Source organism: Telmatherina bonti, assembly GCF_933228915.1.
Source record: "Telmatherina bonti genome assembly, chromosome: 20".
NCBI classification, from domain to species: Eukaryota; Metazoa; Chordata; class Actinopteri; order Atheriniformes; family Telmatherinidae; genus Telmatherina; species Telmatherina bonti.
Genome location: NC_136618.1, coordinates 12,546,724 through 12,608,539, shown reverse-complemented (window position 1 = coordinate 12,608,539; position 61,816 = coordinate 12,546,724). Strand labels below are relative to the sequence as shown.

General features: G+C 39.0%; 4 protein-coding genes across 6 annotated transcripts; 2 read left to right on the top strand and 2 right to left on the bottom strand.

Moving 5' to 3' along the window:
- Positions 1–2,948: 2,948 nt before the first annotated feature.
- On the bottom strand, positions 2,949–9,766 carry plcxd2 (phosphatidylinositol-specific phospholipase C, X domain containing 2; the record flags this gene model as incomplete). Its single annotated transcript, XM_079259468.1, has 8 exons — positions 2,949–3,108; positions 4,224–4,354; positions 5,005–5,115; positions 7,677–7,832; positions 7,915–7,968; positions 9,060–9,179; positions 9,272–9,408; positions 9,664–9,766. 8 exons carry the CDS (start codon positions 9,764–9,766, stop codon positions 2,949–2,951), a joined length of 972 nt encoding a protein of 323 aa, XP_079115594.1.
- Positions 9,767–14,871: 5,105 nt separating this feature from the next.
- mak (male germ cell-associated kinase) lies at positions 14,872–24,756 on the top strand (the record flags this gene model as incomplete). The annotated part of the gene is made up of 15 exons (XM_079259713.1): positions 14,872–14,975; positions 16,118–16,172; positions 16,608–16,729; positions 17,780–17,862; positions 18,874–19,006; positions 19,097–19,268; positions 19,402–19,569; positions 20,574–20,822; positions 21,019–21,227; positions 21,413–21,552; positions 21,769–21,912; positions 22,968–23,030; positions 23,245–23,364; positions 23,695–23,790; positions 24,437–24,756. 15 exons carry the CDS (start codon positions 14,872–14,874, stop codon positions 24,595–24,597), a joined length of 2,019 nt encoding a protein of 672 aa, XP_079115839.1. The 3' UTR covers positions 24,598–24,756.
- A 343-nt stretch (positions 24,757–25,099) lies between these two features.
- tmem14ca (transmembrane protein 14Ca) lies at positions 25,100–29,003 on the bottom strand. Its single transcript, XM_079259714.1, has 5 exons — positions 28,928–29,003; positions 28,328–28,412; positions 27,732–27,833; positions 25,539–25,626; positions 25,100–25,297 (listed from the first exon to the last, which is right to left on the bottom strand). Exons 2-5 carry the CDS (start codon positions 28,401–28,403, stop codon positions 25,237–25,239), a joined length of 327 nt encoding a protein of 108 aa, XP_079115840.1. The 5' UTR covers positions 28,404–28,412; positions 28,928–29,003; the 3' UTR covers positions 25,100–25,236.
- Positions 29,004–32,025: 3,022 nt separating this feature from the next.
- tfap2a (transcription factor AP-2 alpha) lies at positions 32,026–44,755 on the top strand (the record flags this gene model as incomplete). Of its 3 annotated transcripts, XM_079259708.1 has the most annotated exons (8): positions 33,866–33,916; positions 35,995–36,021; positions 36,509–36,928; positions 38,104–38,155; positions 39,928–40,153; positions 41,014–41,132; positions 42,966–43,107; positions 44,467–44,755. In XM_079259708.1, the coding sequence occupies 8 exons, from the start codon at positions 33,866–33,868 to the stop codon at positions 44,753–44,755; spliced, it is 1,326 nt and encodes a 441-aa protein (XP_079115834.1). The 3 variants fall into 3 exon arrangements, with proteins under 3 accessions (XP_079115836.1, XP_079115834.1, XP_079115835.1); XM_079259710.1 differs by lacking the exons at positions 33,866–33,916; positions 35,995–36,021 and adding an exon at positions 32,026–32,058; XM_079259709.1 differs by lacking the exon at positions 35,995–36,021.
- Between the last annotated feature and the right edge of the window lie 17,061 nt (positions 44,756–61,816).

Sequence of the window (61,816 nt, the reverse complement as noted above, 5' to 3'; positions counted from 1 at the left end):
ACACACACATATGCAGACATGCATTTCCACTGGAGCTGGACTATCTAATCTCTCAGGCACTGAACGGATCCCTTTATGGGTAAACAGGAAGAGTGTGTGCACCAAGCCTTGCTCCACTTTCTCTACTGCTCCTCAGCTCTATATTATACCTCTAATGCGTGTAATAAAGCCTCTATACTGGTGTGAATCTTCAAAAACTGCATACTGTTCATTAACCAAACAACCAAACAGAATTTACAACTTTCACAGAGGCGTCATACTCATTTAGAGTCTTATTGTCTTGTTTACTTAAATACAGTTGGTTAGTCTTGAAAAGGGAAAGATACAAAGCTAAATGTTGCGAGGATAATACTGCTGGAAAATTTGTCCAGCAGTTCCTTTTAACTTTCTTTCTTGTCAAGTGTTTCCAGAGGTTATTATTCCATTATGTCTCCACGGATGCTTGCAAGCAGGACTGCTAAGCTTTCCCCATGATGTAATTTTTGCAGCCCTGTGAGCATGAGAGGGCTGCAGAATTTCTGATGGCATTCCCCCCCTCCCAAAAAATTCCACAATTCCCATGTGACCCCTGAGGGCTGAGCAGAAACTCTGGAGGATTTTTTTTGGAAAGGTGTTCCTCCTTGTGTCAGTTTAGCTACAATGTAAAAAAAAAAAAATCCTTAATTTTAAATGAATATTTGTATTTTTTGCCTGCTAATATTTTGTTAGTAGTTTAGATTTATTTGATCTCAGTGTATTCCCCCATTGTCATTGCTGATGTGAGACTTTATGGATGGATATGGTCTAAGTGCTTTTAATAACACCACAAATTAAACAGAACAGACTGATTATTATTGCTTATTGGTAAGCGAGGGGACTTTTCATCGGTTTGCTACGACCTGCTGAAGCCCTTCTTTGCATGTTTTTCTGATCACTTGAAGGAGGGACATCCCCTTGTTTTAATAGCTGTGTAAATATCATCATCACAGTCTGAAAGGGAACACCAACAAATCTGTTCATCATAGATGTTAGCTATCCTGTGTAGTGGACACCACGATGGAAACAGTAGAGATTAAATGAATTGAAACCCAGTTTACTTTTTTATTTACCTCAGGTTGAGATGAAATAGTTGCATGTAACAAGCCATGAAGCCAAAGTTTCCATGTGACAACATTCCTGCCACTAAAATGCCAACAAATGGCACCATGTTTGTCCATGACGAAACACATTGAAGCCTCCAAATAATTTATTTGACAAGTGGAACTGTTTGTCTCTTGTGGTGCAGAGGGGGCGGACACCCAAGTGTTGAATTTGTTAAGACAGAAATGACATGTGGTCGGGAATAAATGACAAACAAACCATCGCCCAGTGGAGGATTGCTGAAAATCCACTGTGTTGAACAAATGAATTAAATAAAACAAAAAGTTAAAAATCATCTTGTGTTTCAACACTTTGGATAAAGACTTTTGACTTGTAAACACACGCACATCCAGACAAAAAGCAACCCCTCTTTCCTTTGGGGGCTTTATTGAAAAATTTGAAACATCTTGCTTGAGATGTCGACTTCTCCTCTTAAACCCGGGAAGCCAGCTGGGATACAGTGGAGAGAGACGCAGGGACAGAAAGCAAGAGAAGGAGAGGACCACTGCAAACAACAAAGGAATGCTCTCAGTCCAATCTGCTGCTTTCTTCTCTCCCACTTGCCTGCCTTGGTATGTGTAATTACTCCTCAATTAAAGTGCCTTAGCTTGTGTTTGTGTGGACCACATAGTGCTTGGTGACCACGCTCAACCGTGTCAACAATGTGGCCTGGACAGAACAGACAACTTCACACAAGTAATATGAAAAGAAAACATTTTATTTCCCTTTAATATATTGCTGCCTGAGGAAAAATGTGTCATCCAGTTGATTTTAAGCTTTACTCACAGTCCTTCCTAACCAGTGGGACAACATGAGACTGTTATTTTCCTCTAGTTTCTGTCTTTCCTTGCTCCCCCCCCCCCCCCCCCCAACCCCTTCTCTGCTCTGTAAATCACTTTTGCTCTGCTTTCTTATTCTCCTCTCTTTCTCTACTCTGACCGCAGGAATGCAGTGCGACTGTCACGGCACTACTGTCTATGTCACTGAGCCTGCAAGGCACAAACACTTACACTCACATGCAAAACGCAACATCTACACTTAATATACATGATTTACCTTATGGAGACTGATATAGTATTGAAATACTCATGTGCACAATCACATATTCTGGCACTTCTATGCATTTTCCCAGCATTCCTCTGAATAGAGACTGTTTCTATTTCTGTATCCAAGTGAAAATTCATAACAGTAAAATTTTACAACTGAGCTATTTGTATATGTTTTATGGGAAATGTGGTGCAAGATTCGCATATATTTGGGTTTCCCTTGGAAACAGGCTTCCCCAACCCCTCTTCATAAAGGTGCCTCCGTCTTAAATGCCACAAGTGTTGAGACATTGCTGGCACACAGGGATCCTTTCTCCCAGCACATGACTTGGTTTAGCGTACTGTTGAAACAAAAATAACCCCAGAGATTGCAGCATGCACTTTTCCTCCCCAATTTCATTTTATTACCGGGAAAAAAGTGCAGTTAAAAAGCCAACTTCAGCTCACCAGCCAAGTGTTGTTAGGTTTTCATGTGCACCTCAGGTTTCTGTCACAAACTTCCTGATTTTCTTTTATTTGTCTATACTTTGTTCCTCATCATGCCGGATACTAAAATGGGCTGCAACGAAAACAAATGAGTTCCTGGAAGATATAAAGGCGTTGGCATATCAGAGAGAAGAGGATGCTAATTTTGTGTGTCCGTGGGTGAGATGATAAAGCTCTATCAGCATTAGAAGAGCTGCTTGTGAACAATATAAAAAATCCTAAATAAAGTCATTTTTGTAGCAGGATGAGAATCAGATTTCCTTCCACCATCACTGCAACGTCGGATAAAAGCATGTGTCATCTGGATTTAAGGTTCTGCTCTGAAAGCAGCAGGTTATTGAGCTTGATGACAATGTTGGCAAAGTCAGTGAGGTCCACAAAGTCAGAGGTGATGATGTTGACTCCGTCCACACCTGGCCTCTGAGTCTCAACCCAAGACATGATGGTTGGCAGATTTCTAGGGCCAAATAAGAAGGAGGTTTGTGTCACAAGGCGAAATGTTGCAGCAGTTTCCATTATAACAAACATGCTTCCGTTCAAATTCCAAGTACACAAGCTGTCATGTCAGGCATCCATCTCTGCAGGTTTTATAGCAACAAATCTGCTAAAATCCACCTAGGCTGAATGTTATTGCAGTTTTATGTTATAGTTTTATTTAAAAATGCTGTAATAGAAAAATATTACCTAAGGGGAGGAACAGAAGAGTGAAAGAAAGATTCAGTTTGTCAGTATGAGATGATTTTGTCACTCTTGTCTTGAAATCCCACTTTTTCATACACACCATTTCTATTTGGGCCCTTAGTATGCACATAGTCGCAAACAGGGACTCTGAGGCTGCAATACTCCTAACACTCCTCCAGTATGTGTCAGTCACCAGCAGAACAAAACCAGGAAGCTATAATGTTTATTCAGCACTGGTAAACAATCCTATTTCCTCAGAAGTGCACAAATTGGGCCACCTCCTGTCTCGCCACGGTGTCCGTTTTGGGATTTTGCCTGAGGACTGGCGGCTGGTCATCTCAAATCTGATATATTATCTGGATCATAACTTCAAGGTTAGATTTTAGCTAAATTTGGTTCAAGTCATACATTATTTGCTTAAGCAAAATAATATATCTATCAAAGCATTAAGCATGTGCTTATGCCTAATTGTTTATAGTTTGAATTGAAATTATAGTTCATGTATAATCAAATAAATTGATGATGTTTAACGAGATCAAGATATAAGATAGAAGATCTCAGCTGGAAAGACATCCCTTTTACACAAATATTGTTTAACAATGTGGTTTAGGCTACACAATAATTACAAATGGTGCTAAAATTAAAGCACTTTTTATGCTGTGGACTTCAACATTGCCATGATTTAATCATCATTCAGTTTTTTCAGGTCAAGTCATGTTTAAATCCTCGTTAATCAATGACTGACATGTAGCATCGTTCATTACATCGCCCTCTAGTGGACATAAAGTAAAACACATGTTTCGTTCTTTCCAAAGCAGATTACATTTTTACTTTACAAACACAACTACTCCACTAACACACTCCTGCACTCATACAATGCTAATTACCGACCTCTCTACCAGGTAGTTGCGCAGCCCCCAGACCAGGCCCTTAGCCACAGTGTTGACAGTGGGTGTGAGGATGGCCTGGGTAACATGGAAGGTTCCACGTTTTGCTCTTTCCTTCCGTGTAGTTTCAAGGAACTAGAGGAGATAAAGTCCAAAACAAATAAATCTTAATGAAAGAGGACTTAAATTTTAAAAAAAAAAATGTCCGGGACAAACATCAGAAAAGAGCTAGTAGAGTAAGAAGAAAAGAGGTCAGGAGGTGTGTGACAGTCATCAGTCTGTGTGTCCCCTGAAGCATCAGAATAAAATAATTATACTAATGCCAACAGTAGGTTAAAAGTCCAATAGGAAAAAGGACAAAATATACTACTTACTTATTTATCTGAAATCTAATGTAAAAGAAATCTTCTAGAAACTGTGGCTTAGTCCTGAATATAATTTATAATCTTTGAAGAGTTTGAGCTGTACTGAATAAAACTCCAACTCCTGGATGGTGCTAAGTTTCCTCATGTATACTGTTCAGTTTAGGTCCTTCCATAACCTTTTTACTGTGTCAATGTCAACATTGAGACTACTTTCTTCTTCTTTAAACACTTTTAATGAAGGGATTGTTGATGGTTTGGGTATGGTCCTTTTCTTCCTTCATAATCTAATTTCTCTTAAAATGACTGACTGATGTCCGGACAATTTCTTTTACAATAAGATTTCTCCAGGGACTGTATGCATACGGTATCCATTCTAGAAAATGTTGAAGCTCAGAAAGGGAGAAAGTCTTGTCCTCTTACCTGTATAAGCTTGTTGGGCTCAGTGGTGTTTGCCCAGGGAGCTGGGATCTTATAGCCCGGCCACATGACAGGAATACCCTGAGCTGAAGGATGATGGTAGAACACAATAACCTGGCAGCAGAAGAAAATGAAAGATGGTGCTGAAACCAGGTGTTTTGAAGGCTACAGAAAAAAATTGAGTTGGAGCTCAACATACAATGAAAACATAAAATACCCACAAATCTGGAACACAAACAGGAAGCAAAACACCATGTAACACCTGGGAGGTGTTTTATAAAGCATAAAAAAGCTTACGTTCATAGGTTGGTCTTGCGTTCAGTTGATTTTACTCCTCAAATTCATCATAAGTTAACATCAGCAACTTATGCTTTGAAAATGGATCTTATCCAGCAGTAAAACAAACAACAGGAAGAATAAACTGAGAAAGGTTGCCCTCTGCAGATACTTTATGTGCACATCTTCTTCTGCTTGCTTCCTTCCCCGTCTGCTACACTCTATGCATCATTTGCCAAGTAAACCAGTAACAGATTAAGGTCATGGGAACAGGAATGATAGTCGGGCTATTTGAATAGACGCTTATGCACATGTTGTACAGTAGTAATCTATCCAAGACATGCATGCACACCTCAACAGGAATCCCAATCATGTAGGCTTTTTAAACTGGTCACAACCCAAATGGGTATTCATTGGCTCCAACTCCAATTAGCAATGATAGGAATACATTGCAAAAATCCCATCGTAAAGATTCAAATAGAGGGAATAAAAACAAACAAGATGCAGTCTACTGGCTGTAAGACAACTGGCAACTCATTATCAGCCATATTGCAATGGGCTACTGTCAAGTAAAATAGACTTATCTGGGAATGTTGTGCTTATCTGACCTTATGAAAGACTGATGACACATCTGGTGTACTCTTCCTCCTACCCAGTGGCAGCTGGGATAAGCCACAGCCTATCAGCTAATTTGAACTGGATGAAATAGTTGAAAATTGGATGGATGGAACAAAGCCTGTAAAGTGAAGTGTAAACAAGCCCTTCACACTGTTTCTGGATCAATTCTGAATACACTACAGAGCCTAGAGAACTAATGATACACATGCTGCTACAGTGGATAGACAAGGTTTAAAGGGATACCATGTAACTTCTGACCCAAACATCAGCCTAATGTGAGTAATAATGGGGTAATAATTTCTGGGGTCACTAGAGCATGACGTGTGGTGGCCCTCTGAGGAGTCTGCCCTCTCCAGAAACCAGACATTGTAATGATGCAGGAGCGGATCCGTCTCTCATAAAATCATGTGACCAGGAGTGATTTGCTTCTCCATAAACTCAGAGGCTCAGCTTTGTGCTACCTTTTCCTGCTGTTTCAACATAAAGTTTGTCATGGATAAATGAAGCAAGAAGGTGAAAACAGTGTCTGACGAAGACAGAAAGAGAAAGGGGGAAAGGGATGGGTCCAGAGGAAAGACACAAGTCGACCTTGATAAAGCATTTACTCATTGGAGTCTGATGAAAGAACAGTGAAGGTATAAAACTCTCTCTCTGTTTGCCTCTGTATTATTAGACTGCTTAGTTAGCTCTTTGCCTGTTGTGCACGCATACCAAAGCGTGATGAACTTTTTCACATCTTTCAGCCAGCATTTATTCAAAACAATGGCAGTGAGTGCCAGATGAGCTGCTGAACGTCGCAGTATACGTTTGTGTCCTTATTATGATGTTTAGTACAAGCTAAATGCGGCTAGTTAAAGCTAATTGCTGCAGACCAAGGTTAACGTGAGTCCCTAAACATTTAGCGAAAAACAGAGAAGGAGACAGTTCAATTTATTTTTTCCTTTTTTCTTTCTTTTCTTTTAAATTTGCAACAGTGTTGCATGGCTTCTGGGAAGTTACAGGTTTAGTGCCCCAAGTGGCTAAAGTTACACAGTATCCCTTTAACTAGCTTATTTCAATATCCCCCGGCTGCAGACTGGAGAATGGGGTGGGGGGGGGGGGGGGGGGGGGGATATTGGGCGGAGTTAGATGTCAAATGGGCGTGATTAGGGTCAGGGTTAGGGTTAGCATTTAGAGGGGAGGAGAAACATGATCCAATCAAAATGTTGGACATCCAGCCCCGCCTCATTTTCCTGTCTGCAGCCAAGACCCTTTCGCTTATTTTAGCTGCAATACTTGCACTTCAAACCCTGTTTAAACATGCTGCTTTTGGAGTAAAACTGGCTGGCATATCCACAGTCCCAGAGCTCTCACTTCCATCTAGTTAGTTCAGAAAATAAACCAGCAAATAATAAGGTAGCGTAGAATGACACAGAGTTAGCAGTGTGTCTAAGGGACAAGGAAGAATTATGAGGCGATAAAAAAAAATGACAAAGAGAGATCGACTAAAAGCTGAAGTGCAGGAAAGAGAAAGTTGAGTAGGATTGTAGGAGACGTGTTAATGGGATGATGCTCACCACTAATTCCAGCCCAGTAGAGTCACAGGTGGCAGGAATTACCTGACCTTCATTGAATCATCCACCACACGCACACCTACATACCTATTTCACGTGTCCATGTCCTGTATATACATTTAGGCCACATTTATTTTCAAGCACAAAGAAGTTCATACTTTTAAGATTTTGATTTGTGAGAATTGATAAAATCCACTGAAAAATTTCACTTCCACATCCTGATGTCACCTGGTATTTCTTCTCCCAGAGGTAGTCCAGAGTGATGCTCTCCACGGTGCTGTGGCCGCACAGCTTACTGCCAAACACTTCCTGCAGCATGTTGATGAGGTACACATGGTGCTCCGTATCCATTGCATAGTAATGATTGAAGTCCAAAAACACCACCTACGTCCAAATATATCGAACCAGTAAGCTATCTGTTTGTGTTGTAAACCTTAAAAAAAGTACTATTAGATGTAATTCTCACCTCCTTTTTGTGTCTGCTCAAGAAAGAATTGATTTCTAATAAGCCGTCCCTCACCTTAAGCAAGAGAAGAGTTCGTTTTCAGTTAATTCACAAAATCATCAGTTTCAATGACTCACCTGTACAAAAAAAAAAAAAAAAGCCACATCTTGTTTAGTCAGCAACAAAAACCTGCCTTTAAAGTCATGGATGAGAGTTGGAATGTAAAATATCACCACTTTACCCCATGAAATAAATGTTAATAGAGTCAAACTTCAACACAAAGATGTGTAATGTTACAGCCTGGCTTGTAAAATGTTTTTTTTTATCTTCGAGTTTACAACTACAAGTGTGTTTCATGTCACACTCTTTATGACAGACTTCAGTAGAGAGCAGACACAGTAGAATGACCCATTTCAGAGTAGAGGTGTTTACAACCAGGCACGTATCCTGTGATCCCTGCTCTCTGGGTCATCGTTGCTGCTCTACTTAAAAGAAAGTGAAGACAATCAACCACGATAGCTGAGTGTCAAAGAGCCAAATCAAAAAGTTAATTGCACCAAACTTGAATTGGTAGACAGATATGAAAGTAAAGATATTAAAGTAGTTTTTTTTTTTTTTTTAATTAATCTGCTTTTATAATCTTAATTGTATTGTTTTTCATTGAAATATTTTTTTTTGTTTTTAACATTACTACCATTTTCTTTTATTTTCTTTTTCTTTTAATGTATTTTATCAATTTTAGGATATTTTCCGGTGTTTCCCCAGAGGGAGCCCTCTGCACCGGGTTGTTATAATGGCCATGGCTGCAGGGGCGCCTTTCATGGCTTTGGTCTGTAATGGTGCCCCTGATACTGTGGTCTGATCGACTCCTGGTGCAGATGGCTCCTGTGATGGTGTTCCTTACCAGGCTCATCTGTGTTCAGCAATAAATAACTAGGTAGGTGCATGCGTAATGTTTAAGAGTACTGTTGAAATTGATGTTTGGGTGTGTGTATGAGTGTGTATGCGTCTGAATGTGAGAAGGGAGTTGTGTTTACTTTTTATATCATGTAAAGCACTTTGTGTTGCATTTTATTGTAGAAAAAGTGCTTTATAAATAAAGTTTGATTTGATTTGATTAAAGTAGAAATAGCATCCTGTTGGATGCTGCAAGGAACTGCACTTACTTTGTGTCCAAAGAGACCATGGATGAAGTAAATCTCATTTCCTGGTTCCCCTGGTTTAGAGGATACCCTGAGATCAAAGTAACGGATCCCTGCATCTAGTTGCTCCCTAAATGTCAGGTTCTATAGGAATACAAAACAAATTTCACAATGATGCACAAGATAATGCAACAATATGTATGCTTGAGTGGTTGTTTTCATCATATCAGAAGTACCTGTGTCATGGACCACTTCACCATCACCTTCTTGGCCAAGACACTGAACATGGTAGCCAGGTACTTCACATAAGCTTTCTGATCAGGACCCACAGGAGCATGCACATCCACCCAGAAGGTGAAAGAGTCATGGGAGCCTGGAAGAAAGAGATAGAGCTGCTTGTGCTGATGGAAAAACCCTAATTTAACACACACAAAAAAGGGGGAGAACTAGAGAAGAAAGTGAGACAAAAGAAAATAACTTGCAGTTTAACTTTTAAATGTATGCAAAATACACATATAACCTCTGATTCGTGCCTGCATCTTAAAACCTTTCTTTCAAACATGACAGTTTTAAAATCCCACCCCTCCAAAGTTCACTGGAGCAACCAAACATTGTCCAAGGCACATACCTGGCACTGCGAGGTGTTTGAGGGGCATGCCGCTGAGCTTGGAGGGGAGTGAACCCATCCAGTCTGCATTGACGTTACCAATCCCTGCGGGTCTCGTCTTCATGCCGAAAGCTGCCTAACAACAACCCCCTGTCAGGAAACCGCTTTCTGGTTCAGATGCGCGCCCCGCAACAATTTCCAGTGCGCTCCCAACAGGTAATACCCCCCACCGGTCATCCTGGAAGGTCACTGTTAATTTAACGCGTTTTCTGCATCTTGAAAACCTCATAAAGACCGGCGGTGACAGTTCAGGTGTGGCCTGTTCCCTCACCCAGGTTCCGGTAGGCTATCCTTCTTAAGACCGTCGGGGAGCTAACGATTGCACTAATCCTCTTAGACTGAATTCCCACTTATTACACCCTGTTCCTCCTCCTCCCCCGTCCATTCTCATGCTTCTTGGCTTGACCTACCTCTTGTGTTTTCCTACAATCACGTCATGGGCACACATACACACTCAGGTACATAAAAAAGTGAGAAATGAGGAAATCCTCTTGGACTGGTTTTCCAGAGTCAGCAGATCTTAGATGGGTGGGATGACTGCGCACTGAGCTCTAAGCAGCTCTATGGATCATCTCATGTATGGGCACAAGATGATGTAGGATGACATAGCCTGACTATTTATTTTCTACACTGAGGACTGTAAATGCTATGCTAAATTGTTTAATATAAGTCTAATTTGATACTTTTGGACTGTCCTATAATGTTTAATTTGCATCTAATAGGGGTTAATGATCTAGTTCTTCCAGTGTTTGTGTCAGACATAAACCGTAGACATAGATATTAGACTGGTAACAGGACTTTGGGAGTGACGCCTGTAATAACAAAAGCAATCATGCAGCGCCATCTGCTGGTACGGGGGGTTAAGCACTACTGGGTCCACATGGTGGTTTGAAGAAGTCTCCTGTAGTTTTCCTTTTGTCCAAAACATTTGTGTTATGAATACATCTGTGAAGATCGTGTCAAATATACTGGTTAAATAAATACCCATCTCAGTTCAGGCTCATAATGTGCAGCTAACCCTTTTCTTTTACAAAGATCCATGGAACACAATCATATTGTTGTAAAATTAAAAAAAAAAAAAAAAAAAAAAAAAAAAAAAAAAATTACCTTTGAATTCCATTTAATGCTACATAATAAAATTTTCGAATTTTGGAAACACAATTTTGTGTGGAAACACAAGCGTGTGTATTTGCAATATGTGTCTTTGTTATTATTGTCATTATCAATATTATTATTATTATTTTATTTATTATTATTATTATTATTATTATTATTATTATTATTATTATTATTATTATTATTAATAATACATTTGTTGTTGCTTTTTTGGAGTCAATTTCAAGCTGACTCGAAAGAATATGTTGAAAGTCAAGTTTTGCTCAACTTAATATTGATATTCAAACTAAACTTAGTACAAAAAGCAAGGAAATTTGTCTTTTGTTGATTATATTCCCGAGAATGACTTCTGAGTTTGCAGTCTGTGCAAAAAGTTTTTTAGACATGGTAACGACATTCAGCTCCTCTGTTTTCTACAAGTTACAAGCTATTATTTTTTATTTATTTATTTATTTATTTATTTATTTATTTATATGAAAATCCCACTTTTAGTTGCTCCAGTGAAACGCTCTCTCCAAGGACAGCAATTCCCACAAAGCTTTGCGGCTGCTTGCGCCGCTTGTGTCTCCTGGCATCTGAACAAACGTTGCGTTTGTGTGCACGTTTCCATGGGAAATGGTCACGCACACACGCGCGCACTCATCTTATCATCAGAGCTGGGTTTAGACACCACGCAAAATTTATCTGGAGCTATCAGACGAGCCAGACAACGATCGAGGGCAGAAACTACGCTACACACCCCAAACTGGTGAGTTTTAAACGGAGCGAGAAGCAGATAGCACGAGCCTCATGGATAACACGTTAAAAGAAGTGTCAAAGCTGATAGCCAATGTCCAAAAACTCATCCAAACTCCGTTTTTTTTCTCCTCCTTAACAAAGTATAGACAAAAACTTCAACAAAAACATACAAATAAACAAAAAAAACTGTTGTAAATGTAAAAAGACGAAGATTATTTTATTTATTGCTCTCAGCTTCCTGTGGATGGTCAAGCAAAACTGCAAACAAAACCGAATAAGCTTTGCAAACAAAAAAGATATTTCAATGGATGCATTAAGAAGACTTATTTAGTATTTATTCTTCTCTGTTGCTAATGTGTCTACAGTATGTGTCTGCAGTGAAACTGACCTTGATTAGCCTCCTCATGTCATGTGGCCTTGCTACATCTTAATTCCTTTTAAATCCCTCCTCAACAGATTGCAGGTTCTTCTCTTCTTGTTAGTCTCAGTGAGACTTGCTTGTCATAATGACATTTCCTTTTAGACAAGACATTTCCAATTTGTAGTGAAATTTTCTTTAGGTCCTAATAAGACTATTCTTCAAATTCCTAAAAATAACTTGCATACAGAATTCAATCCTTACAAATGAAGGTTTAGACTTAATCGGGTTAAGTTGCCAAAACATCTGTGTGCATTTAATGGTTATTTGCTAGCTATATATTCATTAAGATCTGTTAATAAAAAATAAATTTCATCATATATTTGACATTCCATTATGAATATTTATATGTGTAGCTATGCTGTTGATTATTAATAAAATCCAGATTATGCTTGGAGGATACTTTATATGACCACTATAATTATCCTCACATAAATTAACTTGGTTTATTTGAGGCTCTTTGATATCTCGTCACTTTGCTACGTTCACACTGCACATGTACATTGCTTATTTTATCTCACCAACACCTACAACACACTGAAAATCAGTTGAGGGATTGTTGTTGTGAGGTTGGGAGGGGATTCTGTGGTGTCATGCTTGCAGTGGATGCACCATGTGTTATTTTACAGACTACAAAACAAGAATTCATCAGTCAAATGATCAAACCATGATGACATGTCCCTGTTTTCTGCACAGAAATTTGACTAATTCTAAATACAGCTGGCATTGTGTAAAACTTTGAAGAATAAGATCTTGTAAGTGCATTATGGTGTGTATTCGTATCACCTGCAACTGGAATTGTCATTAAAGGAAACACCAATAAAAGTTAATATAAATAAGACAGTTTTTGTAACAACTGCTCTGTCTTTTATATCTATTTAGTTTTTAGAGTTATGTTAAAATAACAAAAGAAAGAAAGAGATCATTAAATAAAATAAAAAATGGATCCAGGTCTTTCTGTATGATAAAATATACAGCATGCAAACATATTTTTAAACTTCCAGAACTTTCTATCAGAAATCCAAATAACTTTATTTATTTATTTGATCACTTTCTCTCAGTGTCTTTCAGCTTCTTCAAAAGTGATCAGATAATAAAAGACTCTTGTGAGTGAACTCAGCACATGTCAACCATACACTTTGATTACACTCAATCTTCCCATTCACTCTTCATTCTTTTCTATGTGTTGTTCTAAATGTAAAAGTAATATACTAAGCATACATTTACATATAAGAGGATTTAATTAATTAAAAAAATCGAATTAAGTTTTGTTTCTTTGAGAGACCAAAACTCAAAACAAACAAACAGAAATAAACAGTATGATAATTTTTTATTGATTAATGTTATAGCTTATCTGTACCGTAGAGTTTGTTTTGTACCTGTGGTCACCACCTCACTCTAACAATTAATGTAGGAAAGCTACCTAAACTATGCCTTCAAGTTACAGGATCATTTTATGAAGCCCAAACATGGTTTCAGGCAGATATAACCTTTCTAGTCATAGTTTTAAGACCTTAATTTGATTGAATGACAGCTGACTTTGGTTGTTGGGAAAAACAGGAAGGAGCGCAGACCAGTGTGAATAATATTTTCTTTCGTGCTTTACAAAAGTATTGTGTGAATTCACAGATTTTAACTCTTTGTCGTGCAACTTGCAACATTAGCCATGTATAATAAACAGTGCTTAAACTTAAAAAATATACATTAAATTAGCCTTCTTTCTTTTAGATTTCAATATAGTTTAAGATATGCAAATATAAGCACATGCATAGTCATGGTCTGTCACTATGATGACAAAGCACATGTGCACATGTATCTTGCCCAAGAACATCCAGCTTACCTTACATGGCCTGCCTCACAGCTATAGCTGTTGTAGCTGCGATGCCAATGAAGGTATTTACTCACTTACACTGCAGCATGTCTGACTGTTCAAGCCTATTATTTATGTTCAGTCTCTTACTAAATGTTATCATCCCAGTTTATATTTATACTTATTGCAGGCTTACTGTTTGAGTCAGCCCAGTTTGAAATTATTTAGCTGAAAATGCTTTAAGAAAGCGACACAGTATTCATTTAGCAATTTTTTCCAGATTATTTATAATAGTAACGTGCCAGTTTGCATGTATAGATAATATCAAATGAAGGAATACAGATATAACATTGATTGCAGAGTAAAACAGATCAGCAGTAGGAACATGGGGGGTAATTTAATATAAATACAAGTTGTTTACCCCACCGTTCTGAAGAAGCATCTCGGGAGATTTATTCATCTGAACATTCAGTTTGATCACTGTGGCGTCAATCAAATCCTCTTGCCAGGCAGGGCGCTCGGAGAAGGTTGTGAATGCCGGTAAGCATACTGGTGATGTAACATCCTATTTACATCTCTGTTTGCCTAATCTGCCTTAGGCTGGCTATGTCATCTCCCTCGGGTGTTCATATTGGAACCTCCTACAGCAGTCATGCGGCACGTACCTAATTGTCTTCGTTAAAGGAAAAACAGGAAGTTATCCTGCTGTAGCATCACCATCTGCCCAGGTCTGCCTCTGTTGTGCAGATTTGTGAGTGCAAGTAAGAGGAGTTAGATCGTTTTGATAATCTTTTGTAACTTTAATTCATGTGTCTGTTGATTTCTATTCTTTTTTAGCTGTCTCGTGACTTCTGGCTGAACTCCTTCCTTTTCTGACAGTGGATCAGTGAGCGGAACATGAGGTTTGAGCTCCACACTCTGGATTTGCTACATAGTAGACCAACTGAAAGTCGTTCATCCTGAGAAGAAAACTTAAAACCTTTGTGAAGATCAGGCTGGAGAAACAAGACTGAACAGGAAAGACGTTTGATTGATCATCGCCTCACACATAAAGAAGGTTAACAAGCTGATGAAATCATTTTGAGGCATGATGAATCGCTATACCACCCTGAAGCAGCTGGGTGATGGCACCTATGGAAGTGTGCTGATGGGGAGAAGCAATGAGTCTGGGGAACTTGTAGCCATCAAGAGGTGAGCGTGTTGATTTATTTCTTAATATATTTGAGACATTTTGCACATTTTTAGATTTGCACATATGATCAAAATGTCATTTGCTATGAATGAAATGAAATGAAAAAATACATTATTAATCCCCAAAAGGGATATTCGATATTGTAGTATATAAATGAATTGATGAATAGAGGTAAATTTATATTTCTGTTTTGATTCTACCCTTTTTTTACATTGAAGAGGATTTTATTTTCTTCTGGAGGACTAAGCAGTAATAATCTACAAAACAGTGTCACAAGTTTTCTGTAACATTTGTGTATTTAGAAACATCTCAACTTTATTTAGTTAAAAGTAAATCAAATGGAAAAGGCTTTTCTCACTTCGCCTTCTATATTTGCATTACTTTCTATGGTTAGCAATGAGGGGCTGCCATTTTCTTTAATGCCTCTCTGATGCTTTCTACCAGCTTTAACAGCGGTCCTGGCAGATGTTACTATAAGACGAGAGGCTGGTGGCCAGGATGAGGTGCCTGCCATCAGTGGGGCAAACAAACCAGCTTGCTTTGCTTTGTTTCTGCAACGCGGTCATGGTGCTCAATAATAGAGGAGAAACCAATGAGATGCGTTCACTTGTTGATCATTTGGTTACCATGCAAGATAATACAGGTGGTGACGGTGAAAGGGAGTGAAAGTAGAAGGGGTGTGTCAGGTTGCTGACATTGTGGAGGAGATGAGGAGAAAAGGATATCTGTTCGTTCTCTAACTCTTATGTAATCCCAGAGGGAGGGAGAGGTTAATAAACGGCAGCTGCTATGCTGTGTTCGTGCACATGGCAACACATATTATTTATTACTAACGCATTACGAACAAATAAACAGTTAAACAACATATAATTTAAGACAAGAACCTGAATTAGTTTGGAGTAACGGTTTCTATGACTGCAGTCTGTAGACTTTGCAGCGTTTCTTCCCGTATTAATATACGTTGAAATTGGAGATGCCTGAAAAGAACTGAATTATTGATAGAGTTGCACAAAACAATTTTGCAGATGCATTTGTAGTACGATATTATGTATTGTATGTAATTTACTTGACCCTTTATTCCCGTGCATGTATGCATACCTCATGAATATTTTGCCATAAAGTCTTTTCAATTCCTTCCCAGGATGAAGAGGAAGTTCTATTCATGGGATGAATGTATGAACCTAAGAGAAGTGAAGGTAGGGATGGTCGTTGAAGCATTACAGGCATCAGTGATATATATATATATATATATATATATATATATATATGTATGTATATATATATATATATATATATATATATATATATATATATATATATATATATGTATATATATATATATATATATATATATATATATATATATATATATATATATATGTATATATATATATGTATGTATTACCTTATGAAATGGGTATTTTCTGGTTGACACTATTGTCCATAAAGCAACTTCAGTGAGCTTGCCGGCTTTCAAATGTAACATTGTGAAATAAGAACCAACCAACTTATGCTATCAGTTCATACACTAACTCTTATGACATATCCCTTCATAAACCTGGTATTAAATAAGCATGTGATTATGCACAAGCTAACATTTTTCTCGGCTTTCACATCGTCTTTCTTTCCAGTCACTGAAGAAGCTGAACCACGCCAATGTGGTGAAACTAAAAGAGGTTATCAGAGAGAACGATCACCTCTATTTTGTCTTTGAGTACATGAAGGAGAACCTTTACCAGCTTATGAAGGATAGGTAAGGAGAACGACACATTCACAATACAAATGTTTGACGAATGCTTTAAATGATCTAGTTTGGTCTTGTCAGTTGGATCAGAAATGTGCCGTTACAAGGTTTAGATGTTTGTTAGGGTTAGTGATGTGTTTTCAAAGATCTGATAGGATCCCATTATTTCCAGTGGAAAATTCCATATTTCTGTCACCACATCATGCAGTAAACAGCTTCCTCCTCCCAATGAATTTTGCAAACAGCTGCCACAACACGTAACACCATCTCTGGAGGAAGCCTTGATGTTTTTGTTAGCTTGGAAAACACCAGTTGTTTATACAGTGTGTGCAAAACACACCTGGGGCTTATTGTCAAAGGCAAAGGCAGACATGAAGGAAGCAGTCAGATTAGCGGTTTAGCGTTGTTTTATAAGAATACTTTCTATGCTGTGATGCTTTCCTTAAACTTCTTCATGAGACTTGTATTATTGATTTTATGTTTACAGAAAAAAATTGTTTCCAGAATCAGTGATAAGAAACATAAGCTTTCAGATTTTGCAAGGTCTCTCATTTATTCACAAACATGGTAGGTGCACGGGTTTCATTCATGCTTGCAAGCCTATGAGAGTGGTTTCATTCTGCAAGATTTGCTCACACTTCTCTAAAAAAAAAAACAGGAAAATAATTCAATTAATGATCAGAATGGTTAGAATAATTTAACATTTCTTAAATTCTTGTAGTATGGGAACCCTCGCTTGTTCTAAACGCTGTCCAACTCTCTGGTCTGCATGATTTCTGTGTAATGAATGGATATGTGGATGCCTCATATCTCCATATTTAAGCCTTTCTAAATTACAACATCTGACTGGAGTTGCTTCAGTATGCCATTCAGTTGCCTCATATGCCATCTCATTTGATCAGAAGGATAATAAAAAATTAGCAAAGTTGATCTATAATCAGAAAAAAAGTCCACGCTTCCACACATCCAAAATGCAGATACTTTTCCGGGCTTCTGCTTTTCTTAACACTTTTTCTTCATTTCCTTCCTTCCTTCTTTGTCTCTTTGCTGTGCTGATAGAGAGAATAAGATGTTCTCAGAGAATGAAATTAGAAACATCATGTTTCAAGTGCTGTCTGGTTTGGCTTTTGTACACAAGCATGGTAAGAGGATTTGCTCTGTTATCTCCCTGCCCCCTCCCAAAAACAGTATAACCTTTTCTAGTTAGAATTGATCTCATATAGCAATACAATGTTATATAAATGCATTTGGAATTTTTGGACAGGAAAAAAAATTGCACCTAATTCAATGTTTTTTTCAGTGATTTGAATTTTTTATATGACAATGTTGAAGCTGCATTTGAAATTTTAGACTTTATTTAATCTCAAAGTGGAGAAATTCACTTGTTACAGCAGCTCTTAATAAGGAATTAAGAAATGAAAAAATGTACATGCATCACAACTTATATATATATATATATATATATATATATATAGATATATATATATATATATATATATAGATATATATATAGATATTACAAATATATACACACACATATAAATAAAGTGTAAATACAACAACCATGCAAGCAATATGTACAGCTTGTTGCATATTTTACGATTTTACACAACTTCTGTACACTTTATTTAACATATTACAAATAATTGTAATAATCATTATAACCCGCAATTAAAAAGTGTACATTGGCCTTGGCCCTAGTTAATGTCAATAATGAAAATGTTTACATGAAATGACAAAGGCAAGATTATTGTAATTTCCGGGCAGTAAGTTGCTACTCTTCTTCATGGTTTTAATCCTGCAGCTTAAACAATGATGCGGCTAATGTATGGATTTTTACGGGCTAACGAGTCATTTTGCTATCTATACACACACCATCATTATGGAAAATACACAAAGAAATGCATATGATTCAGCCTTCAAGATAAAGGTGATCAATGTAGCATTAGAAGAAGGAAATAGAGCTGCTGCACGCTCAATAAAGGTGCAGCTTATATTTAGATGCGGGTTATATTCAGGTGCGCTCAGTAATGGTAATTTAAATCTATTTGTTTGTAATTATTTCTGAATTATACACATTTGTAGCACTTGTAAAATATGCGTTGCTGTAATTTGATTCAATAGGTTTAACACTTGATTTATAAATTATGCAGGTTTCTTCCATCGAGACATGAAGCCAGAGAATCTGTTGTGCATGGGTCCAGAACTGGTCAAAATAGCAGATTTTGGACTGGCCAGAGAGATCCGCTCCAAACCTCCATACACGGACTATGTATCAACTAGATGGTATGAGCACCTCTCTTAAATGTGCATTTGTTTACTCACCCATACTTGTTTAAATGAGCTGGCTTAAAAGCTACATTTTTCTGTATGAAGGTACCGAGCTCCAGAGGTTCTGCTAAGGTCATCTACCTACAGTTCTCCCATCGACCTGTGGGCGGTGGGTTGCATCATGGCTGAACTCTACACACTTAGACCCCTTTTCCCTGGAAACAGCGAAGTGGATGAAATTTTTAAGATCTGCCAAGTCTTGGGAACTGTTAAAAAGGTGAGCAGAGGGATGTGGAAGAGCCTGAACTTATCAGAGCTGTAAGAATGAATTTATGAACTAATGTAAACATATTTAAATAAGTGAGTGATTATATGAATAAATGCAATCCTTTAAATGTCTTCATCATTAGACGGACTGGCCAGAGGGCTACCAGCTGGCAACTGCTATGAACTTCCGCTTCCCCCAATGTGTGCCGACACAACTGAAGACCCTCATCCCAAATGCAAGCAATGAAGCTATTTTACTGATGAAAGACCTGCTACAATGGGATCCTAAAAAAAGACCTACTGCTGTACAGGTAAGCAAGACCAACATCGCAGAATAAAGCCTCATATTAACTATTTTTTCTACAATTTTTAGTGATATCCTTTGTGTTTAGCATGGCTGGTTGATTAACTACAGTAAATTGTATTTATGGTTGCTGGGAATTAAAACTGAACACGCTCCAGGTTTTTGTAACTTAAGCATCACAACACAACCTTTGGCTTTATTTTGTATATGTATGTATGTATATATATATATATATATATATATATATATATATATATATTCCAGTGAGATGGCGGAAGTACTCTGTGGACGTTGAGGAGGAAACACCTTTCCAGAGGGAATGACAGTGCTTGTACATGTTCGGCTCACACAGCTCCCAGCTGCTCCGGGTCACTGTGATGCATTTCTGCATTATTTTAGCTCTTTAATGTTTGCACACAAAAAAAAAGAAAAAAAAACTAAAAATCTTTCTTCATTTATTTTTATCCTTCTCCATTAGACGATGATAACAATCCATTTTTTAACAAATGGTTGCAATAACATTTAGTAATATAGTAACAACAGTGTATTAGTCAAAACATGAAACTCTAGTCAGATAACATATATTAACTTTTGGCATTACATGCCCAAACTTAGTGGAATAGCGATGAATTTGGCAAGTATACTTCCACCATTTATTCATTAGATAAATTGTTGTCACTGAAAAAGTTGCTCTACCAAATGGTGGAGGGAGATATTAAAGGGTGAAGCGTGTAATTTTGATTCCTTTATTAAACACTCAGCACTGCCATCTGATCATGTTCTGGGTTCCCTTTCAGAGTTCAATGATAAACCTCAGATATTTTGTGTTTAATTTGTACCAATGTTTAAACAAGTCAGTTTATTAAAATGTTTTTTAATGTACATTATCTTGTTTTAATGTACACATTTTACATTTAGGCATAATTTACAAAATGATAAAGAACTTACACAGCTAAAACAATACTAAAAAAGAAAACACAGTCATTTGTATTTATCCCTTTCTGTGGCTAGGCCCTGCGTTATCCTTATTTCCAAGTGGGCCAAGTCCTGGGGCCTCGTCCTCAGAGCCAGGAGGTCAAAAAGGTCCAGACTAGGCCGCTTGTTCAGAAACAGGTCTCCGAGTCGAAGGCAGATGGCCTGCAGTCTTCCTCTGAGTCCAAAAGTTCCTCAACTTCCTCCAGAAACCATCAGCACCACCAGCCTCTTCAGCAGATCCCCTTGCCTCAGGTTGACAGTAAACCGGGGGGCCTCAGCCAAGCAGTAAGTGGTCTCATAAAATCTGATTATTTTTATTTTCTAATAAGCTACATTTACTGAAATTAGCAAATATTCAGACTTTGAAGGTAACTTGGCAGAATAAAGCTAGATTATGTGCAGTTAAAAGCAGCTGGACAGTGACTCTAGCAGAAAGTAAAAGTGAAATTCAGATAAGTTATGATATTGTTTTCTCCTGCAGAAGGCATCACCGCTGGGCAGTGAAAACACAGTTGGCAGTGGGGTGATGGGCATATTGAAAAGTGGGCGTCGTCGTTGGGGGCAGACTGTGGCCAAGACCTCAGACAGCTGGGAGGAATCTGACCAATCAGAAACTGCTGCTTCCAACTCCAAGAAACCCAGTCTAGGGACTGCAGAGGAAGAGAGGAGCTCTAAGGAGCGCTGCCCTCAGTAAGTACTCTTATCCTTTACAGGAGTGGAAAATATAAACTGTGAGGCAATACATCAATTTCCTATCATGGAGCTGTTTTAGTCATGTGGATACTTGCCATATTTTTTTGCAAAAACACTTGTTGAAATACATTACATCATTATCATCATCAAGACTCTCAAAGTCTTTTTTATTTTGTTGTTAGAGCCAAGGATCAGAAACCTCTATATTCCTTCAGCACTGTTACCAAATTGCCGAGCAACGTTAAGGTGGGCCAAATGGATTCCAGTCTTCCTGGATCTGCAGCACGGCAGCACTATCTCAGTCAGTCACGTTACCTGCCAGGTGAGACGAGCAGTAGGCCTCATTCCCAATGCTACAAATTTGATTAACCAAGGTAGAGTGTGCAACGTGTTGCTTTTGTTCATAAAGAGATTATTGGCCTTTATTGTCTGCTGAAATTTTAGTTTCATAAACAGCAACAACAACAAAACCAAAACTGTGATTTTAAGAGGTTTTTTTTCCTACTTTTATTTACATTTATTCATATGTTGCTTCAAGGCCTGATTGGAAAGACTCAGACTCCATCTGGAGATAAAGAGCTGGGTGGTATGACGCTGCGGGATCTGTGGGAAAACACTTCAAACACTGTAAATAAGCCGCTAGGTTCAATTGGAGGAGGTCTGTCTGTCAGAGCCAACGCAGGTAAGGACCGCTAATGTCTAATGCAGAAGTGTTAAGAGGTGTTTTGTTGTAGTGTACAGCAGAGGGAACTCAGGTTTCCAAATTTGACACTTAATACTTAACATATTACCCAACATCTTGTATATCTTATAATGAAGTCTCAGATAGATGCAGGATCTTTTGAACTCTAACATATTCATTCTGCTGCTCTGGGCTTGTGCCAACATTTCTTGCAATGCCGCACCAAAGCACCATGCATGCATTTCAGTGTTTTCATTTTCTTAAATCAACGTTTTTTGTGCTGTGGTTGTGAATGCTTTTTTTTTTTTTTCCCCCCCATTTTATTTATAACCTGAACATTTTCTTCAGAAATAAAAATACTTTGAGCTTAAACCATATGCACAAGCAAAGCATTATCTGTAACAGATTAGCACTGTAAACCTGCTCACTCCACTACCTGTTATAATAACTCCACCATCTTGTCCAGTATAGTAAACCTGTGGACTGGCAGTGTTGCCTGGTGTTGGGCGATACTGTCGTCTTTGCGCCGCAAAACCACTAAAAGCTAAGAATGCAGTCAATTTCTCCAAGCTCTGTAGTTATGATTCAGTGGGCACATAAATGTTGGGAGTGAGCCCAGATATCTGCAGCTTTAGAGATATGACACATCTATAAATCATTGCTTGTGCAGACAGACACACAATATGTGTCCACTCCTTCGGCCGTCGCTTTCTGTCACCTTGTCTCTCCCTTTCATGATCTATTCATGAGATTAAGACTGTCTGTTGAAGATCAAATGTGCCCTAAATGGCCTTCAGTTGCACCTCCTCACCCTTCATCTGCTCCACCTTCCAGCACTTCTTTACAATGGAACCATTAGCCTATTAGTCATTACTGTACTGTTTCACAAGGTCATGAAAAACACTTTTGCTTTCAGGTCTTCTTTAGTTTTGTTTTGCTGTGTTCTTTTCAATCCTGTCGTCTTTTTTTCTTTTCTCCTTTCTCACTTGACTGTGTCCACATCTCCTCCAACGTTTTGCCTACGAAATTAGAAGACAATGCGTCTAAATCTGCAGATAGCACACCAGAGAAAACTGTTGTCAAAGAAAGAATACTGGAGAAAATTGATCTGTCTAAAGGTATTGAAACAAGATAACTTTTTAAATTCTGAAGTTAGAGGCAATGATGCAAATATGTGGCTTCCTCATTAATTATTTGGTGTAATAAGGCTGCATTGAGTGCAAACATTGTATTAACTGTAGTTAATACAGTTATGCGTTGCATTTCAGTCAGTATTGTTTTGTTTGATGTAAACTGTTAATAAAGCAAACATATCTGTGTCTTTTCTCAAAGGGAACTTTATAAGCACCAAATACAACCTCTCCGGTGGTTACATCCCTTCTTTCCAAAAGAAAGAGGTCGGCTCAGTGGGACAGAGAATCCAGCTTGCCCCTTTGGCTGGTCAGCACACAAGTAAGGACTTCTTACAACCTTATATATGTTTATTTATTTCACAGTCAAACATGTAACCCAAAAGGTTTGGGTTACTCTAAGAGCTTGATTCTGAAGAATGAGTAAACACTGAGCACCCCTTGTCCACAAAATAAAAAAAACAAAACAAAATAAAAGAGGAAACCAGAACTAAGGACACGGGGAAACATAACCTCATAACCTAAAGCTTAACTGTTCTCATATTCAGTCACGCTGTACTATTTTCTCTCTTTTGTTGCTGTTGTTTCACTTACATTTCTCTCAAAATCTAATTATTCCAACTATATTTGTCCTTTTTCTTCACTCTTTCAGTCAATCTTTCTTCTTCTCCTGATAATAAAAAAGACAAGACAAAATCTGCAAAACTCAAGCCCATATCCAACTCATCATTGAGTGAAACTAGTGAAGGTATTGCCATTTTTTTATATAAAGAAAAGATGATTCAGTAGCCTGTTTTGTTTTCAGCTATTTATGCACAGGTCTCTCTAGACTGTCTGAACTTTGACCGAATCAGTGCAGGTCTTGATTAATTTCTTTTTTAATTTGAGGCTCTGTTTGGAATCCTTCTCTGTTGCATGAGTCAAATTTAGCAAAACTAGCTGTTAGATGACCTGACATTTGACTCTGAAATACACTGATATACAGAAGAGTTCATGAGCAAGTCAATAACTGCAAGGTGAGCAGGTTTGTGGCTGAAAAGGAGGCCAAATCATTAAACCTCCACCACCATGTCTGGCAATTGGTATAGAACATTTTTACTAAAATCTCTGCTTTAATCTCATCAGCCCAAAACACGTTGTTTCAGAAACCTTGTGGCTTTTCAGCCTAAACTGTGTTGCCTTCTTATTTTAGAGGCAGCAAGTTTTCTCCTGCAGCCCTTTAAGCCAAGGCGCACTTGTCATTCACACAAGATGCTAACAGAAACATGTATTTTTTCCCCAATATCTGTTGTAAAAAAGACTGAGCATTACACTGTCTGGCCTTGGGGTGGACTTGGACAATTTTCTCCCAATACAAAATCCAAACTGCGATGTGTTTTGGCATTTTCCTCTAGATTACGAGGGCTGGAAGAGGAGGACGGACAGGACTCAGGTGAAGGGGAGCAGCTATTCTGCATTGGGGAAATCATCTGGAAATCTCCTGAGCAGAGCTCCGGCTGTGCAGCCCGTCCACGGCAGGGTGGACTGGACTTCCAAGTACGGTGGAAACCGGTAGTCTTTGGCAAACAGACGGATAAGTGGGCGTTCTGTCCACATCTTCCACATTGTGTGATCCCACTCACATTTTCAGTTATAATTTCCGTGTTTGCATAACGTGTGCATTGGAGGTGATGGTTGCCAAGACCGGTCCGGTCTGCGAGACAATCCCACTGCTTTCCTGAGGGATCCAGTGCGAGCCAATTCTACTGTTAGCGCTGCTTGGACATTCTGAGGAAGACTTAAACGTAGTCAAGTATTTGTTTTTTAAAACTTTTTTAAAGTGTTTCGCCTACACTGACAGTGACTTTGTTACATGAAAAGATTCTGCAATGCTAAACTTTCTCAGCTTTATGTCATATTGTAGGTGACACAACAAGAAATGATTCCTGGACATTGTAAAGCAACTGTAAGACTCTTGAAGACACAATGAATAAACATTTTGTAACATTCTTTCTTTTTTTTTTTTTTTTTTTTACTAATAAATGTAATTCAGAAACGACAAGACAACTATCTTTATGGCATATAAACAATATATTTCATGATAAAGCATTTCTTTTCTTTTAACAAAAGAACAGTAAATGGCAGATGCTGGGAGGCCGTCTGAGAAGAAGAAGATTGATGTGAGTAAATGAGGATTGAACAATTTTCAGTCATCTCATGAGGATCCTGCAGGTTTCTGGAGCAATGTCAAGCTAAGTTTCCCCACCATGAGAAGACTGGAACAAGAAGAACAAAAATAAAGTAAATTACTGAATAAAATCGTTCAGAATTAATTTATTCAAGACTGGAAGTTGAATTAACCTAAACACAGTAGTAGAATACAAAGTATCACTTTAATCGATAGTCCATTTGGTTTGACTTGGTGGTATTACGCATTTTAACATTAAGCACTTAAAAAATATCATTAATATCCTTTATATAGTTATTCTTTTATTATAAATTTGTTGAGAATCAAACCTCGCTCCTGCCATCAGACCAGCTGGCATGAACTTCCTTGATCCATAAAACCTCTTTCCCATAATGCCAGAGAGCGCTCCTGATGTAGCTGGCAAACACATGATGATCAATGTTAGTGAATGAAGTTTAATTCAAGCTTCTGGACTTTCTGCCTACGTTCACCCTGCAGGCCTTAATGAGCAATGCTGATTTACTGCTCTTTTTTTTTTTTTTTTTTGCTTGACGGTTCATTTTGCATTTTAAAAATGTCTGCAGATGGCTTTGCAAGCAGCTCTTGAAGTGACCTGCATGCTCTGCTGAACATTAATGACAACACACACAGGGTGTTGTTTATGTAAACTAGATGCTGTCATTTGTAGGCTTCTGTTAATAGCAGTGTGTGGCAGTGATCGGCAAATCTGTGAGCGGGTTCTACTAAAAAAGGATGAATGGAGGAATTTAATTTTGTAATATGTTCCTACTCAGAGCAATTTACAGCAACATCAGTACAGAGGAGTGTGTGGATGCGGCTCCGGAGCCAGGAGGGGTAGGATCAGGATGTGAGTGGCTTCAGTTCTTCCTAAACTTAAGGATGTCAAGAAATACTTTTCACCACATCTCCAAACACATCACCTCCAAGCAGCGACCTCTGGCAGTTAAAAGTGAAGCCTATGTGGAAGTGCATAAAACTACAGTTCCCTCCTTCATCCACTAGGGGGTGCAAAACCGAGCAAATCCCTATAGACCCCCATGTTAAAAAGACAGACTTCACAGCAGAAATAAACATGTTTACAGCCTGGTTCAAAAATCCATTTTCGGTTTATAGATCAGGTTTACCTTCATGACAACTGTGGGGGGAGTGAATTTTTTCTAACTCGCTCGTTTAAAAGTAATTTAATCTCGAAGTTCGGCATATTTAGGGGCATGTCCTTTTGATTGACAGGTACCCATCTCCCGCTTCAAGTAAGAAGAATGTAGAACAACCGCGGTTTTTAGCCAGTGACTCAGCTTTAGCCCGCTTACCTCCGTTAGCTCGTTAGCTCCTGTTATCTCCAGGTTAGCTCTTCGCTACAGAAAGCTTGGAGTGCGCTCGATGTCAATCATCCACCATGACGCTCACAGCCTCCCATTCAGCTCCACCTCTTTCCCCATATTTGTATTTTCCGGATGAGACGACACGCATGCCTCTGCCAAAATGACGATGATAAGAACCGCCCACCCAGCTTCAATTTAGCTCTTAAGAAACTTACAGGTGATGTCACGGAGGCTACATCCATCTCTTTATATACAGTCTATGATCACCTCAAGACTTTCGAGGTGTGTCATGTCGTTCAGGAAACCCATCGTCCTGAGAACGTGAGCAACAGGGGGCGGGTTACCGCACCTCGCCAAATCCTCTGTTTGCTCTGTAGTCTGTCACTGAGCATCATGTCTTCATGCTACAGGAGATTAAACTACCTCAGAGAGACTATCTCCAGGAGCTCCAGAATGACGTCAAAGTCGCATTGAATACGACCTGGCTGTTCAGACCAGTCGCATCAAACAAAATGCAACATGTATCCGACTCAGTCGTGAAAGTGACCTGAATCTGTTTATAAAACATCAGATTCACTGTGACTTGTGCTGTTCACACTGTCAGAAAAAAACCAGATACGAGTACATTTGAGTTGAAAAATTCGGATTCAGATCCCATTCAACTGCAGTGTGAACACAGGTACTGTGATAAAGCCATGTCATTGTTTATTAAACCTTGTCCATCTTTAATCAAGCAGTATGTAAAACAGACAGACGAGAGCAAGCATTTCTCTGAGCAGTAAAATGTCCGGTTAGCCAAATTTAATGACGAATTTACTGCTAAAAAGGTGTGTAAGTAACCATTTTTGAGGCAAAACTATTTCATTAGTGCTAAAGGTAAGTCAAACAATAAATGCCAAAAACATGCTAAATTTAAATTATTCAACCTTGTTTGCCCTTTTGTCTACACAGAATTTCTTTACACGAATTAGTCATATTTCCATGCATGTCTTTACTACTGAATCGATTAAATTTAAGAATACCAGTGTTTCCAAACCATGCATGCTCCTGTGGTTTATTTTTACAAAGCTGCTGGAATAATGAACTTCTGCTGGAGATGAATAAAGTATCTATCAATCCATGGAGACTAAATTACTTGGATTACTAATATTAAAGCCACAATATGTAACTTTTACTAACCTAAAGACACCCAAATATTTTTAGGGTCATTGGAGATCTGGTACGCGCCAAAACCTGCAAGGCCCCCGAAAAGAAGACCGGCAGCCAGTGAAGGGACGCTGCCTTAGAAAAAGAGATAAAAGAGGGAAGACAAACAAACATATGAGACTTAAAGTTTTTACGAAGACACTATATACAGTATGAACATGTCAGCAAGTTCGGATTATCCAATGGGCATGATAGGCACAGGCCCAGGGGCCCACTTGGAGCCCATGTGAAGCAAACACCAGCAGTTAGGACATGAAACAAAATGTACATAAAGCCAGATAGTTACACCACAGTGTCTAGTGTATTGCTAATGGGACAATTTGGTGAGAGATGTTAGAAATGTTGTTTCATTCACAATTTTCACAATGTTACGGTGGGGAATGGGGCCCCTGGAACACTTTGGGCCCAGGGGCCTGTGCACTTTTAATCCGGCCCTGCATATCAGCTGACGAGACAGAAGATTTGTGAAAGAAATAAGCGTCTGCTTAGTAGAATAAATGTTAAATCAATAAATATGTTTGAACTGACGGTGTATTCCTATTGTAAACATGGTTTTACAGTCCATCTACCTGCTTTCACGTAACCAACAACCCCCCCAGAAGCGATGACAGTGGCATATCCATAACCAACCCAATCCACAGACATGTTGGACACCTGCCAAAGAAACACAGTATTCACTAAGACAAACAAGCAAAACCAGAGCAGCAAACAGGAACACAACTAGTTTAATTCCAGCAAACATGACTTACTATTGCATAAAAATTAAAAAACCTGTCAGACTCATAGTGGTCAGACAACACACTGCTGTTACTGAAGGCTAGCTGAACCAACAAAACAAACGCGAACATCTTAACACAAGAAAAATTTTTCAGGTTGTCAAACAGAAGCACGCAGTTGCATTTGGTCAGAAGTCGTTACATTGAGGGCTACATCTATGTTGGTGTGTATCTGGCTAAGAAGATAAGACAAGCTGCTGTGAACAGCCTAGCACCACGAGCACCAACACACTTTACTAGCATCGTTACATGAAGCAAACTTGCACAATACCCTAAATCCCCTGACAAGAGTCTCATAAAAATAATTTAAAAAAAACTGTTTCCATTTCAACCCGACTTTTAAAATTAAGCGTAGCCGTAACAATAGCTACCAAAAAAAAGACTAAATACAACCTTAATCCTTCAGTTCGCCCTCTGTCACAGTCAACCACAGCCTGTTCTCTATAGGACACAAATTAATGGTACACATTTCACGCAGTCGGTCGAGGGGGCTGATGGGAAATGTAGGCGGTACTGCGTGACAGTGACGTTCTGCGTAAATGATGCGAGTCTCAGTGTAAGGCTGCACAACTAACAGTTTACAGTAACAAATGCAGATATAACATAAGAACACTTTGCGTTTTAAAAATTCAATTCAATACGATTCAATTCAATTCAATTTAACTTCATTTATATAGCGTCAAATCACGTCAAGACGCTTTACAGACAGAAAAACAACATAATGAAATCCAATTCATAATAGCCTATATAAGTAAACCAACAGATTGAGTTGGAGGATGCAGCTCAATCTCCCATCCTAACAGATATTTTTAGTTACAATATAGGTTTTTATTGTTTCTGAATGCAGCAGGAAATTCAAACTGACCTCAAAGGCAAATTTGTTAAGAATTTGCGTATTTTTACAGTCTGAATAAATACTTTAATTCCAGGGTACAATATGCTACTTGATTAATGTAGAGGTTTAAAAAATCAAATTGCACCAATGGCCCTCGATTACAAAATAAAAGAAGAAAGATCTGTCGCTTTTTGGTAAATTTAAAGTGTATTTCCATTCAGCAGCTCGTGTCCCCAATATAGGCTGTTTTAAAGTAACTATTTGTCTTTATGATGTAGTGCATTAAATTAACAGCAGATTGAGCCCTCGTTATAAAAATTATCACTTTCCTATCATTTAATACAGACTTCCCAAACAATAGTGGTACTGATATGAAACGTATTGAACGTCTGATGGACAACGTGAAGACACTTGCTGATTTCCAGTCGTAAATGGGTTTATATTTACGACCACAAGATGGCACTACAGGATCGAATTACGGTGTAATTTTAACCACAACAACATTGACTTAGTCAAATCAAGATAAGTTTTGTCTTCAAATATCTTTGCATTGCGCTACAGAGGGTGGGAAAACGTAGTCCAATACAAGGAAATTAAAAACTTAATGTAATTAGTAATTTCCTATAGAATTTCCCCAAAGTGCGTCTATTCATTGGATTTTCTTCCAACAAATAGTCACAACTCCAACAGCAGCGCGTGTTTACGGAAGAAAGGTGGCGCCAGAACACAAATTATTTTCCTTGGAGAGCAGAGTTTGACACAACAGACCCGAAACCCTCTTTACTGTCACGGCATGAGGCTTTTTGTATCTCGAGAGCTGATGACGGGATAGTTACCGTCTGTGCCGGACAGACGCTTTGGTCTGCAGCATGACTTATGTATTTTTTTTTTTTTCTGAGGAAGGAAGAAAAGTAAAGAGAAGCAAAACATGTTTTTTTGTTTTTTTTTTTGTTTTTTTACCCCTCATCGGTCTGAAAATGGACAAACCAGCCACCAAAAAGAATAAAAATAACCAGTTCAAATACTAGACAATGTAATAATAATAATAATAATAATAATAATAATAATAATAATAATAATAATAATAATAATAATGATGAAGTGACAGCTGTTGGAGGTTGGCTGGTCTGCCTGAGGTGAGGAGCAGCCTTTGCCGGCGTGTATTAAACCCAGCTCGCGGTTTTTAGCAGTTTGCCGGAGGCCTTGTTGCAGGTTGGACGTGGTTGAAACCAAGCCTTGTAGACAGGCTAGATATTCAAAAGGGACCCCGCTCCATTCTGAGAGTATTCAGCTCTCAGACAGCTTTGCTTCAAACTTACTCCTCCCTTGCGCAGAGCCCCAAACAATATTTCTGAACCCCCACCCCACCCCACCCTCTCCACCTTCTCCTTTGTCCGGGTCTATATTGCTGCAGGTATTGTGTGTGCAGCTGAAACGCGTTCTCCTTTGAAGCCAAACATGAAGGTTTGTTTTAAATATTAACATCGCAAAAATCCATATATCGCCGTGTATTATGAGTCTGAAAAAAGGGGGTAAAATAAAAAGATTTTTTTTTTTTTTTAAAGTAAACAGATCTATGGTTTGTAGAGAGGAAAATGAACAGTATTCATCTGGTAAAAGTTTGTCTACTTTTACCATCGCACGCGCTTAATATGTTTAATTTATGTCGTGACAGGAGCATCAATAACAAGCATCACAGCCCTCTGCGTCTGATTGCATGTTTGAGTCTCAATCTGCTACTTCTTCATTAAAACAATGGCTTAAAGATGTGAGAAAGGGGTTTGTTTGGACTAAAAAAGCTTTCCCCATCACCTATGTGAGCGCACGTGTTGCTTTACCTTCACAGCGCGCGCGTGTACTGTCGTGTTTTTGTGTGTGCGTGAGAAGAAGTGAGCGAGGGAGAGCTCATTCGCTTTCTAGCCCGAGGGGTCTACATAAGTATGTATTAGAAATAAACAGTGGATAAATAAATAATGACCCTCACAATAGCAGTGTAGCTTTCTGTGCAGAAGTAATGATGTTGGCAGTTAACCTTCAAGTTTTTTAACTTGACACACTTTTATTTGGAGGGAAAATTCATGTTTTACACACACACACACACAAACAGCAGATAAGTCAGAAAAAAAAATCATAAATTGTTAAACGTCATCTACACTAGATACACCCCCCCCCCCCCCCCCCCCACAACCACCATCTTTTTTTAAAAATTTATTTCAATTGAAGACACACAAAAAAATCTGCACATTTAAGTAGTTTTCTTCAACTCTCTAATATTCTGTAGAAAACATGTATTTTCTCCAATAAATAAATAAATTATGTGTAAATACCACATAATAAATAAAAGTTCATTATTTAAGTTGCTGTTGTTTACACTTGTTTTGTTTTTGTTCGTTTATGTCAATACTATTTAATACAACTCAAATCTTTCCAGCGCTTTCCCACCCACCCACACACCCCTTTAATTTTTCCCAGGTATTCATGCATTCTTGTCCACACCCGGGCCAGTGCGCATGCGTCACCAGGTGGCCCCGCACCGATTATTTTTCTTATTGCCAGGTGATACGAGCCGGTCCTGGTTTAAAAAAAAGTAAAGGTTTACTCAGAAGATGAGATAGACAAGGAGCAGCTCAAAAACAAAGTCAACAGAAGACAAAGAATGTCAATTATGGGCAAAATGGGGGAATGGCAGGTACGTGCTGACTTTAAGAGAGACAAGTGTTGACAGGACTGACTTCTTGTGGTGTGAGCCTACACTGTAGTGTCTTCTGACTTATGTGTTTTAAACACTTACATATCAAGACTTTCATGAAAGGTGCTTGGTGGAAGAGTATTGCTCTGGAATATTTTTGTTTATATTTCTTTTTAAATGAAATCAGATATTAGATTATACACAAATGTTTAAGACACGCCATAGAAAAATGCAACAATATGTAGACAATTAGAATTTGTCGATGGTGTGTCATCTCATTTCTTCTGTTTTGGGGATCTAATGTATTTTATATTGATCATAAATTAGAAATGTATGGAAGCAGAGTTTGAGGGTGTTTGGTTTCTTTGTCAAATGGAAGTACAGACACAGTGCAGCTCTTGCTCTAAACCGCGTTTATGCGTCTTTAACGTTTTATAAAAGTACTTTTCTTTTATCCGGAGCAGCTGTTCCAGTTTCGGACTGCACGCCAAGAATCCTATAATTGACATTTTTGTAGTCTTATTCTGCAGATTATCTGATCTTCAATGAAAATCCTTGTTTTGTGAGGTGTGTGTGTGTGTGTGTGCGTGTATGATGGAAGGGTGGATTTTAAGAAACGGAACAAAACACTTGGGTTTCACTCATTTAAAGGGAAAATAAAAATATTTGTATATAAATCACTATCCAACCAGGCCACGTGTCCAAAAAGACGCTGTCAGCCACTTTCATCGCTTCCACGTTCATTAATATCAAATGAATGTAAAAAGAAGAAGAAAAAGAAGGGGAAAAAGGGTACTCCACCAAAAATGGTAATCCTAGTTTCAAGCAAAAAGGGGCCAACGCCTGAAAGCGCTGGCGACCTGTCTGCTGACCCACGACCTGCTGGGGTGAGGGCTCAACCGGCGACAGGGCAGAGCCAGGATCCCTCAGCCGCCCATTCACATGAAACAAGGCTATGTTGTTGTGTTAATTATTTACATCTCCCACCCCCCTTCCTTAAAATAAAAAAAAGAAAAAGAAAGAAAGACTGCTACCTTACAGGTAGTCAATGAACCTGTAGAGCTGCTTCGAATAGCTCAACTTTTTAACATAACATTACAAGAATTGCCTGTGAAGCTCTGCGCTCTCAATGGGATTAAAATAACACTTTGAGTTTAAAAAAAAAAAATCAACAAAGTGTATGGCAGGGTGGTATTTGCATTGCCATGCTGTTTTTTCTTGGAAAAACAAAAGAAAGAAAAGAAAAACTAAAAACACACTGTCTTCAACTGTTTTTACTGCACATATATAACTTCAAATATTTATATTGTAAGTTTTAAATGATTTTAAGCGGATTGTTATTTGTGGTTTTATTGTAGCTGCAGAAAGGCATGGTAAAACTGTACTAGAAACCGTCCCAGGTGCATGCAGGTCCCCCATGCATGACTATGTACCCTCCCCTTCCCTCGACAAACAAACACACCTCACTGAACAGTAGCAACAATAAAACATGTGTAGCGTCTTGCTGCTTTAGTTTTTACCTGTGCGGTGTCCATTGGTGTTGTGTGAGCAGATGGGGGGGTGGGGGGTGGAGGGGGGGAGAATCAAAACTGGCTGTTGATATGCTAATGAGGCCCTGTGCCAGTGTTATTACGGAGCTGCTCCAGCCCTTCACTTCCACCATTAGAGGGAGACCTCAGAGCGCGAGACAGACAGCAGCCCACAGCTTCAATAAAAAGTAGTTTTTTTTCCTGAGCGGGGAGCACAATTCACTGAGTGAAAACAAGACTAAGGCGATACCTACACTCAATAGCCACCTCAACAACTCATGAAAATGCTTTGGAAATTAACAGATAACATTAAATATGAAGACTGCGAGGTAAGGCATCTTTTTCCTTTCGATTTGATTTTTTACACTTAAAAAAGAAAAAGAACATTTTGATAATTATTTAACAGAGATGAATAGTTTTGGACACACATGGCATTCATTTTGACAGCAGCTAGTGAATAAATTTCACTGCAGGAGGCTTCACTGACACCTGTATTAGTGCAATAATAATAATAATACTAATACTAATAATAATAATAATAATAATAATAATAATAATAATAATAATAATAATAATGCCTAAATAAACCACGTTTTAACTTATGCACCCCTTTTTAAAAATAAAAAATAATAATGATAAAAAAATATCAAAGTGAAAATACATGCAGAAACATTAAAATTATATGTGAACTTACCATGGATTAAATAAAAAAAAATGTTTATATATTTAAATTTTTTGAACCTCTGTAAGCGATGACAAGGCCTGTTTTTATTTAATGCTTCAATGAGATGCATATTCAGCTTTTTATTTTTCTTTGTATTGTAATTAAAAAAAAAAAATCTTTTCCATTTTTGCATTTTGCGCGTGAACCTGCAGGCACGTGTGGAGTGCATGCAGAGGGAGTATTGTTTTGGACATAGACGAAGTTTGGCAGTAATATCAGTGGCTTGTTTAGAAGTGGAGAAGCCAGTCGAACGTGTTTTCATCAGCGTCCTGCGTGGGTAGGGACAGAGGAACAGCTGGGAATAAATAAAAAGGAAAAAAGAAAGGAAGATTGAAAGAAAGGGAAAAGAGGGAGGTTTAACATTGAGTCATTGGCGTTATGCGTCTCGGTGTGAAAATATATAGGCTACAGTTGCGATTTTCCGTGACAAGTCTGGCCATGGCTCCGTGTTTCGTAATTTTAAAATGCTTGTTTAGGCAGGAAGGGGAGTGGAGCTGCTCCAGCCGCGCGTAAAAAGTTCGTTGAGCGCCGGATCCAGCGGCCCTCTCTTAAGACTGTGGCATTTTTTTATTATTATTATTATTTTTATTTTCCACCTTTCCGGATCAAAGTTGACGCTAGTCGCCGTTGGTAGGATTTGAGGAAGAAGCGGTGGATTGATTCGGCTGAGGGAAATGAAAGAAAAGAGTGCCATGGAGGACAGCTCGCTGTCGGAGTCTGAGCTGGAAAACAAAGGGACTGGCGGTAGAAACGAGCCGGTCGGAGTGCCCACAGCGTCGTCTGCTGGATTTTCACCCTGCTCAGAGGTGCACATTATTTCCTTCCCTGGCTTCTCATGTCTGTGGTCAGACTCCCTTCATTCCTATGTCTTTCTTTCACTTCTGCGCTTTGGCCCTGGGACTCTTTTTTTTTTTTTTTTTTTTTTTTTTTTTTCAAATCCACCCCCACCACTACCACCTCCCCCCTTCTCCCCCTCACTCTGATTCGTCAGACGGGAGTGAATGACCCTCTTTTTGTCTCCCTCTCCACTCCCTCCGCACTCTCTCACTCTCTCTCTCTCTCTCTCTCTCTCTCTCTCCATCTCTGATTAGATATACTGATTCCTCCTTTCAATGGACGTCATTTAAGCGTAGACTCCTGCCTTGAGTTGCGTCCTCCGCTTCACGCCAGAATCCCGACTATTCTCTCCTTATTATTAAGTATTCCTGTAGTATTAATAGTCATGAATGTGTTCTATTAGGAGTCCAAGAGGGAGACGAAGAAGCGGTTCTTTTTTTTTTTTTTTGCTAATATGAGCTCCACCGAAGGGACGGTAGCACTGTGATAGAAGCCGGAGAGCAGGGGGAGAAAAGAGGGGCTTACCGAAAGAAACTTTTAATCCAGAATCCACCAGCACCGACGAAAATCTGCATTTTTTCCCCTTTTTTGTTGAACCCAAATGAAGGGCAGCTCGGATCTTACCGTTTATTTCTGATGGATTATCGTCCTGCTGTTGAGGCACATATCTGATTGCCGGAGCCATCGCGATCCTGCAGGGAAGAATCTTTTCGGGGGCCTATTATTTTTTTTTCTTTTCTTTTTTTTTTCTTTTACTGGTTAATTCCGGTTACTCAACAAAAACACTGTTTGTGTTTTTGAACTGATTTTTTTCTTGTCTTGAGTTGCACCAAAAAATTCGCACAGATGTTAGTACACAGTTTTTCAGCGATGGTAAGTTTCACCTCACCAGATATTTCTTCTTTGCTTGTTTGGGTTTCACGTTCTTCTTCTTTTTCGTATTCTTGTTTTTTTTTTTTTAACATTCTTTAAATTATGCTTTGTAGAATTTGTATGTCAAAAACAGCTGTTCACCCTGAGGGAGAAAAAAAAAGCTAAAACAACAGCAGAGCAGAATTACACATTTATGGCCATTTCTTCCCTCTGAATTTGGATTTGTTGGATGTATTATCATTTATTGTATTATCACTTTCTCAGAAACTTTGTGGATCTGATTTTTGTTAGAAAAAGATGTGTTTCTTATAATTTGACACATTTTCCACACTTCACTTCCAGGCTTCAACCCCTCAGCATACGCACACAGAGCATCTGTTTAAAAGAAAAAAAAAAGAAAAAAAAAAAGAGGATTTGATCATCAGATCACTTTATGAATGTGTTTTCAGGCTAAAACATCCTTTTCTTTGTCCATCCTTCCTGTCAGGACCGCCACGATGGCACCAGCAACGGGACAGCCAGGCTACCTCAGCTGGGCAGCGTGGGCCAGAGTCCTTACACGAGCGCGCCACCGCTCTCCCACACGCCGAACTCGGACTTCCAGCCCCCGTACTTCCCTCCGCCCTACCAGCCCATCTACCCGCAGTCTCAGGACCCGTACTCTCACGTCAACGACCCCTATTCTCTAAACCCCCTGCACGCCCAGCCGCAGTCTCAGCACCCGGGCTGGCCGGGCCAGAGGCAGGGTCAGGAAAGCGGCCTGCTGCACCAGCACCGCAGCCTGCCCCACCAGTTGTGCCGGGAGTACCGCAGGGAGGTGCTCCTACCGTCCGGCCACGGCATCGATACGGGACTGTCGGACTCTATCCCTATCCATGGAATACCTCACTCTTTAGAAGACGTTCAGGTGAGGCAGCGTTTATATTTTCTTCTGTTTTATCAAATTGCTCATAATAAAAGAAAAAGAAAAAAAATTGTTATAAATAACCGGTACCATCATTCTGCATATAACAGCATTTTTTTTCATGAAAAATTGTAAGTAATAACAGTGAGATTGATGTTATTTTAAGTAAATATAATTTAAAAATAATTATAATTGATTTAACTAGTTGCCACAATTTGTAATTTTATTATTAGCAGTATTATTACAAGTGTTTAAATATTAATTGAATTTTGGTGAGTCAGATGCTCCAGCTTTGAAAACAGTTATAAATATATTTTCTTTTTTATTCTCCTGTTAATACATTTTCTTAAGAAAACTCAAAACGATAACAGATGAGTTGCAATTTATTTTTTATTTTTTTAAAGAAAATATAATAATATTTTAAAATATTTTTTAAATGTCTAACTTGATATATTTCTTACAATTTCACATTGTCCTTTAGCTATAAATGAAACAGACAGACAATTAATATAGGCTACTTCTTTTCCCCTACGCATCATTTATTTTATGCCTCGACTATCTCATATTTTATTTTTATTACATATTCATATATTTTTGCGGTTCTTCGCAAACAAGAGCGTCAGAACTCATCTTTTGCGCACTAAAGCGAGAACAAAGTTAGTTGTCTAAGTTTTAGATGGACAATGAGAGCTGTCAATAACCTCCCAATTCTTGTGGAGACAATTCTTCTCATTTTTTTTTTTTAAAATCAGAAACAAACACCAATAATTCCCTAATTAGTTCACAGGCCTTTAATAGGCTGCGCCGCCGTAATTACTATCCAATCTAGATTAGAAGTTTCCTTGTGCGTGGAGCCAATCTGAAAGCGAAATTAGGTCAGGATTATGGGGCGACACAGCTTCGTTATTTAAGTCTGGGTTTGTGTTATCCTGCAAGACGTCCATCAGCGTAACCCGCTGAAAACACGCGTGGACAGTCCTAACAGGTTCTGTGGACCTGCAGAACCGTCCTTGTCCGCCGTTTAGTTGCCGACTAAAAGTGTCAGGCTTTGTTCGTGCACACCAGCGTGGGATGCGTTTACTTTCACAGGGGTGAGGTTGACATTTTTTGTGCCTTTGTGGTAAAATTTTAATTTCTTTTTTTTTTTTTTTTTTTTTTTTTTTGCATTTGTGTCACAGCCTGTTGAGGATCAAGGAATTCACATTCCCGACCAGACTGTAATTAAGAAAGGTAAGCAATTTCCTGTGAGATATCATGCATGTTTCTTCAAGCCTCACACCGCTAGACTACCAACGCACTCTCTCTCTTTCTCTCTCTCTCTCTCTCTCTCTCTCTCTCACACACACACACACACACACACACACACACACACACACACACACACACATGCACACACTCCGTTCACCATTCTGCTCGAGAGAACTCGATGCAATGCGGTAATGCCTGACTGATCCTAATACGCAGTAGCCTATTTTTCATTACATGGTTTCCAAGTGCATCAAACAGGCTATACCTTTTTTTTTTTTTTTTCCCCTCGTTGATGGAATTTACTGTCAGCGTTTCAGCGCAGCGGGGAGATGAGTGGAGCTGGTGGGCTTTGTAGGCCCGTGCTGTTGATGGTCCCAGATTCAGGCCCTTTCAGACGATGCTGGCACTTAGAAGGCAATAGCTGCAATCACGCAGCATGGCCAAATCTAAAATGGAAGTTGGTACCGCTGGACGGGGTGCAGGCCAAGTGTGTGCAGGATGATAATATGTCGTTTAGAGAAGGGGGGAATCAAAACTGGGCATGGCAAATGGAAGATCACTGGCTGGGTTTTTTTTTTTAATATCTGGAAATGTAATTTTCCTATTTAGAGTAGTTTAGTGAGGCTTGTTGGATCATTTTGCTTCGGCGTTTTTAGATATTTATTTTGCTGTCAGAAATTGGGTGATTTATATTGCTGATGATCCACCATAAGGAGGTCTTTTCATGCTCATGTTTAAAAGTGTTTGTCAGGTCAAATTAGACTTCGCTCGAGAAGATGTGGAGCGATTTTTTTTTAACTCCTTTTACTTTCTACTTTTTCTGCCTTTCCCCCTCCATTCTTTACCCCTTTTTTGGGAGCCAGTCTATCTGCACATCAACATGATAATTGGCTTCTTATATTAGTAATCTCAAGAGTTCGTTTAACTCCTATTGTCTCTATTAGGCTCCCTTGAGCCATTAATGTCACAAGTGATCTATCCAAAGGCGCACAGTCCCCCTTTGTCTCCGGTTACTGCACACCAAAACGGTGTAAAAGCCCGGCAGTACTGAGCCGTGCTCCCCCCTACCCTCACACTCTCCTCTCGGTGTGAAATCATACACGGACGACGGTGTTTTGCTGGATACCGAGGATATGTCAAAATAGGTAGACTTTTATCAAATCCCTTCTTGGTGTTGGCTGTAAAGTCGCTCTGATCCATAAAAATATATATATTTTTGAGAAGAAAAAAAAGCGCAGTTTTAGCGCTGAGCTGCTGGTTCTCACTGTCAGCTGCAAATTTGGGCACATAAAATACTGACTTGTGTTATTCCAGTCGTGGAGATATACAGAGCTTTTGGAAATGTGGAGCTGAATGAGAAATATGGCTTATAGTCACAATGGACATCACACACACACACACACACACACACACACACACACACACACACACACACACACACACACACACGTCTCTATGAACATCTATTATTATAGTTATTTGTTATAATTGTTAGTTATTAGTATTAATGTTGTGAGTGCTGCATGTTTAGGCCTCTTTTCATATGCCTGTTTCTGAACGTGTATGTGGTGTTAAACTCTAAATACAGGGCCTTAGCCCCCCCCCCATTCTCGTTTAGTTAAGAGTCTGCATTGCATGAAATTCACTGAGCGCTCTCTCTCTCTCTCTCCCTTTCTGCCTCACCCTCTCTCCCCCCTTCCTCCATTCTCTCCATCCCACCATCCATCTCTTCCCTCCTGTCTCCATGGCTTTAGGTCCAGTGTCTTTATCCAAGAACAACAGTGTCTCCGCCATCCCTGTAAATAAGGACGGTCTTTTCGGAGGGGTGGTTAACCCAAACGAGGTCTTCTGTTCGGTTCCGGGTCGCCTGTCTCTCCTCAGCTCCACATCAAAATACAAGGTCACGGTGGCCGAGGTGCAGAGACGCCTCTCGCCGCCGGAGTGCCTGAACGCGTCTCTGCTGGGCGGGGTGCTGAGGAGGTGAGTTAGACTGGGTAGAGAATGACACACCACCCCTCCCTCTCTATCGCTCTCCCCCCCACTTTCTACTTTGCTCTGTCTTTACCTGTCTAAGTGTGTTTTTGTGCGCGTGCGTTTGAACGCTCTCTATTCTCCAGTCATCTCTCTCTCTGCCAGAGAGGCATCTCTCTCCCTTTTGCACTCTCTCTCTCTCCTTCCTCTGTACCAAGAATAATTAAAATCGACCAACCATGACACCTAGCTCCTGCATTTAAAGCAGGAGGGCTCTGTTAAATTCCATATTAACTTCCCTGTGCGCACTGGAGCTCCCTCTCTCCCCCCCCCCCTCTCTCTCTCTCAGTCTCTCTCAAATTAATGTAGGCCTAGTCTGTTTCAACCCCAGCTCTATAGGCCCAGTGAAGGCATTACACATGAAAACATTGGTCTCCAGTGAACTGTCTCCTGAAGTGCTGCAGACACGCAGCCAGTAATAGCGCTGCCTATTAAGTAGGACTTTATTTATTCACTTTGTACAGTATTTGTCTGCCAGTGATAAGGGCTGGCTCTCTTTAAGTTTGATTTATTATTTGTATCAGATACAAGGATAAAACAACCCCTGAATGATAACAAAAATAAAAAGAAAGACGAAATAATCTCTTTTTATTGAGTCACATCTGTTTACATCCTCTAGCCTAATTATCAGGGAATATATATATATATATATATATATATATATATATATATATATATATATATATATATATATATATATGTATGTATTCTATTAATTGATTTAAATAAAACTTGCTTGCCCCCCCAAAAGCGAAATCTTCATGAGCACCACTCTGTTCTGAATTTTCTGTTTTGTTTTCCTGTCACAGGGCCAAGTCCAAGAACGGAGGAAGATCCTTGAGGGAGAAGCTAGATAAAATCGGTCTGAATCTACCTGCAGGCAGACGCAAGGCAGCCAACGTCACCTTGCTGACGTCACTAGTTGAAGGTAAATCGTTTGGCGTAAATCACGCTCCCTCTCGTGTTGCTCCCGCGATACCTGGTACTTAAAAAAAGAAAAAAGAAAAAAAAAAAAAGAAAAAAAAGGATTTCTTTTACCCCCTTCTCTGTGTTGGAAATCAGCATATGCGCTCATCCGTGTAATGTGGACCGACTTTGCCTCGCAAGTAATAAAGCATGAAGGATGTGTGTGATTGTGAGGGTATGTGTGTGTGTGTGTGTGTGTGTGTGTGTGTGTGTATGAGTGTGTGAGAGAGAGAGGTGGTGGTGGTGGTGGTAATTCTACTGGCTTTACAGTGCTGGCCTTCGTTTTCAGGAGCACACTTGCAGGTCCACGCCTGGCCTAGTTTATACAGCGGATTAATTTGTGTTGAAGTCCAGTTAATTATTGAGTGCTGCTTGTTTATTGGGCACCGCTGAGCTGTTTCACCTCGTGGATGAGAAGTCGATTGATTTATTAACCCTGCATTGTTTCAAACATTAATACAGCCTGGATATATCCGCGCAGGGTAGATTTTTCTTTCCCTTAATGGTGACTTAATTCTTTCGTTAATAGCTTCTCATGCTTTGCTTTTCGGTGAAGATTTGGATTGCATTCAGATGGCGTTGCGCTGACCTGTTGGGAGCTATATGTTTCGGGCCTATTACAGAATAAATTAGGCAATTATTGTGCGCAGAAAAAAAAGATGCCCTTTTTTTTTTTTAAACGCCACTGGATAAATCCATTTCGCTCGCAGAGTTGAGACTTATTATTCAGTGCAGTGGTATTTGGTGAGCTGCTGGTTTCCAAAGGTGAAAGCTTGCGATGGTTCATTGGTTCCTGTTAATCATTATCGCAGACTGGGCCCAAAATGCTATACGCACTGGGTTGCTTTAAAAAGAAAAAGAAAAAAGAAAGAAAGTCCTGTATTGTAATGAGCCTGGAGAAATGTTTAAGTGTGGGTAATAAGAGGATGGTGGCACGTGGAATGTGGGTGACAGAAAGGGGCTGGTGGGAGGCAGCTTCTTTCTTTTCCTTTTTTCCCCCCTTTGGAGAGGGGACACTGCTTTTTTTTTTTTTTTTTTTTTTTTTTCCTGTGCTGTCATTGTTTATGATCCACTCCATTTTATGGAAAATAGTTTACTGGACTCAAGCTTTGATGCTAATTGGCGCATGCGTTCTTCCGGAGCAGAGGCTTATGGGCAGGAAGCCCCGCAGTAAAAAAAAAACAAAAAAAACAAAAAACACACAACTGCTTCAGGAAATTAAAACCAAAGACTTGGAGAGAAGAAGGAAAAAAAATGGAACCAACAAGCGCGAGCTCAGACAGACTGGGACGGAATGAGAACTACAATTCTCATGGCTGCAATGGCAACTGGAGATTCAGCGTCAGCCCTTTAAAATTGCTCCCCCCCCCCCCCCTCATGACTTTGTGATGTGCTGGACTTTTAATAACGCGCAGGCATTGGTAATCAATGACACGGTGTTCTAGATTTCATTTCCACTTAGTTTTTCTCCTCCACATTGAAGCGTTCTCACGGTATGAAGGGAAGAAGTTGACGTGGAATGACAGCTTCCCACGACTGTTTTACCATTCCTATTATTTTTTTTGTTTCCAGGATATTGTCATTGTCATCATCCTCCGTATTGTTGGGAAAGCGCAGGTGCCATAACCCTGCTGTCTGAACGCGTAAAACAGCGCGGACGCTCAGTTCACATCAGATTAATCATCTGCTAGTCCAAGCAGAGTGTGAACTCCTCGTAATTTCATGTAACCATATTAAATAAGAAAACACATCCAACCTCATGCTCCCCCCCCCATGCTTCTTCTCTGTCTCTCAGGCGAAGCAGTGCATCTTGCCAGGGATTTTGGTTATGTATGCGAGACTGAGTTTCCAGCCAAGGCAGTAGCTGAATATGTAAACCGTCAGCATTCCGACCCAAACGAGCAAGTCCAAAGAAAAAACATGCTATTGGCCACGAAGTAAGTGCTATTATCACATTTCACTGTGTCACACCAAATGCACCCCAGTCTGAGCCAGCATGGCTCTGTGTCTTTGACAGTTTGCACACACTCGAGATAACTTTATCACACACTGTTCACAAGTTTGATGTTTTCCTTCTTTTTTTTTTTTCTCAAAATCATGCTATTGATCCACGTCCATGTGACACTGCAAAGGTTGCCAAGCCTGATGATTAATTCATAAATAAGCAAACTTGTTGTGACGCACACTCCATTGTCCATAATTAGCCTGTGTATTATATCCAGACTCCCATTCTTTTTTTTTCTTTTTTTTTAATAACACAGGTGCTTTTAATATTATCTAACTATTATTATTATTATCAGTCTACAGTCAAATAGGCCTGAACTGCTGTTGAAATGTTGACTGGGCCTTTCTTTCATCCGCTCGCGCAGCAGCGTTTTGTTTACCATGTAATTTCAGAGACACTGACACATAGCTGGTTTTCATCCAGAGCTGCCATTGCTGTTTGCTATGCATTAACTAAAGCGCAGGGATTCCTTACAAGGCACAGATAGGCAGAGGCCGGCTTTTAATATTGATGATGGGCTGCAATAATCACACAGCTGTCAGCCATAACCGCCTATGACAGGGTTGTTACCATGAAATAAGAGTTTAGCCTAAAGTTGGCTTTTAGATAGTAATGTTTTTTTTTTCATTAAAAAAAATTAATTAGTTTCTGATTAAAACGTCGCTGCTGTGTTTAAGTTTTTGAAATAATGTTTAATTTGTTTTTCTGTTTGATAATCAGCGACTGAACTTTGTGATTTCGTTTTAAATATTTTAAATTTGTTTTGTTATATATAAAATAATAATAATATTAATATTAATAATAATAATAATAATTATTATTATTATTATTAATAACAATAATAATAATTAAACGTGACATCACATTGAGCTGAGATATTAATTTCCACCTGTGTAGCCAAATCCAAATGTTTTATTTTATTTGATCTTTTTAAAGACACACAATCATTGAAAGACTGTTTTCTGGTCTAAACGAGAAAAAAAATTATTTTGATTGATTGAAAACATGATTATGCAAACAGGAACCTTATCTCGCCTCGGTGAATTGACTTTTTTTTTTTTAAAATTTGCCTAAAGCAAAAAAAAAAAAGAAAAAAAAAGAAAAAAGAAAAGAAAAAAAAGATGGATTTAGCCACAGGGCTGGTGGAGTGTGCCTACTGTCATGTCTTCCTTCTCTCCATCTCTGATTTTTCATTCTTTCCTCTTTTTTTTGTGTTAATAATCAGGACTTTACAGTGCATCCAGGGGCTCTCTGGTTCGCTTATTAACGCCCTGCTCTTTCTGCTTTTTAGGCAAGTTTGCAAAGAGTTCACAGACCTCCTGTCCCAGGACCGGTCGCCGCTGGGAAACTCGCGGCCACAGCCTATTCTTGAACCGGGAATCCAAAGCTGTTTGACCCACTTCAGTCTAATCTCGCACGGTTTCGGGACCCCTGCACTGTGCGCGGCCGTCACGGCCCTCCAGAACTATTTGACCGAGGCTATCAAAGCCATGGACAAAATGTACCTCAACAACAACCCCAACAGTCACTCAGATAACGGCACTAAAGGCGGAGACAAAGACGAGAAGCACAGAAAGTGATGTTTCCATCCCACCTGCGCACAGAAGCCCGAACCCCGAGGGTCCTTCTACTGCAGCCCCCCCCCCCCCCCCCCCCCCCAACCTCCGCCTCGCCCCGGCCTCCCCCACCCACCCACCCCCCCCACTCATCCAATATAAATATTATAAATACCTTATAAATATTATTGAAAAAGTTAAACGTGCCACTTCCTGATCTCGCGCGGTTTTCCATGTTTTTTGTTTTTACATCCCACTTTGGATTGGAGGGGAAAGGACGCAACAGTCTTCTTCTTCCAACACCTGAACCATGAGAAACGCTACTTTGAGAAAAGAGTAAGAAAAATAAAAAATAAAGAAGCTGCAGAGGAACAGCTCCAGGGCGAGGGGAAAGGTGTACTGCCTCACCCCACAGGACTTTTTATGTACTCTCCCCCTATTTTTTATGAGCTGCAACGAATGGACTGAAATCCAGCGACCCTTCTATATCTCAATTTTACGATTGTGACAAATAAAAAAAAACAAACAAAAACAAAACAAAACAAAACAAAAACCCACGAAGCTAAAAGAGGATGGATTCTTTTATCAGTATTGTGAATAATAAACTTGAAAAACAAAGCGAAATCCCACAGCTCTCCATGTCATAACTTCAGTTGTAGTCTCTCTCTCTCTCTCTCTCTCTCTCTCTCTCTCTCTCTCTCCAAGCGACCAACTTGAACTTTTTTGAATTTCAACACGATTCACGGTTATATAAGGGAATCAGTGTTCATGTATGTATATATTTATTTATGTGTAATTTAATGGGAATTGTAAATATGGTGCGTCTGTTGAAACTTCTTTTTTTTTTTATTTATCTGGTGCCTCCTGTTTTAGTGGGTTTGAATATTCGGTTAGTTCTTCATGTGATTTTATGGTTCTAGAAAACAGAAGTTTGGGGTATTTTTTATTTCTCTGGGATATTTCGATTCAGCCCTCTTGTAGCATGTTGAGGCGACACTGAAGCAAGTGAACAAATTTAATAGAAATAAACTTCCATTTTCTCTCTCTATATATCATCCTATTCAGTTTTTTTTAATCCGACATGAGACAGAGCATAAGTGAGACCCCGAGGAGATTTTTTTTTTTTTTTTTTTTTTAAGTGTGTCTATTTTCGTTTTTATCCAAGCTTTTATGTGTTGTGCCAATCAGAATACGTTTCACCTCTTGTTCTTTCCTTGAAGCACCATAAAAGCAATAAATGGAATATTGTCTCTTTTCTTTTCAATGTTCGAAGACATTTAAAAAAAAAACAAAAAACAAAAAAAAACAAAACATTTTTTGGGACCACCTGATATCTTGTCATGTCCGATAATGTCCAAAAATTGGAGGCGGTTTTAGCTGTATTGTATAGACATGTGCTGGCAATAGTTCCTATGCCTGTCAATGTATTATAGTCCTTTGTTGCCCAGAAAAAAATAAATATTTGATACGCTTCATCTCAATTTTTTATTCATCTTTTAAATTTTTTTTGCTTTTCTTTTTTAAAAAAAAATTGTTATTATTTCTTGTTTTTTTTTTTTTTTTTTTTTTTTTTAACCCATTCTGAACGGCTACAGTAATTGAGTTCACATCTCCCCTGACAATTGCTCTTTGCAATAAGCAGCTGAACTCATTGTTTCCCTCAAGTATAATAATAATAATATAAAAAAATCTTACTTTAAACTCCCTAGTTCAGAACCCAGGATCTTTTGCAGGCCAAATGGCTCCCAACAATGGATGTATTCGCGTTTGAAGTGTGCAGCGCCACCCCTCCAGCTAAAACCCTCTGAGATGTATATAGGCCTGGTGTGCACTGTTTGGTTGTTACAGGCTATATTTGGCTCTCACCCCTCCCGTTTATTCTGTGCTGGAGCCTTATTCAAAGACGTGCATCAAATATTTGTTATGTTGTTTGCCTCTCAGTGTAATCAATGCATAATCAGCGCTCAGTATGTTGGCTGTTTTTTCTTTCTTTCTTCCTCTTTATATTTCTATGTTGTGATATAATCAGAACTCTTTCATAACGAATCTCCTCTTTTATTTTGGGGTTTAGTCTTTTAGGCAGAGGCAAGTCTATAAATGTGGCTGTAATGGTAAAATCTGATGGTGTCCTTTGCTTTATTTTGCGTGCAGAGCTGCAGAGAGCAGGGCCATTGCATAACGTCTCAGTTGACTTTGATTGTATATTGATGGTGTGGCACCCATGGCTCGGAATCAATCTCGTCTGGAGCATGAATCAGTCTGGTGATATATGCATCTTGGTATTGTTTCCTGCATTTTCCTATTTCACTGTCTGGTAACCATGCAGTTTAAAATATTGTAACTCTGGGAGATGTAGCACCAGACGACCCCCTCCCTCCTCCTCCACCTCCCTCTCTCTCCCTATCTCCACAGCAGCCACACTTATTATCTGCATGATTTTCGGGCCTCGGTTTAATTCAGAGGCAGTTGTTTTTGCGGGAGAGTGAACGAAGCCTAACTGTACATGTCCTTGGCATAATTGCGATGCACAGTGCTGGAGCAGGTGAAGCGAGGCATTGTCTGTCAGGGCCTGTTTTTGTTGGCTCAGTCCTCAGATTGTGTGTGGGATCCTGTCCTCAGGCACAATAGCTCACTCATAAAGGGGAGAGACTACCCGGCTTCTCCTGCTATGGTGGATGTGTGAGGGGAGGGCGGTGGGGGGGACAGCATAAATAGTCACTTTAAGGGAAAACAATCGTATTAAAACAGTATTCATTGGTATTAGCGGAAAAGGAAGCCCCCCTCTCGTGTGTCATTAATGCTAATGTTATTTAATAAATTTATCGTGGTTTGGTTGGAAAGAAAACATGTTTTTCAGGCTGAGACAAATGCATTAGAAATAGTTTGATCTGTGACAATGGAGGAAATTTATTTGCATTATTTGTAAAAGAAGACGAGGGCTATAATGGCGTCTTTCTGTGTAATGGAATTTGAGTGTTAAAAAAACCCCACAAAACTCCAAAATCCCATTGTCTTGCTGCTTACTTTGTGCTGATACTATATAGCCCGGAATTTGCACAGCTTTTAATGCAAAATATGTCATTTTTTAAAACCCTAATTTGATCTTAAACAGACAGAACTGGTTGTTCATGCCTCACAGCAAGTTAGAAAGTCATTTGTGGAAAAAAAAGGAGGTCTGAAATTTGTAAGAGCCAGTCAGCAATACCCAGCTGAATTTGGGTAATTCAATCCATAACTGCTTCTAGTCTCAAACTAAAGCAATTACAGCTGATTCTCGCATAGTAATTAATAAGCACGAGGTCTGTTGTTATGAAAATATTGAAGAGAACATAGAAACAAAATGTAGCACCGATAAAACTGTGAGATGGAGTAGATGCTTCTCAGGGAAGGGAGAAAGAAGTGTTCTATATTTACTTCCTAAAGCACTTATCTTGTGCAGATTCAGTGGGCTGGCTCACTGTTGATGTTTATATTTTGCAGCAGAGACGTGATGAAGGACAAACACAGACAGAGCAAGTTGGACCACCTCTAAAACCAGAGCTGTTGCATTAAAAAATGGCTGCATGTTGTGTGTGCATATACGTGATTTAGACAAGAAATGAATATTTGTGTGCAAACACTTCCACCCATATTTATTTATTTATTTATTTATTTTTTTTTCAACCTGGTCGCTTTCTATTGATCACAAATTTCCCGGCTGCAACCGGCTGCACATCACTAATGCGTTCATCTGTTCTGCACAAATGTGTCCCATCTACTTTAACACGCTATGGAGGATTCTTTTTTTTTCTTTTCTTTTTCTTTTATTTTAATGTGGTCAGAAAGGCTTGAGTTGATATTGCTGAGATCATGGCTCGATGCAGGGACTGCCTGCATGGCCTAATTAGCCCGTAGCGGCATCACTACAACAGTCTGCGCTCTGACGCTTCGAGGCATCGCTTTGGAGCTGCTTCCCTGCATGGGAAGATATAGGGCAGCAATCTATAAGGCCTAGATTTGTTCACTGTACTGACACAGGCTTTATATTGGTATGACTGGAATTTGATTCAAGCCCAGCTGTCTTCCTGACATTTAAACAGAGGGATCTGAGTCTGATGGAAATGGAAGGAATTGTGGGATTATTATTTTTTTTCTTAAAAGTGGGTTCATTCTTTGAAAAAAAGAAAAAAGAAAAAAGAAAAAAGAAAAAAGAAGTGCTAGGAAGTTTATTCTTATTGATGGAGCAGAAAGTGTTTGGATAGAGGATTTTTGGTGGTCTAAATATGTCAGTGATCTAGAAATACTGAGGTGGGGGCAAAGTCCAAGATAATGGCGAACAGATGGTCATTTCAATCGACAGAATTTCAGCAGAAGCGCCGCTGCTTAGCAGAGCTAGTTGCATCACTTTTCCTACTATGAGCAGCTTAATAATAAGTGGATTGGACAAGATGCAGGGTCCCTTTAAATGACATTTGATATGGTTATTGGTGCAATCGAATTATGGGACTTTAAAGTTCGCAATGAAGCGCAAAATGGCTAATTGTCCTTAACTCTGACATCAGCCGTCACTTAGGTTGTTGCCCCCCCCTCTGTCGCCTGGCTCTGACCGCCCATGGGGCTCCTGCCCACTCTTCAGTCCAGGTCTGGAGAGGTCAACGACTTCACCAAATCGCCCTTGATTACTTGAGACATAAGTTAATCGATTAGAAATCATTAAGTGACTTTGAATAAACAAAGAGTCTCCTGATGGTTTTAGAGCTCAACGACTTGACTCCGATATGGATCATTCCCCAAAACAAAAACAACGTTTTATGTGGTCAGTTTTATTAAAATCGAGGGTTTGAGTGGATTTTTTTAGAGTGTTCTTGCTCTGCTAACAGTTTGTGGCGGTGACAGCTATCATCAGGAATGAACAGTTATCCTCCAGTCACCCATCAAGCACTGAGCACTGGGCTGTGTGGAAACGGGCTCGTGTATCCCCAAATATATTAAAAATGAGCGGATTAGAATTGTGTTAATGTTTCCTCACTTGGTTAATGCAGCTGATATTCTAGTTTTTAGCCATTCTCTCTCTCTCTCTCTCTGGCTCTCTCTTTCTGTCTCTCCCTGCATCCTCTGCAGTCAGCCAGGGGGGGAGTGTCGCCCCGGGCCAAACATATGCTTCTTTCCATTGCACTAATCCAAATGCAGCGTGGAGGAATAATTGCTCGAGTGGCCGTGGCTTCGCAGGGGCTTTGTCCCTCACTGGCTCCCGTCAGCCAGGCACACGCCATTTCAATCAACTTTCCATCTCCCTGTCTATGTCCTCTGTATCAACCCCAGACCCCCTTTTCTTCTTCTTTTTTTTTTTTTATTTTGTCAATCAGCTCTTAAACATATCTGTGGCTTTTAAATACCCTGTTCTGTTGTTGTGTGGATGTTGTTGTTGTTGTCAGGTCACCATATATTTGGAGCACCATCTTCATTAATGTTGACAGTGCACCACATTGGCAGGCTGTTTTTTTTTTTTTTGGCGAAACAGTCGCATGGGCAATGGCTACAAATGATTATCACTATTTGGTGTTTGGTTTTTGTCTGCGCTTCATATAATTAATATTATCATTTTAATTTTATTTATTATTTTCCACCAGCAGCAAGCATGGTTCCATACAGTATGGGAAAAAAAAAATCACAGTCATTCAACCAGAAAGTTGACAGAATTCATGTTTCAGTCTGGAGAGGAAAAGATATAAAGCAAAGGAAAACATGTACAAACATAAACTAATAATAATAATAATAATAATAATAATAATACTTGTATACATTTGTTGATCCTTTTTATTTTTTAGTGGATAATTAAACGATTGGATATTTTTTCTTTTTTTTTAAATATAAAAACAAAACAAAACAAAACAAAACAAAACAAAACAAAACAAAACAAAACAAAACAAAACAAAACAAAACAAAACAAAACAAAATACACTTTTTCCCAGTTGTGAAAGTACAATATTTCAAAGTGCACACCGACATTGTGTCCTGAACATGCACGCGTCACTCTCTCTCTCTCTCTCTCTCACACACACACGCACGCACACACATACACACATTTATTATACTTTAACCAACCTTTCGTTTGCTTTATTTTCTGTGAATCAACTGAAAAAAAACACAACTCCAGTGAAATGGAACATTTCCTGGGAAATCACATATTTCCACACACAAAACATGGAACAAGACAGAGGTGGGTTTATGGTGTGTGTGTGTGTGTGTGTGTGTGTGTGTGTGTGTGTGTGTGTGTGTGTGTGTGTGTGTGATGGGGGTGGGGGGGTGGCATAGAACCGTGGATGTCTGACTGAATTAATAGACATGATAATTTCACACTATTTCATAGTGAGCTATCTGTTCCATCACAGCAAAATAAAAGGGTCACTGCGCAGCTGTGGCAAACCCCAAGCGTTATTATGAAGTTTGATGATAGACCCCCCTCCTCCCCCTCTTTTCTTTTTTCTCCTCTCTCTGTCTTTTTTCCCCCTTCGCCCTGGTACTTTGCTTCAGGCCAGCAATAGCTCGGGGCCACGCCGGTGCCTCCCCATGATAAAGGACTTATACTCTTTCTGTGCGCAAAGAAAGCCGCAGCAGCTTCTCTCTCTCCCGAACCTAATCAACTCGCTGGCTTGGCCCTTTAACGATTGGTATACACCCCCGCCTCTCTCTCTCTCTCTCCCTTTCCCTCTCTCTCTTTCCATTTTCTTTATTTCTCTTCCTGCATTCCCCCGTTTATTATTTCCTATTTAAACTTTAGACCCCTATTCTTTCGCAAAGTATTAAATATTATTATTATTATTATTATTATTATTATTATTATTATTATTATTATTATTATTATTATTATTAATTTAAAAAAAAAATAAAAAAATAAAAGAGTTCTCATGGCTCTGAGACCCGCCCCCGAAAAGGAGGAATATAATATTCCTCAATGTACGAAGTACTACTAACTAAAACATTAAAAACAAAAACTTTAAATAACTTTTTAAAAAGTTGTGATCTGATCTGCAACACTTTTCTTTAAAGGCTCCTGGTCATTTTCTGCTGTTATAATCCTACAGAGCTGTTTATTAATCAAAATCTTGGACTGAAGTTGTTGTGATCCTTTGTGATGGCACCTGCCCCGTCTGACTTCTTCTGACTCCACGTTGTGACAAGCTCTGGTAGACTTTTATATAAGTTGACAAAACAGCAGCAACAAAACAAACCAATAAACTATAAAAACCCTGAAATTACCATGAAATTCCATTATCTAACATAAAATCTGAGATATATTTTTGTTTGTGATAAATCAAATAAGAACTTTTTGTCATCTTTTTGCTGCCATTTAAGAAAATTGCAGGCAATGATATTTATTTTAAACACAAAAGTTGATCGTCCATTTCCCTTGAGTGTTCCTTTATCAAGTATTAAGTCATAATTATCGTCATCATCATAGGATTTGGGTCCGTTTCAGACATTGCTGATGTGAATCCTCACATGTGAGTCTTATAAAGACTGTGTTGTGGTTGTTGTTCTGTCAGAACTGAAGAGTTTAAAACTTATTTATATACGTAAGAAATGAACTGTGAGAACAGGCAGGCTTAATCAAAATCTTATCTCAGCCAAAGCAAAATACACTCAACTCATCTGTAAAAAAATTAACCTTTTCCCTTTAAATAATAAAAAAAAAACTTAAAACAAATTTTTGACTGTTTGATGATCTTTGAAAACTGTTTACTGTATTGACTGTATGAGTTTAGCTGTTCAGCAACATTTCTTTAGCCTCTGTCATTCAACTTTCCGTCATACTGTTATACATCTACACTGATAGGAGAAGAAATTCCTACACAATGGAAATCCCAAGAGAATAACATTCAGCCTATTAAAGACAAAGTTGCAAATAAAACCCAAACCAGTGGAAGTCTTGGTTCTCTGTAGCAGCTGCTCAAGGCAGGCTGACCTTTGGGCACACATGCAGGTTGGAGGAATGCTATTACGTATTGAAAAAAACAAAACAAAGCAAACAGTACTTTCAAAGAAGATAATGAATAATTTAATTATTTTGATGATTGAGATGTGCATGGTGATTTATTCAGTCTTATATTTCCATTATTTTCTTATGTATTTAAGGCATAAAAGGACATAAAATATAATGATATCAGGGATACAATCAGTCGTCCCGGATTTTGAGTATTTTCCTGATGGTTTAAATGATTTGTCCACCTTGGATGAGCCTTAGTTGCTAGTTGGTGGAATTACTGGCAGAATCAGAGCATTGTTTTGTCCACCATCTTGTTTTCTCACTAATGAAACAACCACTCAATTACCTTTACACGTGTATGAAAGAGAAAGATTAATTTGCACTTCATCGGATATTTTTTTCATTGCAAATGCAAAGAAATTATTCATGACAGGTCAGAGGTACAATTAAGTTTTCTGTCATTTTCCCAGCAGATCTTGAGCCCAGCTGATGGTAACGTAATAACTTTACGATAAACAGACACGTTATTAGCTTAAAGCAGGGTGTTGCATGCTTGAGAGAGTTGGAGGAGCTTGGGCCTGGCCTCTTGGAGCCTGTGAAGAAATGGTTTTGATCTCACCACAGGCTAAACACAGCCAAAAGGACCTGACATTGCAGTACAATTTCCCAATTACCTTTTGACATGCATATTGACACAAACGCACAAAACTGTAATTTTCTCTCTGAATTTGTTAGCTTGAGGGGCTCACTTTCATGCCAGTGGATTGTCAGATGTGCTGCTCTCTCCCCCCTTTTCTCTCACTCTGTATCTCTCTGTCTCTCACTGCCATTGTGATCCAGTGTCCAAAAGAGACAGAAGAGAAAAAAACAGAACATTGGAGGATTCCCTCTTGACTATTTTCACAAAAACATGTTTTCTTTTAACATCCAAATTTGTTCACATTCACCTGCATTGTGCTTAATTTCTTTCTATTTTTTTTTTTCTTTTTCAGATAACCGCAGTCAGGCATGGGGCATAAAAACTGTTTCGCTTCATGGTTGCTGGAAATGTCAAGGATGTAAATAGGATCTGATAGTCTGATTCCACAAACAAATTTTTCTAACACTATTGAACACTCGTATGGGAAAAACCTCAACCTTTTCCAATAAACTTTGGAAAGCTCGCAAACATCTTGTCTCTCCTTCGTCAATCTCGAGGTCCCGGCCAAACTCAACATGCCACTTGACACTGAAATGCCATAATCACTGGGATGTTTTCTTGCTTTTGAGATGTCCAGGCAGTAAATAGAGGAGAGCGGACGATGGCCGTGTCATCATGAGCTTGTCATCGTGGCCTGCTTGATTGGCACATGCTAGGCCAGATTACAGGAGCTGGTGTTGACGGAAGGTTACCCAGAGACTCCCAGTCGCCTGCTATCAGGAACCCCACCCCTGGAAAACTGGGTCAGACTCGGGCTTGGCTCTGCCTCGAGCCCCTTTGCCCCATTCTTGGTCCCAATGCAAGTGCTGGTGGAAGCAAAGGATCAAGCCTCAGGCCTCGGATGGAAGGCCAGAGCTCCCTCAAAAGACTCAAAGTCATACATGCACCATTATAACCTCAACTTCTGCTTTACAACACAATCTTAAATTGTGCAGAAATGAGTATTTATATCTATATTAAGCTTTTCAAATGTATTTCCAGAGCATTTATTGAATTTTCAACAGAGAGACAGAAATAAAGAGAAAATCTGCGCTGATTGGTTGAAAAAGCTGAAAAAAAAAAAAAACTGAGCAGAGAATTGAGACAAACAACAATGGAAGATGCTAAATTGATTACAACTCAGCATTCTAAAATGATTTCATGGCATTGTGCACAAATCAAAAGCCACATTTCACATGCTATTCCCATGCATTTTACACTTTCCTGTCATTTCAAAGCGTTAAATGACATGTGAAATTGTTCGGGTAAGGGTAAAGGTTCAGAGCAGGGTGTCATTTCCTAAAAATACAAGAAAAAAAACCCTCAGCTGAGGCCAGGCTTGAAAATCTGGCAATATGTTGAGCCTTCATCAACAGTTCTTGACTTGTTTAAATGTTTATAGACCACACATTCAAAAAGAAAAGAACAACATATTCTTTCACCATGGGGGTAATTGGGCAGGCCAAGTACAGAGAGAAAAGAAGTTTGTTTGGGAAGAAATGTTGAATAATAGGTCATATAAAATTCTCACTGGTCTTAAGAGTGAAACCACACTAATGACTGTGGTGACAATTAGTTGACTTCAGAGGGACATTCAACCACAAGCCATTTAAAACTGGTGGCTCTGCTGCTGCGGAGGCAATGAAATTATGACTTGCATTTCCTTCATGTTTTTGGATGTCTGCACAGTTACAACAAAACTTAAGCTGATAAACCTGACTTGACTAAATGAGTCATTTGCCCAAAGAAGTTTAAAAGCAGATGCAACAAAAAACACAATGGGCATCGTCTTTATCTCCCTCCATGGCTCTGGTGCGTTTCATAGTGTGTAACCTAAATGTGCTCCGTCTTCTCTCTGTAGTCACCTAAATTAAAGCAGTCACAACTAAGGGCTGGGGCTGAACGCCAAAGCTTTGCAGTGGCAGCACCGTGTTTAACACAAGTTCCATTAAAAAGAGCCCATTACTACTACTGAAGGAAACGATGCCCGGGGCCTCTCTAAAGTGTTGCGAAAAACCTCATTGATAATTAAATGTTGGTTACCCCTGGTATGCATTGCTCCCGCACTTTGCTTACCAATCAAACCTCCGCCCACCACTGCTGCCAGTGCAGTTCTCTCTCCTCAGTGTTTATCAAGAAATCATACAGCCCTCTAATAGGTGCCAATTAGACGAAAAAGGGGCTGTGGGGTTAATTATTGCAAACACATTGTTTGATTGGGCATATTTAGAGCAGCACAGGGCTGTGGAACAACAATGACAGGGTTAGTGGTGGAGAATGTGTTCATCTTTACTGATGTGCATCCTTAGTTGTGGGCAGACAGTAACAAGGATAAGGTGATATATATATATATATATATATATATATATATATATATATATATATATATATATATATATATATATATATATATATATATATATATATATATATATATATATTTAGAGAGAGAGAGAGAGAGATAGAGATACATATATATTTATATCTATATCTATATATATCTATATATATATATAGCCACCATGTGCCAATTGAGCGCCTACAATTAACAGATTAGAGTGATAAAGAGGTTGCATGGCTATATATATATATATATATATATATATATATATATATATATATATAGAGAGAGAGAGAGAGAGAGAGAGAGAGAGAGAGAGAGAGAGAGATACATATATATCTATATCTATATCTATATCTATATATATATATATCTTATTTACCTTAATGTATTTCTGGGGAACCACAACTGATACCTAAAGCATCATAATTAAAGATAATGAAATGTGCCCAGTTGCATTGCGGGGCTTAATTTGAACCATTTTTTATTGCCCTTGTTAAGAGCTGCCACTTGATTTTATCCGGATACTTACAGGTAGATATCCAAAATCCTTGAAATGCATGCTAGCTCACAGCACCTTAAGGTATAGTAGTGTGAGAATACAGACTGTGTGATGAAGGGCGCAACTTTTTAATATTTTGTCTTGTTGAATAATATCAGTCATACAAATCAGAAATGCCCCAAATGCTCACCGACGAAACAAACAACAACCTGTGAAAAATCGTTATCTCTTTAAGCTTCTTTCAAGTGCAACATCCAATAGGGTGTATCTATCAATAATACAATAACATGTGAGGAGAGGGAATGAGAGGGGAATAAAGCAGTTCTCTTTGAGCAGTAAACACTGGCAAGAGTATGGAGAAGACAAAAAAAACAAAACAAAAAAAAACTGTACACACAATGAGCAGTAGGTGTCTGATTAATGATGGGTAAATAGATAATAATCATTATGCCCAAATAAAGCCTCTCCTCAGTCTCACTGCGAAGAAGCCAAGATATAAAAGTAAGTTGAGAATGAAGCTTTTGACAGGTTGCTAATGGATCGCTCAAGGCCCATCTGTTTCACTGCAAATAGAGAAATGGTGGGGTTTTGATTTCGGCGTTGAAACTGTTACCACTGTCACTGTAAACAATAATTGTCAAACATATTTACCCCGCAATCGCTTTAGCAGATGTTCCGCTTTTTGTTTCAAGCAGCTTTTTTGTGTGTTGTATCTCCCCTCTGCAGACACACCACATGCCCCACCACCATCAACTGCTGCTGAAACCCCCAACTAGAATATTGAGCAGGTATTTGGAAAAAGGTGCTCCAGGGCACAGAGTGCGAGGGATTGGGTGGGGTGGCTGGGAAGAGGGGAGGTGAAGTGAGAGGAAAGGGTGAAGGGAGGAGGGAAAGGGTGGAGAAAGAAGGAGGGAGGAAGAGATTATCTGAGCCCTTCATCAGCGGTTCAGTCTCCCTCCTCCTCCTCCTCCTCCTCCTCCAGCCCCTGCCCATCATGGAGCCCTGAGGGTCCGGGGAGGCGGCCCTGTGCCTTGCAGCCATGCAACCTCTTTATCACTCTAATCTGTTAATTGTAGGCGCTCAATTGGCACATGGTGGCTTTTTATTAGAGCCTCCCAACATTAACTAGACTGAGAATGTAGAAAAGCTGGTGAAGCTCTTATCTCTTCTGTTTAGCTCCTTCTGCCACTCACATTAAAACAGAACCACACAGTTCTCCATATGTAGGATTCCTTTTTTAACTTTACTTTTCTATTTTAACCATTCAGAAGTGACTTCATCATCAATAAAACTGAGATTTAAATGAAAAAAAACAAACAAAAAAAACAAAACAATGACGTTGTATGGTTATTAACTTATAATCCATAAAATATGTGACACAATGTGTCTAAATGTTTCTTTTTCTTGACCGCTTTATGCTTTTCCTTCACAGCAGAGGCCTGACTAATTAAAGGGAGAATGAATGAGTGTTGAATTGACCCCTTACTGCAGGCAAATGATCAGCAGATCAGATCTCAGGTGTGTCCTGAGCTCATCCTGCTGTCTTTGTGAAGCTTGTTACAGTGAACTGTTTCCTTACTGCATAGAGACTCAGGGATGGCAGCCAGAAGGCCAGAGGTCTCCCTCCTGTCCCGTCCGGACTTGTCTGTACCGACCGAGACGTTCACATCTATTTAAAAGAAGGAAAAAAAAAAAAAGAGTCAAAGAGGGTTAAGTATCCACAGGCTGTCTAGGTGACATATACACAAACTTGAATGGACTTTTCAGACACATTCACGCACCTTCAGTGTTTTCTGTGGCCTAAACAATTTGTGTTTGTTGTCAAAAGACTGATTAAGGAAAAGAAAAAAAAAAAAAAAAGAGAGAAGCCTCTCTGCTGGCTCTCCCATGCCCTAACAAAAGGTCAACAGCAGCTAAATTCTGATAAATGACTGTTTTTCTGCAAACGTTAATCACTATCAGCATTTGACCAAAAAGAGTCTGTTGAAGGGCTGTGACTAATTTAAGATACAGCCGAATCATATGCCACAAGAGAAGACTGCAATCTCATATTAAAATTTATGTAATGTTTCCATGTAGATTAACAAAAGAAAGCCACATTTCTTACTCCAAATTCTAAAGGGCAGATTGGATGTTTGATCAGGGTTACAGCTCAGAAGTGTGTTTTCCTGTTTCAAAGGGTCACATGGAGCGTCTGCTGATTGATACTTTCAAATGTTTGATGCTGAAGTGACGACTGGGGGACGTTATACTTTCAACCAAGCTTTAGCTCATGAATCCCACAGAGAAATGCAGGCCTGCAACTTGGTGACAGAACAATGGAGTGAGCGATTTATGGCCGGCTATTAACAACTCCTGCTTTCAGGCCCCATACTGCAAACAGGTGTTTTACGAGTCCGCCCCCACACCGACACATGTCCCGCTGTTTATTCCAACCAACTTTCCGAGTTTCCATTCCTACCCTTGGCAAAGGGTTAAAAAAATTAAACAGCTAAGTAGATGACAGCTCCAAATCACATGGTTTATACTTTCTTTCCTGTTTGGTCTCATATTAGCTGCAGCTCCAGAAAAAGAAACTCCTGAGAAGAAACATTGACCCCCCCCACCCTCTTTTTTTGCTGGTAATTGATGAATACTTGCCATGTAAAGACCGATCACCGTTTCAGTGGCTCTTTGACAGCAGGTAAAGAAACCAAACTATCACTGTAGCAAGAACATGGAAATTATAATAAAGGGCATGAAAAACCTGACACTGCTTTAAACTGTAATTGTACAAATTGATTTAAGTATAAACATGTCAAGCTTACAACCATTAGCACAGGACCAACAAAGCGACTCAATGTCCCAGACTGTGTTTTTCTTTTCTTGCCTTATCACTTCTGTCAAATTCACCATCCCACACGTGGCAATAAACAAGAAATAAAAGCAACATGATGACAAATTGAATTTGGACAGAATTTGTTTAACATATTTAATTTTTTTTTAGATTTGTTTTTAGTCCATAGTATGGTGCAAACATTGGTGTTTAAACATTTGGTCCAATTTGCACATGTTCTGTGTGTCAACGTCTGAATTAGTGCTTCTCAGAAATAGGATGATTTTTGTCTTTTAGCCGTAAACTATTTATCTTGATTCTGTGGCCTGGTCACAAGGACTTCATGCGGCAGACAACACTGGGCACAATACAGACCTAAACACACCATGAATCTGTCTATTTTGGGTCAATAGCTCCACAGAGTGCAGCTGCAGAACGTTTTTGGCCTTTCAGTCACATCTGCTCATGCACAGTTAAGAGTATTGTCTTTAACTTGAGGTTTTAAGAGAAGATTCAGGGTTCATTAGGAACATTTTTTGGCACCTAGTTATGCTGAAGTGACTTCAGTGACGAGCTAAAGAGGGAATTTTTCAGACAAAAGGTAGGGAAAATTTCCATCCACAGAATTTCTGTCATGTATTAAGACATCTTTTTATGGTAAAAATCTATGGGAAAGGGGAGGTCGGATGTGAAGGGTTTCCTGAATGGATATGTTTTCAGGTTATGGCAGAAGACAGGGAGTAAGTCTACCATCCTGCATGGAGTGAAACTAATCTAATTCTCTTTCAGGAATGTCCATGGCCCAATGCATCCAAGGTGTGAGACCACAGCCTGTACATAAAACTCTTGATGGGTTTGATTAGAAACTGACGTATCAAAAAGCTACACATAAGCTAACTTTGATATTTTAATGACTTTAGCAAATTAGAAAGGTTTTATTTGAAGTCCTCGGTTGATATTTATTATAGTTTCTGAAATCTCTTGCAAGTTCCAATAAGTTCTCATCTTGAACAAGGAAAAAAAGTTGGATTGAAGTCAAAATGCTTGAAAATATCTGTCCACCGAGAAGCAGAAAAACAAACTTTAAAGCAGCGACTCATGTTCAGGAGAAATGATTACACACACTGATGTCGTTAACTCTGTAGGCAAATGGGATTTTCTTGTTTATTATTCTTTGTGGAGAACAAATAGTGCAGGAGTATTATGGAACTGCAAAGTGGGATTCAACCAGTGTCTATATGTGTGTGTGTGTGTGTGTGAATTGAGCCTCGGTTTAAACTAGCTGTCTGTGCGGGGGAAGCATTAGCTGTTTCCTGTTCTGCTGATGGCTTTGTCATTGGCGTTCAAAGTTTGCAGCGGACTAAACATGCCACACTACTGACCGCGCTCCAGTTAAATAGCTTTTATTGGGTGACTTTTCGCCAGGCTAAATGGGGATACATTTTATTCATGGTGTTTTGGGAGAGCCTGGGGTGTGTACGGCCAACATAAGTGGAAAGGCTTTGCAACTTAAAGGAGCGCTTACCTTCCGGCACTTTTTTATTACAACTACTGTTTACATCTCCCAATACATCCTAAGTATTTCCATTATTAAGTTTGGACAAATCATTTGCCTGGGGTTCAAGGTAGTATGCCATTGAAACATGATCCCACTGTTGATCTTATTACTGCCAAACCAAACAAGCAGAAATCAATTTCAGCAGGAAAGGTAAAGGAAGAAGGAAAAAAAAAAGAGGAAATTAGATCAAAACGATCGGGGGTTGTGTTTGCAGCTGTGGGTGCAGGAGAGAGGTGAGTCTAGGAGGTATACGTGCCAAAAGTGTTAGAGTTAGTGGTAATTTTTAGGGCATTAAAATATGGTACCTCTAAACAAAGCAGCTCACCTCTACTTCTTGACCTGGAGGTGAAATATATATACATATATATATATATATATATGGTCCAGGTACTTTATATAATAGTCACTCATTGCTCAAAAGAACTTTGTTTTTTCTGGTGGACAATAATACACACAGGGCTCAGTGCAGTACTTAATTGGACACTGTTACCACAGCGCATTTGCAACCCAACAACTTTCACATCTTAAAGCAGACTAAGAAGCAAGGCAGTTGTTCTGGCACCAGGCCACTCAGAGCTCAAATAAAACAACAACATGCACAGTTTTTTTTTTTTTTTTTTTTTTTTGCTCCTTTCCTCTTATTTGGGTGGCATTGAGGGTATGAAAAGCAGCACAATGTGATAAAGCTGTTAATACCAGCTGAGTGATGTCATGGAAAACTTACCCTGTTAGCAGCACCTTCATCTTTCCCTGTTTCTTTCTTTTACATGATGTTTGTTCACAATGATCAATAGATAAACACATCTCTAATGAAACAGCTATGCAGAAACAAATATGCACAAACACTGATAAAAACTAAGCAAATACCTGAAAATATTTGCAGGTATTTGCAAATAACTTTGTTTTAATCTTGCAATGAGTCAGTTAGCTTTGCAAGGGTTCGTATAGTAAAAATCTTTACTTTCAATACTTTTGCATGTGCAGGCAGATTTAAGTACATACTTTGTGATAGCTATTTTTTTTCAAATAAAGAAAAAAATTGAAGGGAGAGTTTCACTGCAAATAACTTCTACACTGATACTAAATATTACAAAACAAACTGGGCAATTTGCATTCTACTTTCTGGTTAAACCACCGTGCGTTATTCGCAAAGCTAAGAGTAACATATGGCATATTCCTTAAAGATCATACATATTTCAAATATGTTAATGACCCAGAATATAT

Bases quoted from the DNA above. Each gene is read 5' to 3' on its own strand.
- tmem14ca (XM_079259714.1), bottom strand. From the start codon at position 28,403: ATGTCTGTGGATTGGGTTGGTTATGGATATGCCACTGTCATCGCTTCT. The intron at 27,834-28,327 runs GTAGATGGACTG...TCTTTTTCTAAG, and splicing joins TGTTGGTTACGTGAAAGCAG to GCAGCGTCCCTTCACTGGCT. The intron at 25,298-25,538 runs GTTTGATTCTCA...TTCTTGTTCCAG, and splicing joins GGTCTGATGGCAGGAGCGAG to TCTTCTCATGGTGGGGAAAC.